We start from the raw sequence: 72,089 nt of genomic DNA, 5'->3' as shown, positions 1-72,089 counted from the left end.
CAGAAGTTCCCAGCAGCAGCAGCATCCTCCTAGCCTGAGTCAGGGGCATGATTCAGCTCCAAAAAATCGTGGATTGAAAATTTCAAAGATACAATTTATCCAATTATTTGACTTAAAGTATATTCATCCAAATCTAAACCCTGATTCTGCCATGTCAAAGTTTGATCCCTTAAATTACATTCTGATGCTCATTTGTCAATGCAGGCTTGATTATTTGATTTTTAAACATTTTAATTTTGTAACCAGTGTATTTTTTAACCAATTAATTCTCCTGCATTCTCTTACATAAATATCTGTACTACCCACAGTGCGACAACCCAAAGTTTCTTTGATAGCATTTCATAACCCTGTAGCCTCCAGCTGATGTACAGCAGCATGATACATGGTAACAGTGACCACTCCAAGTTACAAAGCACCCACCCTTAACAAGCCGATGCTTATCCACTACAGTCGGATCCCAAAACTGGAATTCCCTAACTAATAAGCGTCCAAGTGTATCTTCACCCTAAGGAATTTCACTGCTTTAAGTGCCAAGAGGTTCAAGATTCTCACACAAGTTTGAGCAATCCAGGCAGCTGTTCTAAGGCTGTTCCATCGCTGGACTCCTTATGATGGAGCACAAAGCTGTGGCAATTCTTCAGCACTTAAACATGGTTATTTCTAGAAATAACCTGATTTCAGTGGAGGAATACAGCAGCATGGGACTTCGGATTTTTGTCCAATTGTATATTTGAAATTATAGTTTTATATGTTTTTTTTCAAATATTTTAATAGTTCAATCAATTTTAAATGCTTTGGATTGCTTCTGAATCTCAGGGCTGGTGGCTTAGGTGCCTGTCAATGTTTTTAGAACAATGTTGTGGGTGGGGCTTATTCTCCTCCCCCAACTCCAGATGATGCAATTTGTTTCCAGGAGTCCCACCTAAGCACAAGTTCTCAGTGCTGTGGCTGGAGCTGGCTTCAGTCAGCAAGTTCTCAACAGGAGAGCTAAAAGGGAACTTTGTCCTGAGACCAGCAGCAAGACCAGGCAGCTCATGCCATCTGCACACAAGAAAGATGAATATTGTGCAAACAATCACTGTACAATCTCACATAGGACTGAAACACCACTGCAGTCTGAGAAGTCCAGCATCTGAGTTCAGACAGAAAACCCCCAGCAAAGAATGATGGCAGATTCAGTAGAAACTCTGAACTTGGTGGCACTTAAGACAGAGAAATGCCAACTGTTCAGTGAAAAACTAACAGCATTTCCCAGCGAGTTCTGGCATAATGTTCACCTGGCATCTGTTCCATCTGTAGTTGGCGCTGCAGTAAGACTCTGCCACGTTTAAATGTTAAATCAAAAACAAATGCTTGTTGCTGTTGTAATGTTCTTGAGTAATTTATCCCGCAGTTTTCTTCCCCAAACTATCTGGAGACTGTACAGCAGCTTTATTTCAGTAGCTGCGAAGTAAATAAGGTATTAAAGCCCTTTCTCCATTATAATAATGTATTTTCTGAAGATTGCGAATAAATGTGCTATAGCTTTTTGAACCACACTTGCTCAGCTCATCACCTAAAGACTGTGCAAGACCATAATACATTTCATCTACAAGGCTGAGTGAAAGTCTTATTATTTTTAATTGTTGATCAGCCACCAAACCTTCTCCTCTGCAAACACTAATACCATGCATCATCCCCAGTTTCCTGCACACCTCGTAACTCTGTTCTCCCTGCCCATGTCACCTCACTGAGGACCTTCCACTTGGATGGTTGGTTTTCCATTTCACCTATGTCAGCTGGCGAGCAAAACCCAAACTCACCTATGGTAAGAGTTCATTGTAAGCCAGTGGAAGGAAAAGTGGTTGGTTCTTCCTCTTCCCCTTTCCCCACCATCCCACTTCACTTGCCCGATGATTAGGGTCAGTGCTTCAGTGTAAGGGTTAAGTGGCCTTTTCCCCATACATTCTTTCCACTACATCTCCTGGCCTATATCGGCAGTGACTGGGAAGCTTGTTTAGTCATTGAATACAGCCACCACTCCCTGCCACACTATTAAAGTGAATCAAACATCATTAAAGTAAATTTTAAGTCATTGAATGCAGAGGAAGATGGAAGTGAACAGGAAGAGTGTGAAGGAGAAGTAGGGGAATGGAACAGCATTGGGAAAGGAGCAGGGAAGGGGAAATGGTGAGGAAAGTAAGGAAAGAGAGGATTTTCAAGGGATCAATTCTCCAAGTGAATCACAGTAAGAAATTGTGGGGCCTAACGACCACCCACCTGTCTCTGCCCCAGAACACTGTAGAGCCTGTACTGTTGCTGTTGGTACACAGACTTATTCTTCCCCCTGAAGAGCTGCAGCAACAATGGTATAGCCTTTCCAGTGAAGGGTACACTCTGACTGCCCTTTAAGCTCTAGCATTCATCTCCCTGGCCTTTCTGCAGTGTGTCTCATGAAAGAAAATGCAAATTTGTATTTATATTACGCTTTTCAAAAGCTCAGGACATCCAATGCATTTCTAAAATCCTATCATTGTTGCAACTTTGGGAAATATAATAAGGTACAATAATGGATATTGGTGCATTAAACTAAGATATTATCAATCATTTGTTTGAGTTTGATTAAACTGAATCATAATCCAAAGCACTAACCTCTAATTTATCATAGTCATGATATTTATTTAATTACCTGGAATGTGGGACGAAACTGGAGCACCCAGAGGAAACCCACGTAGACATGGGGAGAACATACAAACTCCTTACAGACAGTGGCTGGATTTGAACCTGGGTCGCTGGCGCTGTAAAGCGTTATGCTAACCGCTACACTACCGTGATAGTTGGCTTTTATGGTACTGAAGAACCTGCTGTCAGTGAGTTGCTGAGCCTCCTGCACTCTCTCCATCCACTGTCAGTTATTTAGGTCTCAGTTTTCTGCTGGCACCTGTAGAGTTGATTCTTTACCCTCGAGAAAGGGTAGAGCTTCCAATCCAGGAACCTGTTATGTTTGTGGCTAACTAGCTCCTTGCTCTCCTGGTCATTTTCATGAAACCTGTTTCTTGTTGGAGAAGCTAAGATGTCACTTGGCCAAGTTTATAAAAAGTAATGTCTTTTTAGCAGTTATTAAACATATAAGAGGAAAAGGACATCCTACACTGAAAGAGCTTAACCTGCATTCTTTTACTTTAGCATTAGTGGAAGTGGCAAAGCCTTTGCTTTGTGCGAGAATTTATACTCCATGTGGGTCTCCTCCCTTTACACATACATCATCTCAGCTTTTCAATGTCCATTCTGTTCCCTTTCTTTCTCATGTGGTCATTCAGTATCACGTCGAAAGCATCTGAACTACATCCCTCAAACATTCATTGTGGGAGAGGGTTCCAAACTCCAACCAGTCTCTGTGTAAAGAAATTCCTCCCTGTAGGGGAGATGAGAAAGAACATAATATTTGAAGCTCCTGTTTATAAATGGTTCTTTCCATATAGTTTCAGTTAAACTAATGAAATTCAAAATAGGCCTGCATGCACCTTGCTACAGGTTCTCCAGTGCACATGTCATTGGCAACTACACAAGTTCATTATCACATTTTTTGCAGTGTCATCCATGTAAGAATTATGCCACTACAGATTTCATAGGGATGTTGAAAATACATACATAATTTTTTATAAGGAATAATCTTCAGGAAAAGATGCATTAATGAGCTAAATAAATGATACACTGGACAAATTGAAAGCAAATCTCAGATGTTGATTTAGAAAGTATTCTATAATTTGAAATTATATGGGAAATATGACAATCTGATATGATAGCTGATTTAAAAAATGTATATAACATTAGTCATCAATGAGACAAAATGAGATGAATCTGTTCAGAATGGATTTTCATATTAAAATAATAGCATGCTGATCTTAGCACTCACAAAAATGGAATGGAGGCAGGTCATCCTCAATCCTGAGGGGCTGCTAAGAAGAAGATATTTACTTTTACAATTGTTAGCATCATTTCTCAAGGCATGGTACACTATTATGAATAACTTTGGCCAAAATGAAAGGGATTCAGTTTTCCTGGCAGATTACATAGCTTTCCAGCTGCAACGTGTGAGCATAGATAAGTAATGATCTTACAAGTAGCAGTACCAACATCTTGATGTGATTAAGATGGTTTTACGTAATGTAAGATATCACTGGAAAAACTGTTGGAAGTTAAAGGCAGTAAATTCATACCTTGTGTTGTATTGAGCCAGGCTGGATACCAGTTTTTGTCTAATTAGCTGATCTCAGCAGGGATGGCTCTGCAATGACAATTAATCATTGTGCTATTTGGCTGGTAAAGGGGAAAATAAAGCCACAAATTCAGTTATGCCTGCTGGAAACTCCCTGTGCTAACATTGGGAAAGAACAGAAATTAGCTTGGCTCTTACTCCTCAAATGATCAATGGGCTGCTCTCACCAGTTATGTATGAGCAACAGAGTAGTGAAAGAGATCCCAGGAAAGTACAATGACATCAGTTTCAAAGAACAGATGGATGAGTTAACTTTCCTACATTACAAAATATTACAACATATTTACAGTGCAGAAGTAGGCCATTATAGCCCAACAGGCCTATGCTGGTGCTTATGATTCCTACTCTTCCTCATCCAACCCCTTCAACATTTCCTTGCATTTCTTTCTCCCTCTAATATACAGTAGCTTGACATAAATTACCCAAAGAGACACTACCAACATTAAGACTGTATATTAAGCATCTCTAACCAGAGGATTGCTGTTTTAAAGTCACATAGCTTAGGATCATTAGTGTTTGAATAGTAAGAGCTGATAATTTTCCTGCACTGTCTCTGCTCCACATTGTCTGCTCCACTAAGCAGGAAGTGCACGTGTGGAGAATAACAGCTCCACACCCCACCGTAACCCATGAGGGCAATGTGTGCCACTGTGTTGCTGCAATCCTACACAGCATGGCGCAGAAGCAGAAACTACACTCCCAGCCACGTCTGCCTCCAGCAGAAGTTCAAGCCCTTTTTAGACCCAGGGAGAGTAGAACTTCAACGTCTGTGTGAAAAATCAGTAAACATGTCCAGCATTGAAATGCAATGTTAGTGGCTGTTTCCCACTTTGGTTACTGACTTTTGTGTTATCCCCTTTCTGCTGGGACTGAAGATATTTGCAACATATCATCACTGTTTGTCATCTGTTGTTGCATGAGCTGGTTACCGAGAGTGTCTGTTGAAACATGGCCAACTACACCTTGTGCTGTTTTCACAAAGACCAGAAGATGGAGTTACCGTCTAGCTTTGTTGGGGTTGTACTCTCTGTCCAGTGCAGTGCTATAACATGTAGCTTTAAGAATACCGCTTGATATTAAAATATGTCCCATTAGACACTCCACCCTCTCAACATCCAGCATCCTGTGATGGCTTCATTCTGCAGCAGTCCACTGTGCTATTTGCACTTGGGACACTACGGCCAACTGAAGGGCAGCTATTGAATGATGAGGACCATTGGCTGAGCACTCTCTTCTGTAATCCTTGCACATTTAAGCAGTATGTATGTAATAAGTGGCATGAAGCCACACAAAATATGATAGAGCTGCGTATTAAGGCATTGAAGCAATGCTTCCACTTCCTGGGCTACTCTGGAGGAGCCTAACAGTACTCAGTAGAGCTGGTGTTAAGACTCATGGTGTTCTGCTATATATACACAACCTCAGCATGATAAAGACACAAATCTTGCTATCAGGACTATAACAAGCAGATGAAGAGGAGAAGAGGAAAGGAATAGGCAGCCTCTGTTTTTGTTGTATTGTCAGGGAACAACTGATTCAACTACAATGCCAATCAATGCAACCCTGATTCCCCATTCACAGACTGTTCCATACTCTCTCTCTATTGCTGACCCTAAGATGTGTACTTGGGCAGGAACAAAGATAAAAGCCAACATAAAATAAACATTCCATACCAAATTTATAAATTGAAGTGCCCATGCATTATCCTTGTCCATCCCCTCAGTGCCAATCTTCCATGTTACTTTGTCTGCTCTACCACATCTGTGTCGAGCACTGCTCTTGGCTGAAACATGGTAATTAGAAGGGCAATAGGGGATAGTTCAGATGGCCATAGAGGGTGATGTTGAGCAGTTCTGGGCCAAGGTTACTTAAATTTCAGACTGCAGCATCACAGCATGAACAAAGCAGTCTGCCAGACAAGCAATTGCAAAGGTGCTAGTGCAGTGACAGTGGTGGGAATGTTTGTGCTACCATCCTTAGAAAGCAGAGCAGGTTTTTCTCCATGGAACCACTGCCACTCTCCTGACACCATGCAAGTTCCTTTGAATGCAAGCATTCACAGACATGATGGCAGCACTCTGAGTTTGCACTGCAGGACCACATGGAGTGGCCTGTACCTGTGCTGCGGTGGAGTCTAGTGATGGTGAGCACCATCTTCTGCCTGGGATGCAAGAAAATGGATCATATTGGCCCAAGTGTTTAGCTGCTGTAGCCTCCAGTTATACGTAAGAGAGAGGGAAATGTGTCAATGTCAGGCAATGAGTTTGGTGGGTGGGCATATCGTAGTTGAATTGATTGCAGTGTGTTAAGATATGGGGATGAGGGTGTGAGACTTGCTGTCGGTGTAGGTGCTTGGCACAAGTGCCAATTGGTAGAAATCATTGATAGTTGGATGGTGCTGGCGTGTTGGTGTCATGTGTATACTACAGTCATGTGGTAGAGTAGACAAAGTAACTTGGAAGGTTGGCACTGAGGCCAATGACGTGGTTGACCTCACAAGTCCAATCAAGGTCTGACCTTGATTGGACTTGTGAGGTCATTGAACAACTTCTAGCACTTCAACCTGTTCCTTGTGTCATTGACAGCCCTGGCTATCTGGATCCAATGCACCCAAAGAAATACTTTAGAAGGCCATCTGACTCCTTCTCACCTTCACCTCTCCCACTAAACCGTACAGCACAGTGTGAGGAAGATCTTGGGGCCCACTGCCTTGCATTTTTGCTGTTATTTTCCTGGTCAGAAGGAGTTCCACTGCTAGCTGCAAGCACAATGTCACTCCCCTTCAAAGGTTACAGGTTGCCTTTAATTAATGCAGTCTATTTTTAAGTGGTTCAGGCCAACCACATCACCGGCCCCCTGCTGAAGTATGCAGCTACTCAACAGTGCGGTAAGCACCAGCTGCACACAGCAATCGTGCCCTTTAGCAGACAGAACAAAGTTGGAATTCTGCCTGGTGTTGGAAGCAAATGATATAAATTAACCTGTGCCTGTTTTGGAGCTAATTCCATTTTTAACCCCCCTGTGACTTTCAAAAACAATTTGACTCTCTGTCTACATTTTTCACTTTGTCTTATTTTTCCTGGCCCTGCTGTAAAATTGTCATTCTATTGCAGTTTATTTCCATCAATTAAAGCCTTCCTACTAAAAAAAAAATGACAATACAGGAACTTATAATTATAACAGAGCTGTTCCCAGAGTAATAAGAAGTTAAAAATGATAATGTCGTTCCTTCTTTTCACTAAATAATCATTTATAGTATTGATAAGCCAGATATTTTTCATTAATTCAGCATTGATTAGAGGATTAATGCCCATTTTTAAAATTAAAGTTTACCTTACAATATGAATAAGAACTAAAACCTGAGGAGAATTAGTTAGAATCTATAGCATTCAAACAGATCATGGGCTAGAAATTCATCTGTGCAGTACAATGTATTTGTGTGCTATTCCACAAGATTTACCCTATCTTTAAATCTGATCAGTTCCTCTGCGCACACGTTATTCGTTTCAAAGCACTGTTCCAGATCCTATATGCTAATGAAGTACTTATTCACAGATACTGCTGGCCTCGAGCAGAGCCAAGCACTCACAGTGAGGCAAATCTTAGCTGGAGAGCTGATGTCTGTTTTAGTTAAGGGTGACCCAACCTTTCTAGTCTGTGGCTAAGGAGTCCAAGACATTGATCTTCTAGCAGGAGTTTTGCTTGGCCTTCCCCTCGCCAGCCCTTCACTGCCCATGTTTTCAGGTGCACAACCATGTCCCAGGCACAGTCTTCCCTGGGTCTTGGTCCAAACAGGTGGCCATTCCCCACCACCACTCAGTCATGTCACTGTCAGCTGTCATCCCAACTCCTGTCCTTCTTTCCCTTCCTTGTCATGATGTTTCCCCTTCCCTTTACCACCAATCAATTCCCCAACCCCCAAGCCAAATCCCTGACTCCAGTTCCGATTTCCCTTCCCCACATGCAAACCACATCTCACCTGATTTTCTCTGCCAGGGGTTTCCCTCATTCATGCAGCATGTCTCTCATTCATGTTTCCCCTGCCCTTGACTAGATACTGGTCCTGGGAGCAGCCTTACACAGAACTATTCATTCAACAAGCTTATAATGCATGTGACATACTCTACATACCTCTTGCTACCCTATACTGCTTTAATATACAGAACAGTAGCAGTTAATTTACAAGCTTCAACACATGGCAATGAAATGACCAAGTGACCTGCTTTGGTGATTTTGATAATAGGATAAACATTTTCCAGACAGTCTTCTTTGAATTGTCTCTTATGATGTCTTACAGCAGTACTTCTTCAGTACTGTACGACAGAATCAGCCTCCTGCAATTATCTCAAGTGAACCTTCTGACTCATTGGTGTGAAGGCTAAAAGACTAAGGCATAGCTCAGATCTATGAGGTAAATAAATATGTAGGACTTTTAAGACAGATAAGAGTTATTTCACAGTGAGCACCACTGACCAGTTGTCCAAATGATCCTCCCATCTTTTTTTTAAAAAAACACAAAAAAATGCCTTCGGGTGAGGTTAGCGAGAGGGACAGTTTGTTTTCCTTCACCTCCCGGGTGGGGGGTGGGGGGGGGGGGGGAAGCTCATGGAAGTTCATGCGAACTCATTTAAATCCATGCTGAAAAAGGTATATTTTTTGCTGTCCTTTCATGGCATATTTCAATAGTTTGAAGTGTAATCATCCTCTAACTGCTTTATTAACCCATTTGACCTGGTCTCATCCTGTCAGATATCCCTTTTGTCTTATCTATCCCTCCCACCACCTTCTCTGCAACTTTAAAATTACATTTTCATCTCTTTCCCAGTTCTGGCAAAGGGTCTCCAACCTGAAACGTTAACTCTATTTCTTTTTGCACCGATGCTGCCTGACCTGCTGAGTGTCTCCAGCATTTTCTGTTTATCATTTTGGTTTTCCAGCACCTGCAATTTTATTTTGATTTTCACTCAGTACTTTTTTATTCAGCATTAGTGCAATTCACAGCCACATGGTGGTGCTAAAGCTCAATCAAACTTGTTTTGCGGTTGTTTCAACAAAGTATCAACTGAGTGGCATTGGATTTTTATTGAGTGAAAGGTTTCTTCAAATAGCTGCTGCACCATCCAGAGCTCTGTGATTTTCCTTTCATCTGATGTCGAGTAGCTCACTGGCATTGCAGGTAGAACTGCTGCCCCACAGCTCCAGCAACCCAGGTTTGAGACTGACCTCCAGTTCTACCTATGTGTATTTGTACATTCTTGCTGTGACTGTATAGGTTTCTCCTAGCTGCTCCAGTTTCCTCTCACTTTGCAAGGATGTGCTGGTTGGTAGATAATTGGTTACTGAAAATTACTACTAGAGCAGCTGGGTGGCAGGAGATCAGTGGAGTTGATGGGCATGCTTGAGAGAATAAGTTACAGAGAAATATAGGGAAATTGGATTGCTCTGAGAACCAGCACAATTTGATTGGCTGAATGGCCTCATATGTTGTAAGGAATGTATGAGATGAACTCATTCATGGAGGCACCTGGATATCTGCAGTGGGATCCGACAACTTACAACTGCATCTGGATACCGCTTCTGTGAACTTCATTAGTGCATTGTTGACCTGTAGAGGATTCATCGTTTATGCAGAAACAAGGCATGTGAGTGGAGTGCCAGCCAACAGCAAACCTCAGGGGGCAGCGAAAACCGACGCAGCAAGACTGGCACAGTGTGTACCTCATGGGGCTGGAGTCCAGGGGTGGGACAGATGAACCCATCCTGTGGGCTGGGTGTGACCAGCACCGTAGGTCGATCACCAAAGTTCCGACGCGACTCCCTACCCCACAGACACCTTCAGCTTCCCTCCAATCTCCTGGACCAGTCCTGCCTCTGCATCCACCCTCCAGGCCTGTGATCTGTCCGTCTCCTGACTTCAGGCTTTTTGGGTAATGGGATTTTACTGAAGCTAGCTCGGACAAAAGGCATTTGTTGATCCACTACACACCAACAATTAACCATGTATTTCTGGGCACAGAAGCATTTGTTAGCCAGCATTAATATATCAGGTGAATCTCATGCAGACAAGTGCCCTGTGAGAAGAGAAGGATGCAGGCTGGGAGTTGGGAATGTGGGAAGGGGTGGATGGAAGAAATAGTCCAGGTCATTTAGTTGTTTCATAGGGCAGGAGCAAAGTGAGAGAAGACCGCCCCCCGATTATATTGAACGGTGGGGCTGGTGGCCTGTACCTGCTTCAATGTTCTTGTGTGTTTTTGTGTCTTGTGTGGATGTGCCCAGCAAATCAGGCAGTGCCTGTGGAGAGGGAAAATTGAGTTAACATCAAAGATGGATAATCTCACAGCAGAAATGGCCAGTTCTGAGACAAAAAGAAAAAGCGAGTTACTGAAATTCTAGAGTTCAATATTAGGTCCTGAGGCTGCAATGTCTCAGGTGGAAGATGAGGCGCTGTTCATCAAAGTTACATTGGCCCTCATTGGAACAGCGCAAGAGGTGACAGGCAGATAGGTCAGAGCAGGACAGGGATGGAGAATTTAAGTGACAAGCAATTGGAAGCTCAAGTATCTCCCCACAAACTGAAGGGAGGAGCTCTGCAGGAGGTTTAATGCCTACTTTTTATCTTGACCCTTTCACCATTCAAGGACCCATTCATTAGCATGCCTTCGAATCTCGTAAATTAAATTTGGTGCTCACAACACGGTCTGAGGAATGTGTCCGCATCTTCTGAAAATCAATCAAACTGCAGATGCTGGAAATCTGAAACAAAAACAGATAAAGCTGGAAATATTCAGCAGACGAGGCAGCATCTGCGGAAAGAGAAAGAGAGTTAATGTTTCAGGTTGAAGACCCCTCTTCAGAGTCTCATTTGTCTGGGCATTCTTTGGGACTCAATATGAAATTCAACAATTTAAGGTACAGGAATGCACTTTTGCTGTTTGCACAGGAACTGGCTAGTTCTGCTGTAAGGTTATCCATCCGTAATACTAACCCTGCTTTTCTCTCTCTGCGGATTAGCTGAACACTTCCAGTATTCTCCTTTTGTGTTCAGGATTCAGCAACAACTCTGGCCTGCATTTCACAGCTTTAACATGCCCCGTTGTTTGTTTTCTTTTTCTGTGACTGCCCTCATTGATCTGTCGACTGGATGGTTCCATGAACATTGGAATCACCTAGGCAACACTGCGTCCTATCCATACCTCTCCCGTCCTCTTTGTAACTTAAAACTATCTTGTTTTCTTACTTTCCCAGTTCTGATGAAACGTTACCAGTTTCTCTTTACACTGATGTTGCCTGACCTGCTGGGTGTTTCCAGCATTTTATGGCTTTAAAACAATGAGTAGGTTTTAACCTAGAATGGTGCTCAGGATGTGGTGATACAAGGATGTGCAATAATTTGTGGAGTTGTGCGCAAACAGACACACACAAACACATGTACAAATTAATGCACCTCTTCCTCCTCTCCCCATGTGCGCGCACACACACACACACACACACACACACACACACACACACACACACACACACACACACACACACACACACACACACACACACACACTGACTCACTCTGACCACACACATGCCACAAAAATCATGGGAACAAGAAATAGTCCTGTCAGTCCCTTGAGGCTATTTTCCACCATTTAGTTAGATCATGGTTGATCTGTATCTTAATTCCTTTTACTTGCCTTGGTTCAATAACTCTTGATATCATTGCCTCATAAAAATCTGCTAAACTCAATCATATGAACCTACCCTCAAGAGCCTTTATGGAGAGAGAGTTCCAGACTTTTACTGCCTTTTGTGTGAGGATCCAATTCCTGACATCACCCCTACATGACAGAGCAGCAATTTTAAGGCTCATCCCTCTTGTCCTGGACTACACCACCAAAGAAAATAATTTCTTTCTTTCTCCCTCATCAAAACCTTAATCATCTTGATCACTTCAGTCAGATCATCTCTCAACCTTAAATATTCAGGGGAATACAAGCTCTTAATTTAACCCTTTTAGCCCTGGTATTACCCTGCTGAAACTGTGCTGCAGCAAATCTTCTTTGTGTGGAGCACGGTCACTAACACAGAGCTATGAGGCAAATAATCTCTTTCTGCAGTGCAAATCCATCTCATCTCTGGGGAACAGCATCTGGAACTGAGTGCAGTCCTTTATGTGGCATCTAACTCCAGTTGTGTACAACTGTAGCTGATATTATAGGCCAGCCCTTTTGTCCTATTCAATTAATCTTTTTTTGTACATTTTAAATTATTTTTATTCTTTTGCTCTCATTCAAAATGATCACAACTTAACAGCTTTGCAGAAGACCATAATGTCCATTTGGTGCAAAAGCAAAATACTGAAATCAGAAATATAAATAGAAAATAGCTGGAAATGGTCAGCAGGTCAGGCAGCATCTGTGGAGAGAGAGAATTCCAGACTTCTATTGCATTTCGTGTGAGGATCTAATTCCGGACATCACCCCTTCATGAAAGAGCAGCGATTTTGCATTTTGTGTGAGAGTTCCAGACTTTATGTTTCAGACTGATGACCTTTCATCAGAAATAAAGAATGCCATTACCTCTGTTTCTCTTCACAGATGTTTGATCTGCCGAGTGATTCCAGCATTTTTCTGTTTGTACATCTGGTTTACTGGTTCTGTATTGAATGAACCTGTTTAAATTACAGTGCACTGATGTAGCTGTTAGCACTGCTGCTGCACAACTTCAGTGACCTGTGTTTAATCCTGACTTCAGATACTGCTGTGTGGAGTTCGCATGTTCTCCCATGGACCGTATGGGTTTCTTCCCCAGGTACCAGAGTAGCTGGGGGACCCATTACTGGCAGGTTAATTGGCTGCTGCATAATGTCTGTCGTGTAGGTGGATGGCAGAAGAATCAGGGGGGGTTGAGAGAGAATTGGTTGCAGGAAGATAAATGGGTGAATGGGATTGCTTTCAGAGCCAGGGTAGAATGGCTTCATTCTAAGTTGTAAGAAAATACGAAAAGTTGGAAAAAGTAAGTTGACCCCTTGTTCAACACCTTTGCCATAATTATTTTGATCGGACTTGAATGAAATTTCTCAGATTTGATTGCTGAATGGGAACTGGAGCAGAAAGACATAAGGACAGCACAGTGGTGCAGCTATTAGAGCCATTGCATCATAGTAACAGAGACCTGGGTCCAATCCTGACTAAATGTGGAGCCCATACAGAGCCCAGCACAACAACCAGCACACAGACCAACACATTGGCCACAGAGTTCAACACTCCAACCACCATGACCACATCAACATGTGCAATTTGCATGTCCTCCCTGTGACCACATGTGTCCCCTCTGGTTTCCTCCCACATCCCAAAGGTATGCAGGTTGGTAAGTTAATTGGCCACTGTAAATTGCCCTTAGTGCATAGGTGAGTGGTAGAATCTGGGGACAGTTGATGAGAATGTGCAGAGGATAAAAACGGAATTAGTGCAGGATTAGTGTAAGGGGTTGGTTGATAGTTGGTGTGTAGTCCGTGGGCCAAAGGGCCTGTTTCCATGTTGTCTCTCTTTGTGACTCAATGGCCCTGATGCTCAACCTCAGAGAGGAAAACATTATTGGTATTGGTCCTGGTTTGTTATTGTCACTTGTACTGAGGTACAGTGAAAATCTTGTCTTGCATACCGATCGTACAGGTCAATTCATTACACAGTGCAGTTACATTGGGTTAGTACAGAGTGCATTGATGTAGTACAGGTAAAAACAATAACAGTACAGAGTAAAGTGTCACATAGAGTTCCTGCTTGAGTAACAGCCACTGAGTCCTGCTCCAGGTACCAGATATTTTGGTGTTCTGCTTGGCAGTGCTGAACACAGTTGTATAGTCTGTTGAGGCTCACTGATCAGAGTCACAGATAAAGTACAGTCGTTAGAGTGATGGTGGGGGGGGGGGGGGGGGGGGGGGGGGGGTGGGGGGGGGGGGGGGGTTGGGGAGACGGCTGTCTGTAGAGTCCCAGCTCCTGAGAAAGTAAAACAGCCAGAGACAAAAGAAAGAAAATGAAATTAAACTGAGTGGGTTAATTTGGATGTCGTGAGCTCTGTGCTTCCAGATGCGTTAGCAGAATGGAATTGACCATTGGAGGCAACTGCTGAATGATCTGGTGTATGAATAGTTTCCCTTTTTTGGACACCAAGGCAGCATTTTCTGTACACTGTCCAAAAATAATAAAAACAGAATTTTCCATTTCTCACTGAATGTGTTACAGGCAAAGACATGTCACTTCTATCTTTACCCTGCTCTATTCTGTAGCATCTAACTGCCTGGCTGGGAAATTCCTTCAAGCTCTGCCAGGATATCAGAGTTACTTTGGCAGAAGCCCTGATTTCCACATGTTTAAAGTTGTGCATTAAGTTATATTGCTGGTGGATTTGATGTAATTCCCACCTTGCCATTTATGTTGTTTAGCTTGGACACCTTTGCAATAAATAGGTGAAGAGCATTCCTCTCCCATTCTCAGCTCTCCATTCCTTCATATACTCCATGCTTCACCTTGCATCAGCCCTTCTAATGCACTAATGAAACCCAGAGCAGCCTGTCAACATGGTGATAATTGCTGTGTTAGGTGGTGATAATGTCTTAAGTTAGACCTTAAAGCTGCCACGCTATGATATGTATTTGTTGCCTCTTACCAATCCTCCCTTGCCACCTCACTTCCAGCCTCATCTCTCCAAAATCTCCTCTCTGACTGTTGACAATGGACAGTCCATCCTCTCTACGCGTGCTCAGGATTTCCACTGCTGTTGGTTCAGCCAGCGTTTCGTCTAACTGGGGCTGGTTCCAATCTCCCTTTTCCTTTTGAGACAAAGTTATACAGATGATATAGCTACTTGGCTTCAGCACCCTCCCCCAAACTGCATGCATCCCACATTGTTGAGATGCGGAAGCGGAGTTCCCTTTAAATCATGCCCTTTATGGATAAACAATTTGAGGCTTGTTGGTTAAAAGTTCCACTGGTTTGGTACCAGAGGTGGGGACAAAGGTCTGAACCTGGGACTCAAGGAGTTTATGTTGATTTTACACTCCATTAAAGTCAATTGAAAGTGAGGGAAGTTTCTGAGTCCTTGGAACTCAAGATGCAGCCATGGAAATGCCAGGTCTAAGCCATGGTGACATCTAGGGTGTGAATCTTCCAGTGAGTTACTTCTTACTTGGGAGTTGAAATATGAAAGAAGTGGGGTTTAAGTGCCTCCAACTAGGCTAACACTGCACCTGAATTTTCACCTGTCTCCTTTATGGCCCAGCCATGGTTAGATGGAGTAAACTGGATGAGTGACTGCTCCGCCCAACTGTAATCCCATCATTCAAGGGAAAATACAGCTGCATCAGATTTATTCATTGATGTGTTACAATCCTCTGATCTAACTTGCGTCATTGGGTACCTTTGACTGTCAACTCACAAAAACGGATCTTGAAGATGAAATGTTATGAACCTCAGACGAAATGCATCTTAAGTTGTTGAGGGATGTAAGGGAGGAAATTGCAGAGAGCCTGGACATAATCTTTCAAACTCTGACAGAATCAGAGGATTGCAAAATTGCAAATGTTACATACCTGATGAAAAAAGGGTGCAGTGTAGATCCAGTCACTGCAGACAGTCAGTTTAACCATGGTGTTGGGGAAGTTTTGGAAACAATGATCAGGAACAGAATTAGCAATCGCTGAGACAAATGTGAATTGATTAGAGAAAAGCCGCAAATTACGTTTAAATGACTTGATGAATTTCTTTATGAGGTAACAGAGAGGGTTGATGAGGGAAATCAGTTGATGTGACAAAGAGGAACTTTCAAAAGAAACTTGACAAAGTGATGCATAATCACGTCATCAAGATTGAAGGGCAGGGAATAGAAGGGTCAGCAGCATTGTGGATGGAAAATTGTCTAAGTAACAGGAAACCAAGAGTGGTAATGATAGGTTGTTTCTTTGCTGTAAGCATTATGGGATTCTATGATTCATAGTTTCACCTTGGATTAGTCTTTTTTCATTTTATTCTGCATTTGAAAATTTCCTTGAGAAGTATATTTTCGTTTGGGAACTTTCCATAAAATAAAAAGGCTGGCTGAAAAATTGTAATGTCCCTGGGGATTCCCAACTTTGTAAATTGTTAGTTGGAGGACGGTTTAGATAGCAGCTCTGCAGAAGATATTAACCCCTTTCTGGATGATAAATTAGGACACTCGGTCTGGGAAAGTCATTCCACAATATATCCAGGCAGGGAAGCTCCTTTATGTTGTGAACTATTGGCAGACAAGCATAGAACTTCCACCCTCTCCATGGGGTGTTGCATTGTACAGTGTCTCCTTAGCTGGCATGTCAAAAATGATATTGAACTCTGCTGCTAACACTATCATCTGCCACACTCATTCAGAGATCATTTACTGCATGTTAGCAGTTAGGGAAGTGGCATGCTCCTCCTGCAGGATGTGGGAGATCAGGGAGACTTCCAGTGTCCCTGATGACTTCATCCATAGAAAGTGCGTCCAGTTGCAGCTCCTGGTTGACCGCATTAAGGGACTGGAGCTGGAGTTGGACGTATGCGATTCTGAGACCATCATAGACAAGAGCTTTAGTGAGGTGATCACACCTAAGGAAAAGGCTGCAGACATTTGGGTGACCACTAGGAGAGGTAAAGGGAAGAGACAGACAGTGCAGGATCCCCCTGTGGCCGTTTCCTTCAGTAACAAATATACCCCTTTGAAAACTGTCGGGGGCGAAGACCTTTCTGGGCACAGCAGCTGTAGCCAGGTTGGTGGCACTGAGACCGGCTCTGAGGCTCAGCAGTAAGGGAGAAGTCAGGCAGGGTGTTAGTGATAGAAGACTCAATAGTTAGGGGGATAGATAGGAGATTCTGTGGCCACAAAAGAGACGCCAGGATGGTGTGTTGCCTCCTGGGTGCCAGAGTCAAGGATGTCTTGGAGCACTTGCAGAACATTCTCAAGGGGAAAGGTGAACAGCCAGAGGTCGTGGTGCATGTTGGTACCAATGACAGAGGTAGAAAGAGGGATGAGGTTCTTCACAGTGAATATGGGGAGTTTGAAGAGAACCTAAATAGCAGGACCTCCAGGGTAGTAATCTCTGGATTTCTCCCAGTGCCACCTGCTAATGAGGGTATAAATAAAAAGATAGGTCAGATGTCTGAGAAATTGGTGCAGGGGCAGGAATTCATTCTTGAACCATTAGGATCTCTTCTGAGGTAGAGGTGACCTGTACAAGAGAGACAGGTTGCACCTGAACTGAAGGGGGACCAATATCCTGGCTGGGAGATTTGCTAGTGCGGCTCGGGAGGGTTTAAACTAGAGTGACAGGGGGGCGGGGCCCTGAGCAATAGAGTGGCTGATGAGAAATCAGGGGATAATACTGCAGCCAATGAAAACAAATTTAGTCATCAGGATAGACAGGAGCACAGTAAAAGGAGAAGGACCATTGATTTAAACTGCATTTATTTCAGTGCAAGATGCTTGACAGGTAAAGTGGATGAACTCAGGGAGTGTATTGGCTCTGGGGACTGGGATATCACAGCCATAACAGAAACATGGCCAAGGGAAAGACAGGACTGGGAGTTCAATGTTCCAGGATACAGATGCTACAGGTATGACAAGAGGTTCAGGCAAGAGAGGAAGGGGAGTTCTTAGAGGGGATATTCTTGGGGGATCATCCAGTGAGGTCATACGGGTAGAAATCAGAAATAGAAAGGGGATGGTCACTCTGATGGGATTGTTTTATAGCCCCCCCCCCCCACCAGTAGTCAGCAGAAATTGGAAGAGCAGATACGTAGAGAGATTGCAGCTAGTTGTAAGCATAATAGGGTAACATAAGTGGAAGATTTTAACTTCCCTAATATTGACTGGGCCAACCATAGTGTGAAAGGCTTGGACGGAGCGGAATTAGTGAAATGTGTCCAAGAAAGCTTCTTTGATCAATATACAGAGGGACCTACAAGAGAGGGTGCAACACTGGACCTCCGCTGTCGACGAGCACTTTGGGTCCAGTGACCATAATTCTATTAGTATTAAAATAGTTATGGCGAAGGATAAGGTCAGTTCACAGGTTAAGTCCCTGAAGAGGAGTAGAGCAAATTTTGGAGCCATTAGGTGGGAGCTTGCAGGGGTTGATTGGGCAAGATTGTTTGCAGGGAATGGAGTGTCTGCCAAGTGGGAGGCCTTTAGAAGTGTGATGTCAAGTGTTCAGGGCCTGCATGTTCCTGTTAGGGTGAGGGGCAAGGCTGGCAGATTTGAGGAACCCTGGTTGATGAAAGATATTGAGGCTCTGGTTAAGAAAAAGGAGGCATACACCTTGCATAAGCAATTGGGAACTAGTGAATCTCTTGATAACTACAAGAAGTATAGGAGTGCACTTAAGAGGGAAGTTAGGAGGGCAAAAAGAAGATATGAGAAGGAACTGGCAGGCAATGTGAAGCAAAATCCTAAGAGATTCTGTAGGTATATTAAAAGTAAAAGGGTTGCTAGGGAGAGAATAGGTCCCCTTACAGATCAACATGGCCACCTGTGTGTGGAACCAAAGGAAATGGGTGAATTTTTAATGAATATTTCTCTTCAGTTTTTACTGTGGGGAAAATGATGGAAGTTAAGGAAATGGGGGAAATGTGCGGCAGTGTCTTATACCACATACAAATTAGCAGGGAGGAGGTATTGGAGGCTTTAAAGTGCATTAAGATGGATAAATCCCCAGGGCCTGACCTAGTGGATTCTCGGACCTTGTGGGATGCTAGAGAAGAAATTGTGGAGGTCCTTGCAGAGATTTTTGCTTCATCTCTGGTCACAGGTGAGGTTATGGAGGACTGGAGAGTGGCTAATGTGGTACCATTGTTTAAAAAGGGTAGCAAGAACAAGCCAGGAAACTACAGGCTGGTGAGTTTGACATGGGTGGTGAGTAAATTGCTGGAGGAGATGCTGAGGGACAGGATCTACCAACATTTGGAGAGACAGGGTCTGATTCAGGACAGTCGGCTCGGCTTTGTGCGTGGGAAGTCAGGTGTGACAAATCTCTTGGAGTTCTTTGAGGAGATAACCAAGAGGGTAGATGAGGGTAGGGCAGTGGATGTTTCTGTATGGACTTTAGCAAGGCCTTTGACAAGGTGTCTTATGGCAGGCTAGTCTGGAAGGTTAGATTGCATGGGATCCAGGGGGAAAATAGGAGATTGGATTCATAATTGGCTCAGCAGTAGGAAGCAGAGAGTGATGGTCGGTGGTTGTTTCTCAGACTGGAGGCCTGTATCTAGTGGTGTGCCACAGGGGTCGGTGCTGGGACCTTTGTTGTTTGTAACCTATATAAACGATTTGGAAGTGAATGTACAAGGCATGTTAGTAAGTTTGCAGATGATACCAAAATAGGTGGTGTTGTAGACAGTGTAGAAGGTTATGAAAAATTTCAGGGGGATCTAGATCAGCTAGGTATGTGGGCTGAAGATTGGCAAATGGCTTTCAATCCAGCTAAATGGCTTTCAATCCAGTATTGCATTTTGGGAGATCAAATCATGGTAGGATTTATACAGTGAATGGTAGGGTTCAGGAGAGCCTTATGGAACAGAGGGACCTCGGAGTGCAAGTGCATAGTCTGCTGAAAGTGGCATCACAGGTAGATAGGGTGTTAAAGAAGGCATTTGGCATGCTGACCTTCATCAGTCAGGGCATTGAGCACAGGAGTTGGGAAGTTATAATGTAGTTGTATAAGATGTTGGTGAGGCCACACTTGGAGTATTGTATACAGTTTTGGTTACCCTATTATAGGAAAGATGTTATTAAACTGGAAAGAGTGCAGAAAAGATTTACCAGGATGTTGCCTGGACTTGAGGGCCTGAGTTACAAGGAGAGGTTACATAGGCTAGGACTTTATTCCCTGGAACGTAGGAGACTGAGGAGTGACCTGATAGGGGTATATAAGATCATGAGGGGCATAGACAGGGTGAAAGCACATAGTCTTTTACCCAGGGAGGGGGTGCTAAAAACAAGAGGGCATAGGTTTAAGATAGGAGGCAAGAGATTTAAAAGGGACATCAGGGGCAGCTTCTTCACGCAAAGAGTAGTACGTATTTGGAATGAGCTACCAGAAATAGTGGTTGAAGCAGGCACATTAGCAACAAAAGCCAGATGGGCAACACAGTCGGCATGGACAAGTTAGGCCAAAGGTCCTGCTTCCATGCTGTATGACTCTATCTTTTTATGGTTCCAATGCTATACAAGTTTTTTTTTCATTTTAGTGGAAGGATCACCACCCGGTCCAGCTCTGAGTCCTTCAGTGGAGCTGCCTAGTTTTGGATTTCCTTTCCCAAATCCCTCCAGTTCATTACCTCTCTCTACTCCTTTCAGGCCTTCCTTTAAACCTACCTTGCCTAAAATTTGGGTTATCTGTCCTAGTTTCTCCTTGTATGGCATTGTCTCAAGCTTTGTTTGATCTTGCCTCTGTGAAGCCTCTTGGAATATCTGGTGCTATATTAGTGCAAGTTGTTGTTAAATCTTCTAAGTCTCTACTGAAGTGCATTTTATTTTACTGCACAGATAAAGAGTCCATTTACATTCTGACCCATACTTTTCTGATTATATAGCATTTCATTGGATAATGTTCATCATTATCTTTGTCCAAGTATAATATTTTCCTCCAAATTTCCCCATATCATTGCCAGTAATATCTAAAGTTTAATTCTTTCCTAAAATCACTAACCCGGTGTATCCAATTATAACACAGTAACAGATGTGGCTCCACAGTCAGTGTAAAAATAACATCCTGCAGTCTATCACACAATGGGTTACCCTGAAAATCAGTATTGGAAGGTACTGCAATATTAGTAGTGATTTTTGAAAATAAATTAAAAAGTAGCATATTTTTAAAATAAGTCAAATATTCACTTTTGATTCCCATTTCTCGTATTTATAGAATTTCAGTACATTTTTATATGCCTTTTGATCCTCAGTGTATCCATTAAATTTTTGGTTTTTGACCATATTATTTGGAAAATCTGCATTTTCAGTGGGCATATTCTGTTGTAAATATAGATGTAATTTCCCTGTGTGAGGAAACTCATCAAAATCCCATCATCTGAAAGTTAGAGCAGAGTCAATTGGAAAGCTTACGTTTTCACATAAAGTGTAGTGGAAATGTGGAGCTTTCTTGCTCTGAAAGGTATGGGTACTACATCAATTAAACTTTCTGAAAAGCTTAATGGATTGAATAGCTGATCCCTGTCTTTTTAAAATGGTTACTTTGTTGAATTTGGATGAAGATTAGGTGGTTGATGGTCTCATTTAGATTGTAGATTATCTCCATTGCTCAGCGATCGGGATGCTTTCCAGGAATCAGGGTGCCAATGGAATCATTGCTCAAGTGGCTCATATAGAAGGAGATGTATTGCTGCCAACGCTGCTGTGCTGGGAAAATGGTACAAACCGTTGCACCTCACCAGCGCTCTTGCAGCAATGTATTGCAGCACAGCTCAGTGTGGAGAAGATGCCTGTGTGGGCTGGTGTTGGGCTGGCCAAGACAAGCTGTACAGGCTCAGGACTGCACCCTACCCATCACTGCTGTGTGGATCCATTGCTGGGGAGCAGCAGCACCTGCACCATGTGTTGACAGATTGATGAGAGAGATTGTAGGATCCAGACGCACTGTCAACACATGGTGCATGTCAACAGTTGCTGCCAGCCATGATAAATGTACATTGAAACACACAGTGAAATGCATCTTTTGCATAGAATGTTCTGGGAGCAGCCTGCAAGTGTCGCCACGCTTCCGGCACCAACATAGCATGCCCACTGCTCCTAACCTGTACGTCTTTGGAATGTGGGAGGAAACCAGAGCACCCGGAGGAGACCCACGCAGACATGGGGAGAACGTACAAACTCCTTACAGGCAGTGGCCGGAATTGAACCTGGGTCGCTGGCGCTGTAATAGTGTTACACTAACCGCTGGCCAGGGTGCAGCCCTGAGACATACTGCCTGCCCTGGTCCACCTAACACCAGCCTCTGCACATTGAGCTCTAGACAACTCTTTGCTGGGGAAGCACCAATGAAACATAGGGTTCACCCAGGTTTCAAGTACAGCAGTGCACAGCCCATGCCAATGTCTTTTATAAGGTAGAGCAGGTGTGTACCTGTGAGTGTTTGGTCTGGAGGACCAAGATCTCTATGATGAATTAGCACTCTCCAGGGCAGTGCTTAGCAGGGTACCAATGTACATTTTAAAATGGATTCTGCAATATACTTACACTGCCGTTGTTTCAAGCAGTTCTGCAGACCCAGGAGTTCTGATGGTGTCTGTTTCTTAAGCCTACCAAATATCCTTGCTGATTGGGTACTAGGTAGAAGATCCCAGTTGGTGCTCCAGAAACAACCCAACACCGTCTGCTCCCTCTCTCTTATGTAGTGATAGCACCAAACCTTTGGTGGGTCAGCAATGCCACTGTTGGCATTGTCAATGCAACAATAAATGGGTGGTAAAACTTTGGCTTTGAGTAAAGCATCAGATTCTGTAGATTAAGGTAATCTGTAGAGAAGGAAACAGTTAACATTTCAGCTAACGCCCTATCCCAGCACAGTGGTGCAGCTAATAGAGCCACTGCCTCAGAGTGTCAGAGACCCTGGGTGCTGTCTGTGTGGAGTTCTCCCTGTGACCCCATGGGTTTCATCTGGGTGTTCCAGTTTCCTCCCACGTCCCAGAGACGTGTGTGTTGGTAGGTTGATTGGCCACTCTAAACTGTCTCTAGTGTGTAGGAAAATGATAGAATCTGGTGGGGGGGGGGAATTTATGGGAATGTGGGGAGAATAAAAACATGGGATTAAAACAGGATTAGTGTAAATTGATGGTCAGCATGGTCAAAGGGCCTGTTTCTGTGCTGTATCTCTCTATGACTCTATAATAGTGCAGGTTAACACTGGAGTAGCTAAGTAGAAGCCAGTCCTGATGAAGAGTTTCAACCCGAAATGTCAACTGTCCATTTTCCTCCATAGATGCTGCTTGACCAGCTGAGTTCCTCCAGCTCCTTTGTGCATTGCTTCAGTTCTCCAGCATCTGCAGTCTCTTGTGTTTCCATAAAGAATGCTTGCTTAGTATGAAGCATATGGAATGTGGTACCTGCAGGTGATCTTAATGTCAGGACCCACGGCTGGTGATCTTATTATTTGTTTCTATGAAGGATTGAATGGTACCATAAATTTGTTGAGATCTTTCAGGGATTTAGGCCACAGCCATAACCCAGGCTCACCTCTGTTAGTGCACTATCACTTTGCACACTGTTCAACCTCTCCTTTTCCCCTTTACTCTCTGATGCCATTGGGCTGTTTGGAGAAGCATGGGATCCTCTCCACAGAATGCCTTGCAATAACTGGTAGGGAGGAAGCAGAACTTGGTTGATGTAGTCCTCATGCTAACATCCATCCATAAGAACTTAGTCCCATCAGCACTGATGATCAGCATCAGGATTGATGCTTCCAAAAATTAAAGGCATTGCCAACCACCAGGACATTGTACAAAGAATCTGCCTTGAGTATTTTTGATTCATAAGAAATGGAGTTCCTGTTGTTGTTGGATTTGCCACTAGATGGTGGCAGTGAGAAGAGTAAGCACAGTTTTCTACCACATAGTTGTGTGTGATGATTACCGGGTAGTTTTAAATGCTACCAGAGAAGAAAGGGCAGCAGCTTCCACCACAATTTGCTTCAAACTGTACACAAGAAAAGAACTATTCCAATTCTGAGTGACAATGTATTGATGCAATGCATATTGAAGTTTACATTATATGGCTCCCAAATGAGTAGACATATCATTGGATCCTTTGCTAATGTTGCTCAATAGTCTGTTGGAATGTACATTTATATCTTCCTGTTACAATCTTCACTGTCCTTTCCTATCAAAGTGGAAGGTATTTGGTCCTTTGATAGTTAAGAAAAAGTAAGACTTGCATTATGTAGCTCAAAAATAAATGAAAATCAAAAATCTGCAGATGCTGGAAATCTGAAATAAAAACAGAAAATGCTTGAAACACTCAGCAGGTCAGGCAGCATCTGTGGAAAGAGACAGTTAATGGTTTTATTTGTATTACGTAGCATCACTTTTGAGAGTTCATCTCAAATTGCTTTAAAGTCAGTGAAGTACTTTTAATGTGTTGTGATGCATGCAATGCAGCAGCCAATATGTACACACCAAGTCTCCACAAATAGGAAACTGATTGTGATCAGTTCTGCTTCTTTTTAGTGATGTTATGGAATAAATATTCACCTGGATATTAGTAGACTAAGTAAAAACAGTGTACAATGGACACATAAAACAAGATACATGGATTGAGCAACACACACAAGATGCTGGAGGAACTCAGCAGGTCAGACAGCATCTATGGAAGGAAATAGTTGATGTATTGGGTTGAGACCCTTCATCAGGACTTGAAACAAAGAGGGCAGAAGCTGGAATAAGAAGGTCAGGGGAAGGGGAGAAGCACAGGCTGGTAGGTGATAGGTGAGTCCAGGCAAGAGGGGGAAGGTTGGTGGGTGGGGGAGGGGGAAGATGTAAGAAGAGGTGATAGGTAGAAGAGGCAAAAGGGCTGAAGAAGGAGGAGTCCAGTGGGAGGGAGGGGGGGGCAGTAGACCATTGAATAAAGGGATGGAGGTGGGGAATAGATGGGCAGGTCATGAGGGTGGGGGAACGGAAAGGAGAAGGGACGAGAGCGCCATCGGAATGAGGGAAGACAAAGAGGGGGAAGGGGGGGGGGAAGAGGGGAGGGGTTACTGGAAGTTAAAGAAATCGATGTTGAGGTCGTCAGGTTGGAGACTACCAAGGTGGAATATGAGGTGTTGTTCCTCCAGCCTGTGTCTGGCCTCAGCGTTGGAATAGAGGAGGCTGTGGATAAACATGTCAGTATGGGAGTGGGATGTAGCATTGAAGTGGCTGGCCACTGGGAGATCCTTGCTTTTGCGGCGGACAGAGCTCGATGAAATGGTCACCCAATCTGCGTCGGGTCTCACCGATGTAGAGGAGGCCACACTGGGAGCACCGGATGAATAAATGACCCCCTTGGATTCACAGGTGAAGCGCTGCCTCACCTGGAAGGACTGTCTAGGGCCCTGAATGGTGGTGAGGGAGGAGGTGTAGGGGCAGGTGTAGCACTTAGTGCTGTTGCAGGGATAAAACAACAAGATGCTCGAGGAAGTCAGCAGGCCAGGCAGCATCTGTGGAGAAAAGCAGGCGGTCAACATTTCGGGTCAGGACCCTTCTTCAGGACTAAAGATAGGAAAAGGGGAAGCCCAATTTATAGGAAGGAAAAACAGAGCAGTGATAGGCAGACAAAAGAGGGGAGGCAGGGTGGGCACGAGGTGGTGATAGGTAGATGCAGGTAAGAGATAGTGATAGGCAGGTGTGGGGGAGGAGGGGAGAGCAGATCCACCAGAGGATGGGTCAAAGGTATGGAGGCAGGTGGCATGAGTGGAAGGGAGGAGAGGAAAAGGAGAGAGAAAAAAATGGCGAGGAGAAAAAAGAGAGAGAGGCTCGGAAAGGGAAGAAAAGAAGAGATAAGATGGGGGGTGGGGGTGGTGGTTAATTAAAGTGGGAGAATTTGATGTTCATCCCATTAGGCTGTAAGGTCCCTAGACGGAAAATGAGGTGTTGTTCTACTAGTTTGCATTTGAATTTCTCATTTCATGTATTCTGCATCCGGCAGAACCAGTACGCACCCTCAACAACTTCTCTTTCGGCTCCTCCCACTTGCTCCAAACCAAAGGTGTAGCCATGGGCATTCGCATGGCCCCCAGCAGTGCCTGTCTTTTCAATGGCTACGTGGAGCAGTCCCTGTTCCAAGCCTACACCGGTAACGCTCCACAACTCTTTCTCCACTACATTGATGACTGCATTGGGGCTGCTTCCCGCACTCATGCTGAGCTCGACAATTTTATGAACTTTGCCTCTAACTTCCACCCTGCCCTCAAATTTACTTGGTCCATCTCCGACACCTCACTCCCCTTTCTGGATCTCTCTGTCTCCATCTCTAGAGACAGATTAACCACAGGCATCTTTTACAAACCCACTGACTCCCACAGTTACCCTGACTACACCTCTTTCCACCTTGTCACTTGCAAGGATGCCATCCCCTTCTCCCAGTTCCTCTACCTCTGCCACATCTGTTCCCATGATGAGGCTTTCCACTCCAGGACATCTGAGATATCCTCCTTTGTCAGTAAACAGGGTTTTCCTTCCACCACTATCAATGCCGCCCTCACCAGCATCTCCTCCATTTCCCGTACATTTACCCTAGCCCTATTCTGCCTCCCCCACCCCCCGATCTAACAGGGACAGTGTTCCTCTGGTCCTCACCTACCACCCCACGAGCCTCCACAGCCAAAACATCATTCTCCACATTTTCTGCCACCTCCAACAGGATCCCACCACCAGGCACATCTTCCCCTCCTCCCCTTTCTCCGCTTTCCGCAGGGATCGCTCACTCCGCGACTCACTTGTCCGCTCGTCCCTCCCCACCGATGACCCTGCAACTTATCCCTGCAACCGCACAAAGTGCTACACCTGTCTCTACACCTTGTCCCTCACCACCATTCAAGGCCCTAGACAGTCTTTCCAGGTGAGGCAGCACTTCACCTGTGAGTCTGAGGGTGTCATTTATTGCATCCAGTGCTCTCGGTGCAGCTGCCCCTACATTGGTGAGACCCGACGCAGACTGGGTCACCGCTTCGTGGCCAGCCACTTCAATTCTACATTCCCCTCTCATACTGACATGTCTATCCATGTCCTCCTTTACTGCCATATTGAGGCCAGACGCAGGTTGGAGGAACAGCACCTCATATTCCGCCTTGGCAGTCTCCAACCTGACGGCATCAACTTTGATTTCTCTAACTCCCAGTAACCCCTCCCCTCTTCTCCCCTCCCCCCCTTTGTCTTCCCTCATTCCCAGGGCCCCCTCACTCCTTCCCTTTCTCCACCCTCATAACCTGCCCATCTATTCCCCACCTCCTCTCTTTATTCCATGGTCTACTGCCATCTCCTACTGGATTCCTTCTTCTTCAGCCCTTTGCCTCTTCTACCTCTCACCTCTCAGCTTCTTAAATCTTCCCCCCCCCCCCCCACCCTCCTACCTTGCCCCTCTCACCTGGACTCAACTATCATCTGTCTACATGTACTCCTCCCCCTCCCCCGACCTTCTTATTCTGGCTTCTGCCCTCTTCCTTTCCAGTCCTGATGAAGGGTCTCGACCCAAAACATCGACTGTTTCTCTCCATAGATGCTGCCTGACCTGCTGAGTTTCTCCAGCATCTTGTGTGTGTTGCTCCAGATTTCAGCACCTGCAGAATCTCTTGTGTCTCCATACATGGATTGAGACCTGGCCAATAATAAGTCAGCTGATGTCAATACAACTGCCAGTAAAAAAATGTAAAACTTCTCAGATCTCCTGTACTTAATTACTGTACAATGACTGCTGCTGGAATGGACCAATTTTGGATGCCCATGTTCACTGTGATGCCTCTCAACCATCTGAACAATGTATCTGATGTCTCTCTCTCTCTCTCTCTCTCTCTCTCTCACACACACACACACACACACACACACACACACACACACACACACACACACACACACACACACACACACACACACACACACACACACAACCATATCAGGGTGAGAGGAAGGATGCTGGCCAAGGAAAAGAGGATAGATCATGCAGTTACCTGCTGTAGTGAATACTTGACTGTTGGTGGTGAACTATTGTTCTTTAGGTTGAATGGGTATATTGACATTACGTTGGATAAATATTGACCACATTAAAGAGGCAGGGTATAACATAAGATCACAATGAAGTGGGGTCAACCCAGAATCAAAACACAAATTTAGAGAAGAATTTGCAAAACTATGTGCTGTTCCATTAGAACAATAACTTACATCATGGGATGATATAGTAGAAATGAAAACAGAACATGTTGTACATGTCCAACAGGTCAGACAGTGTCTACTTCTGAGGGAAATGGAGTTAATGCTTCAGACTAGTGACCTTTCATGAGAAGCAGAAAAAATTAGAAATGAAAGAAGTTGCAAAAGCATTGAGAAAGGGGAGACGGGAGGAAAGAACTGGTGTCCTGGAAGGATTGACAATGCTGATGGAGGAGAGGAGAGAAGAGGATGTTGTGTTCAGTTGTGGCATCATGCTGGAGATGCTGGAAATTGTTTGTGGGTGTTCTGCAAAGCATTCACTCAGCATGTGTTTGACCTCACAAATGTAGAGGTGACGTGAAGAGCAAATACAGTACATTCAATTGAAAATACGAGTAAATCGCAGTTGCTCCACTAAGGAGTGTTTGGGCAGTGGGGAGTGTGGGAGAGTTGTGATATAACTGAGTTTTTTTAATTCGTGAAAGCAAGGATGGGGTAGACAGAAGCAGGCTGTTTCCAACAATTAGGGCTTATTGATACAAGATTTTAGAAGAGACAACAGGAGAAATTTCTCTATATAATGAGTCGTGAAGCTCTGGAATTCATTTCCAGGGTTCATAGTTGAGACAGAAACTATGTCAACATTCAAGATTAGTTTGGAGAACTGGATGAAAGAAAAGGAGCTGAAGAGATATGAGAACAAGATGGGTAAATGTGATTAGAAATATTTTCTCACAGACTGATTGGGCCGCCTGTGACCTATTCTGTACTTTGATGCATCATCACTTCACAATGAAGTTGCTCTTGGTTATGCTTCTTGGTGCATGTTTCTCTACGTTATATAAATGCAGACTGTTGCAAATTGAAAGACACTATGAATCTTGTCATTACACTGTGGGGGAATCAATAAGTTTTCTTTAATATTAATTTGTTTGGGATCAGCATTTATTGCCCATCCCTGATAGGCCATTTCAGAGTCAAATATTTCCAGAAGCTGAGGTTACATAAAGGCCAGATAGAGATGCCACTCATAGGAAAGGTAAACTTCTTTCCTTGAAGAGTGTTGGTGAACCTGATGGGTTTTTACAATATTCTGGCAGTTTTTATTACTAAGGCTCCAGATTATTAAATAATTTAAATTCTCTAGTTACTAAGGTGAGATTTGAACTCCAGTCTTTGAATTGTTAGCCCAGGCTTCTGGATACCAGTCCAGTGACTTAACCACTACATTCTAGTGTAACAGTAAATGGTTCCTTAACTATATAACCTGATTTTGCATGAGAAAACACAATAACTTGAGTTCAGTTTATAAAACAACTTAAATTGGCAAATTTCTTTATTATTGTCACATGTACTGAGGTACAGTGAAAAACTTGTCTTGCATACCATTCATACAGATCAAATCGTTACAACAGTGCACTGAGGTAGTACAAGGGAAAACAATAACAGAGTGCAGAATAAAGTGTTAAAGTTACAGAGAAAGTCCAGTGCAGCAAACAATAAGGTGGAAGGTCATAATGAGGTAGATTGTGAGGACAAGATTCCATCTTATCGTACTAGCAAACCATTCAATAGTCTTATAACAGCAGGATAGAAGCTGGCCTTGAACCTGGTGGTATGAGCTTTCAGGCTTTTGTATCTTCTGCCCCAAGGGAGGGGGGAGAAAAGAGAATGTCTGGGGTGAGTGGGGTCTTTGATTTTGCTGGCAGCTTTACTGAGGCAGCGAGAAGTGTAGACAGAGTCCATGGAGGGGAGGCTGGTTTCCGTGATGTGCTGAGCTGTGTCCACAACTCTCTGCAGTTTCTTGCGGTCCTGGGCAGAGCAGTTGCCCGAGCAAGCTGTGATGCATCTGGATAGGATGCTTTCTATGGTGCATCGATAAAAATTGATGAGGGTCAAAGGGGACATGCCAAATTTCTTTAACTTCCTGAGGAAGTTGAGGTGCTGGTGAGCTTTCTTGGCGGTGGCATCTACATGGTTGGACCAGGACAGGCTGTTGGTGATGTTCACTCCGAGGAACTTGAGGCTCTCAACCTTCTCAACCTCAGCACCGTTGATGTAAACAGAAGGATGTGCACCGCCACCCTTCCTGAAGTCAATGAACGGCTCTTTTGTTTTGATGACATTGAGGGAAAGGTTGTTGACATGACACCATGTCATTAGGCTCTCTATCTCCTTCCTGTACTCTGAGCCATCGTTATTTGAGATACGGCCCACTACAGTGGTATCATCTGCAAACTTGTAGATGGAGTTAGAGCAGATTCTGGCCACACAGTCATGAGTGTATAGGGAGTACAGTAGGGGGCTGAGCATGTAGCCCTGTGGGTCACCAGTGTTGAGAATAATCATGACGGAGGTTTTGCTGCCTATCCTTACTGCTTGCAATCTGTTGGTCAGGAAATCAAGGATCCAGTTGCAAAGAGAGGTGTTGAGTCCCAGGTCAAGGAGTTTGGAGATGAGTTTGCTTGGAATTATAGTACTGAAGACGGAGCTGTAGTCAATAAACAATAGTCTAACGTAGGTGTCTTTATTGTCCAGATGCTCCAGAGATGAGTGTAGGGCCAGGGAGATGGCACCTGCTGTAGACCTTTTTCGGCGGTAGGCGAATTGCAATGAGTTGATGTTGCCTGGGAGGCTTCTTGAGGCTTCTCTAACATCTTGAGGCACTGCTTAACTTCAGCAGAGCAGCTGATGGCTACTGACTCTCATGCTGAAATAAGTGAACTTGCTTGCAGTAACATTAACATGCAGAGCTCCAGGGTACAGTCAAAGTCAGAATACTTTAAAATCAAAAGTTGGGCAGAAGTGCAATTCTACCCAAACTTTCTCCACTAAAACAGCTTTTACCCATCATGCATGGGATAGATACTCAGGTCAGGCAACTTTAACCAGCAGTGGGTACTGTTTAACTTGGGTTGCAGTTATAATGCCTTTTTTTATTTCAAAAATATACTTTTTCCATAAAGATAGACACAGGAAAGGCAACCAGTACATGTCTGTCTGTACATTCATTCACAAGATCACAAGACAAGGGAGCAGAAGCAGGCCATTCAGCCCATCGAGTCTGCTCCAAGGAAAGGGAAATAGAAATGGGAAATGGGGAATGGAGGAAAAAAAACCTATTCTAATCCCAATTTCCGGCCTTATCCCCATATCCCTTGATATCCTGACTATTTAGATATCTATCTATCTCCTCCTTCGAACTATCTATCTGGCCTCCACTGCTGTACGTGGCAAGGAGTTCCACAAATTCACCACCCTCTGGCTAAAGAAATTTTTCCTCATCTCTGTTTTGAAACTGTACCCTCTAATTCTAAGATTGTGCCCTCTGGTCCTGGACTCACCCACCAAGGGAAACAGCCTAGCCACATTTACTCTGTCCTTTCCTATCAATATTTTAAATGTCGCTATGGGGTCCCCTCTCATTCTTCTGTACTCCAGTTAGTACAGTCCAAGAGCCAACAAACGCTCCTCATACGTAAGCCCTTTCATTCCTGGATTCATCCTCGTAAATCTCCTCTGAACCCTCTCCAAAGTCAGCACATCCTTCCTAAGATGTGGGGCCCAAAACTGCGCACAATATTCCAAATGAGGCCTCACTAGTGCCCCGTAGAGCCTCATCAACACTTCCTTACTTTTATACACTATACCTCTCGAAATGAATGTCAACATAGCATTCGCTTTCTTTACCACTGATCCGACCTGGTGGTTAACCTTTAAGGTATCTTGCACGAGTACCCCCAAGTCCCTTTGTACTTCCATGCTTTGGATTTTCTCTCCTCTTAGATAATAATCTGCCTGCTTATTTCTGCTTCCAAAGTGTACAACTGCATGTTTCTCTACATTGAATCTCATCTGCCATTTCCTTGCCCATTCTCCTAAACTTTTTTGGTCCCTCTGCAACCTTCCTATCTCTTTAATACTCCCTACTCCTCCCCCTATCTTGGTGTCATCCACAAACTTAGCCACGAAACCATTTATTCCATCATCCAAATCGTTAATGTACAAGGTAAAAAGGAGCGGTCCCAACACCGACCCCTGCGGCACACCACTAGTAACAGGTAACCAACCAGAACGAGATCCTTTTATTTCCACTCTTTGCTTCCTGTCAACCAGCCAATGCTCCACCCATTCTGTTATCCTACCTGTAATTCCATGACCTCTCATCTTATTAATCAGTCTCTTGTGAGGCACCTTATCAAAGGCCTTTTGAAAGTCTAAATACACAACATCTACCGCCTCTCCCTTATCCACCCTACCTGTGATTTCTTCAAAAAACTCCAATAGGTTGGTCAGGCAGGATCTCCCCTTCACAAAACCATATTGGCTAGGACCTATCTTGCCTTGCGCCTCTAGGTATTCCGTAACCCCATCCTTGAGGATAGATTCCAATAACTTTCCCACCACTGACGTCAGACTAATAGGTCTGTAATTTCCTTTATGCTGCCTCCCACCTTTCTTATACAACGGAACTACATTTGCAACCCTCCAGTCCTCCGGAACCATGCCAGAATCTATCGATTTCTGGAAAATTATCTCTAAAGCCACCTCCTTCAGAACCCGGGGATGTACCTCAAATCAATACATTCTATTTACACTGCATCAATGACGCTCATGCTGATGCTCCATTGATATGAATGTAATGAAAAAAATGAAGCCACTTGTTCTAAAGCTGTTGCCAGGAGGCTTTCCATCTAGACACCTTTGAGTTCACGTGAAACGCAGTATAAAAGTCAGTCCACACCAAAATTAGTGGTGTGGTGGACAGTGCAGAAGGTTGTCTAAGGTTACAACAGAATTTAGATCAACTGGGAAAGTAGGCAAAGGAACGGCAGATGGAATTTAACGCAGACAAGTGTGAAGTGATGCATTTTGGAAGTTAACCCGGTTCAGGACATACATAGTGAACGGCAGAGCCCTGGGGAGTATTATTGAACAGAGAGACCTTGAGTACAGGTACATAGGTCCCTGAAAGTGGCATCACAGATAGATAGGTTGGTGAAGAAGGTGTATGACACGCTTGCCCTCATTGGCTGAGGCATGTGATTATGTGATTAAGCTAGAGTGGGTGCAGAAAAGATTCACAGGAATGTTGCCCGGATTGAAGAGCTTAAGCTATAAGGAGAGATTGGGCAGACTTGGTCTGTTTTCCTTGCAGAGAAGAAGGCTGAGTGGAGATAGAAGTTTATAAAATTATGGGGTAGACAGTCAAAGGCTTTTTCCCAGGGTGAAAATGTCAAATACTTCATAGGTTAAGGTGAGAGGGGGAAAGTTTAAAGGAGATTTGCGAGGCAAGTTTTTTTACACAGAGAGCAGTGGGTGCTTGGAACATGCTGCTAGGCCATTGGTGAAAGCAGATAGTGATGTTTAAGATGCATTTAGACAGGCACGTGAACAGGCAGGGAAGAGAGGGATATAGGTCGTGGTAGAAGAGATTTAGTCTAATTTGGCATCATGTGGACTGAACGGCCTGTTCCTGTGTTCCAGGTCATACTCTTCCAATATTGGAAAGCGGCAGAATAATAACGAAGTACATTTTGTTGTAACTTCAATCTCACATAGGTGTCTGCAATTTTTAAACTAAGTTGGGCATTTGAATTCCTTCTCTACTTTCCTATCTGATAACAAAAGGAAATCTCAAAAAACAGTTCTCAGTACATTATACCATAGGCCATCAAGAGACCTTTACACACATTAAACAGGTCAGGGTTAACACCATTATAGAAAAATGCTGCTAATTATTTAGTTCTCTGTTAATTGACATCATAAAATCTATAGAACATTTCATGACTGGTTTTCACATTCAATCTAGATTTTGTTTTCTGACCGAACTATGTAAGACTTGTTCCAAGTGCCATTACTTTGCTTTCAGAGATGAGCCTGGAAATTACTGTTGGTAAAATGATCGGACAATGCTTGTAGCATATCCCTCTGTTCATTATTTTATCGTGGGAGTTAACCCATTTATATTTTCTCCCTGCTAAGATAGAGGAAATGGAATGTTGCAGATTTCTCCATCTCCTAATGTCTCCTCGAGTAACTTCTAAGCTTTTATTGTTAGAAAATTATATAATTTGAGAAGCAATTATTATGTTCTTTTCTCTGAAGCATATTCTGCCTTCTGGCAAGCCATTTCGCTACCAAGACACTCCAAGTATAGCCATTACTGTGCTATTTGCTTGTCACGTGATTAATTATTTAGTGTCATTGCATTGAAGTTCTTCTCTAACGTTGATGTGTTCTCAGAATCGCTTTCCACTGAAGTTATTTCATTAACTGTTCAATAGTAAAGGAACCACTCAATGTACCTTCTTCCCTGTTAGCAAAAAAAAATGATTTGTCTGATGTGACTTGTCATTACCTGGCTAAAGCACAGGCAGACTGTGGGATCTGCACCACTTTGCAAGTGAGGCGCCCAAGGCACAACAGCCTGCTTTTATTTCTTTTTCCTCCCTGTGGAGATGTGCTTTGGCTCTTCCCGGCATATCCCTCCCATAATTCAGCCAAGAGTTATAATCTGCTCTCTGAGGGACCGTCCACAGCACAAAGGCTTGTCCCTCGATAATGTTCTGTACTGGTGCCATTGACAGCCCATTTATTTTTTCTTGAGGAAGACACTGGTATCGGAATGAAAGTGCTCTCTTTAATTCTGCTGCCATTTTATACGGTATGTGAATCCAAGATAATATAAAGAGATGTCTTTTCTTACCGCCCTTGTTTTTTTTTGTACAACTCACAGGTGAAGGATTCCTCCTGCAAAAATATCAGTGTCCTTAGTGTGACCCTGATGGGGTCAGGGTGGAACGCTTCCTTTGAACACCGAGTGACCATTGAATTTCGAGTGGAATGGAGTGTTTGAACACGGACTTTCCTGAGGAAGGTTCCAAGTTGTCACGGAAGTCGCCGCTTAATTCTTTCACCCATGTCCTGCTTACTTACACTCAGATAGTTCTATTTCAGAGAAATTTAACTGTAAAGAACACAAAACAAGGGGGAGGGAAAGGAAAGAACCATTTATCTTTTTTAAACAATTTTCACTCTTCATCGCCTTGGTAACTGCTTTTATTCTTTAGAACTATTAAGAGTCTGAATCTGTTAAGTTTTTTCATTCAACATTGAAACGTAAATCTGCAAATTAAGGAAAGTGCTGCTTTCACTATGCACACACACTGGATTGCATTGTATGAAAAGTAAACTCTGGCAACCTGACCTGAATTTATTACCTCACAGATAAACAGACGCCGGAATTTCCTTTGACCAATTTACAGCGGGCTTCAATAAGGAACTGAATGGGAATTATTTACGCTCGAAAGTCGCCAGCATCAATTCTGCTCTTACTCCGCTGCCGTTGGACACTCTAACAAGGCTCTGATTGTTAACTTTGCTGAGTCTGTTTAACACTTCCAAAATGCATTAGAGGACGATTTCCTTTTAATGCCATCTTTGAGCTACGTGCTAGGAAATAATAAAAATCCAGAAAGCGCCCTTGAATTCTCCTGTAAAGTTGCTAAGGATGTTTGAACAGAATCCACAGCACAAGTACACGCTATGCAAATGCAGAATTGTAAGTGTAAGAATTTAGACTCCCTACACATTAGTCTGTGCGGATGGTCGTGGAGCTCGCAAGTTTGGAAAGGGCAGTTCTGCTCAGGATGAAGAGAGGTCAGGTGGAGTCCATAATAGTTTCACCTGAACTTTGTTCCCTCCCCTACTGAGCCACAAACGGGTCTAGAGGTACGGGCAACTCCTCAAAATGTCATCCAAGTGGCCATTCTGATTGTGTGAGAGTCTGTGTTAATGGAGATCCTTATGGGTGAGTTTGATTATAATTTCACACAACGTACACTTTTAAATACTGGACTGTGGGAGGTAAAGGAATATGCATAACTGGCCCTTTCTTTCTGTTTGTATCAGGGCTGCCCACTTTTGCTTGCCATTTATCTGCATTATTTCTTTTCCTTTGTATATTCTGCCCTACTGGGCATGTCCCAGTATTTCAGACTGTACAACATTACCCAGACATTCGTTCCATATGATCTTTACTGCCCATTTAATGGCTACATTATTTCACCCTATTACAGACATTCCCTCTGTCCAACCCATCACTCTCCACCACCTTCTTTGCTCCCTAGATTAAATTGTTTTCTCTCTTTCTCTGTTCTGGTGGATTTTTGATCTGAAATATTAACTATGTTTCCCTTTCCATGGATGCTGCCTGACCTGCTGATATTTTTTCCAGCATTTTCTGCTTTTATTAAAGGAATATGGAGTCTGGTTCACTTTACCAGGGCCTGAAGTCAATTGTAATGAATTGTGATGAAGTCTATTGGCTGCCCCTGATTAGGTCAATCAGTTGACCATAGACTGGGAAGAGTTCCGTGAGCTGCTACTAAGTGACTGAACAGAATAGAATATTTTTCATATGTGTAACAAAGCTGATACTCAAAGGGAGTCAAAGCATGATGCAAGTTCCTTTAGACAGATTGTAAATTGTTCAGGGTTCCCGTCCATCAATTCAGTCTTCAAATATCAAAAAATGAAAGGTACCTTTTCAATCCTGAGGAGTTTGTTTCTAGCTACTACAGTATTTTTTGCAATGAGTTGTTATGATCTGTAATGCACTTTTTGATGGTGGAAACAGATTTAGCAAGGTCTTTCAGAAGGGAATTAGATAAATACTGGAGAAAGTTGCAAAAATGTGGGAAAAGTGAGGGGGACTGGGACTCATTCTTCCAAGGAGCCAGTATCGGTCCTCTTCTCCTTTTTTGGATTGTAGATGACTTGCTTCCACTCCAGATTTGAGGCTTCTCTTGTGGTGACTGACAGGAAGGGCGGTGAGTAGTTTGTGAGCCAGCACTAGTACGATGGGCCAAACATCCTCCTCCTTCTGCTGTAAAAGCTTATAATGACCTCAAACCCCTTCAAAAACAATGAATATGACTGAAGGAAAAATTGGATGGAGATCAAGGAAAAGTTGCTAAGTCCTTTAGACTCCAATCTTCATACATACTTCAGAGTTTAGTCATAAATCCTTTCATTAATTGTCTGGAAAATTGCTAGAAGTTAAAAATCAACTATACATAGGCAGCACGTGCCATGGGTTTAAAGATTTTTTACAGGAATTTTGGAGAATCACATAATGAGGATCTGTATTTTAAAGAATTGAAAGCATTCTGTTTTTGGTTTTTGTCAATTTCATAGTTGCTCCTTTGAGTGTGTAAACATACAAGCAAAGTCATTCTTATCTTGATCTCTCAGCATGGTCAAAAATATGATTGAAGTTAATGTTTATGACTTTATTCCTGCACCAGAAAAGGCAGGGTTCACATCACCAGTTTTATTGAGTGAACTTCTAAATGTTTTTATAACCGAGATTATTGAGTGATGATCAGCCAGCCACCATTTTGATTAAAGACTGGGTTATAAAGAATGCACCTATATCAGTCATGATGACCAGCCACTCCCCAACCACTCGCAATCAGTTTGAGACCTATTAATAGGAATTCATAGTGCCTAGCCAAAAATAAATGGTAGTTTTGCAGGTTTAAATGAGTTTAAACTATTCTTAAACAAATAGAGGATTTCCCTCAGGGAAGAGTGAAACATGGAAGTTATCTTCCAATCTCTGTTCTGTAGGATATCCGGTTCTTTGATCCTCCATACACATTTTACATGGGAGAAAGAAAATAAAGTTGAACTGTACAATAATCAGCACTTAGGATTCATTAGTCACAATGTTACAATCAATTGTCCTCAAATTTCTTGGAGCAAGAGCTCTTTTTGAAAATAATTTGCTATTATCTCTCTTTTCCTGATGTTGATTCTTTGCTGTGCTTCACAGGAACTACATAAGAACATAATATCCAGAAGTAGGAATGGGCCGTACAGCTCTTCAAGTCTGCCTTGGCAGAATTGTGGTTATGTTACTGAACTATTATCCAGGGAACTGGGCCATTGATCCAGAGACATCAGTTTAAATCCCACCACAGCAACTAGGGAACTTAGATTCAAAAAAATTAAGTAAATCTCTGTAATAATAATCATGAAATCACTCATTTGCTGCTAGAAGAAATTTATCACCCTTAACTGATCTGGCCTATTTGTAACTTCAGATCACCATTATGTTAGGCTCTTAACTGCCTCAGATCAGGGACAATTAAGGATGTGCAAAAACCTGTGCAATCTTAGCAAAACCTCCATTCTTGATTCTAGGATCAGCATAATACCTTGTAAGACCAAGGATGACTATCTGACAAGAATTCTTCTCCTTCCCTTTGCTCAATAATGTGGCATAATTCAGGAAATGGCACAGTACGATTGGGTAACTGGATGTGAGCTTGTTCCTGTAATGGATTAGATGCCTAACATACTACATGAGCACACAGTCTCTGTCTAACCAGCCTGTTCTTAATAGTTTTATACCAATCTACGCTAATTAAGTGGTGTTTGATCAATCAGAAACTTTTGTTTTGGAGAAACTTCTGCAGTTGAAAATATTCAGTAATGGACCAAACCAACCAATTGTGCCAGCTTTCAGTTCATTTCCAGTGACTGATTTCCTTTTGCAAGTTTTACAGCCTTTATATTTATTGATTTAGAATGATTAATAATACCCAAGGACCTAGAAATTAAAGCTTTTAATTAATCTTAAAAAATAAACAAATCACTTTTCTGTATCTACCTACTTCCTTGTATAGCCAGCAATGTCATACAAATGATTGGGCTTGTATGACTTATGCTAGTCGTGGCTACATCAAGCTGAAGAGCCAGGTGGAAGATATGCCAGCCCCTCAGCTCAATATGTCAGTGCTCTACTGCTGGAGCTCAGCAACAGAGCACTGTATGGATGAATTAGATATGCCACAATTCACCTACACTTTCTCTGTAACAGCAACATTTTCAATGTGCAGGCCTAGAAGTCAGACAAGTTGACCTGCAAGGAAGACTATGGAGCTATAGGCAAGCACAATGTTTCTTTAAAAAAAAGACTAATTCCTGCACCAAAAACTAGTACAGTATAAAGATATACAGTAGAGAAAATGTTTTGTGTGGTTAATATTCAATAAATGCAGTTTTTCCAATGAATAAACTGAATCAATGTGATCCAAGCAGCAAGAAGAACTGAGGACAGGTCATCAAGCCAAAGCATCTTTCTGACCAAGATGACTTCCAGCATTCTTTATTTCAGGGTTAGGTTTTGTTAGCAGTTGGATGGGAGCTAACATGGGAACAGGAAGATTTTCTATGATGCTTTGGGATTATTGAAAAATTCCAGGCAAAAAGATTATTTGCACAATTGAAGCTAAATTATATGTAGTTTGGTACTCAGATAGTGGTCAGTTAATGATGTGCCCTCGATCAACTTGGTGAGCTCCTAATGCTGGCTTGATCAAAAAGAAAATAACCACAGAGGAAAAGGCAGAAGATAAATTAACTCCAGTGTATTTTTGATCAACAGAACAGCAACAAGAGTCTTCGGTGGGGAAGTGTGAGGTTATGCACTCAGGTTCATCTGTTTTGTCCTACTCTACCTTTCCCTCCCCAAGCAAATGGATTGAGTTTGGACAGAGGTGTTTAACAAAGAGGTGGATCAAAGGTGTTTAAGATATGGTCCTTGGGCCTAGCTGTGATATTTTAAGCAAGCATGAACCACAAGGCATTGATGGTGTCATTTGGGATCTCTGATCACTCCAGAATGTGGAGGAAATGCTAGATTAGGTTGTTGAAGAAAAAGGTAGGATTATTTGGAGCAATACACAAAAAGTGCTGGAGGAACTCAGGAGGTCAGGCAGCATCTATGGAGGGAAATAAACAATTGATGTTTCAGGCCAAAACATCAACTATTTATTTCCCTCCAATAGATGCTGACTGACCTGCTGAATTCCTCCAGCACTGTGTATTGCTCCAGATTCCAGTATCTGCAGAATTTCTTGTCCCAGGATTATTTGGAAGGCAGTTAACAATTATTAAGATATTGGAGAAGGAAATGAGGTAACAAAAAGATAGAGACTCTTAGGATAAAGATTTAAAAGGTGCAAGTCAGAAATCAGAAGATCGAAAGCTCAGGGGGCAGTGGGCTCAGAGAAGATCAAGACTTGTAGAGGATTAAGACTTTGTCACTGCAGTGCAAGATGCCTGTGATACTCATGGCCACAGTAGGATTTTGTGCAAATGATGTCACTGTTTAATGTCTCTGCACTAGCCAGAACCTATGTACATCAAAGCATTGGGAACAATCAGTCCAAGGCCTGTTCCAACCTGAAAATGGCCCTTAAAGTTTGGACCTCCTCTCTCTAGGTGATATACTGTACTGTTGTCAGACCAGGAGGAGGAGCTCCAATGCAATTCCCTTCAGCTATAATACACCAGTTTGAAGATAGTTATAAGATCAGTCTCAAAAGCTTTGCTGAAATCTATAAGCAAAATAAAAAATAAAAGTTTAAATGGAAAACATTCTAAAGTCATCCTCCTGGTCAAGAGAGTGGGTGCCCTTCCCATTAATCAATGCCATCAGCATCAATAGAACTGTTTATGATTTCTTTGCTGTCAAGTTTAATTATAAATGATTTCCTATACCAGTCATATGTAATTTTCACTTCTACTTACACAAAGTTCAATCACGTTACATAATCTGCACTCCACATCGCAGATGCTGGACCTCAAATAACACTTAGTGGCAAACATGATTTCTTTTTTTGTGTATGGATTCCCATAACCTGATCTTGCCAGTTGCTTATAGATGGCATAAAATCCAAAACTGACCCCAGCATAATTTCAGAGCCGTTCTAAACACACTGGAGAACCAAGACATCGATATATTTTAGGGACCTTCCCCTGGAATGTTTTTTTTAAAAAAAAATCACACAACTAAGTTTCATCTTGAGCAATAAAATCCTTTATTAGAAAGGAAAGGATGGGTCACCATCAGCTTTCACTGTAACCATTCAGGTTCCATCCCTGAGTATCAGTGATTATATTTACAGTGCTTTACAATTTTGTTTCCAGATGCTGGAATATAAATAAGAGAAGCAATGAAATCTAAAAATTCAAACATCACGTTTTTACAGATCAGAACCATCTCTGAATATTAGGAAACCATTTCAAATATACAGTAATACAAGAACAGTAAATACTGTCCATATAAATATACACATTAGAAATAACCCAGTATGGGTCACTGCCACAGAGCATAACATGACTGACACCTCCTGCTCTAAGTGCTACAAACTTGATGGGATATTGTTTGGGACTTTGTTCCTTCCTTAATCTTGAATTGGGAAGAAAGAAAGATGGATTCTTGCAAATATGCACCATTAGGGGGCAGGTGAAGATATTAGGAAAATATTAAACACTTCTCTGGAGAATAGACTGCCCATCGTGGAAAATACTCAGGATTGATCTATGTGAACTAATTGGTCGATCATTGTGAATTTCTCTCATCCTGGAGGAGATATTGCTACAAATAATCTCAAGGCCCTCAGATTTGGATGGGAAAACATATCCAGTGTTCTAGCTTCTGATCTCCAGCCAGTGCATGTACAAAAATAGAAGTGAGATCATCTGTGATGCCTTACCCAGGCCAAATAGTCTGTCAATTTAGACAGTGGTATATAGAATGCAGTTCGGTGACCAGGCACAATCTGTCCAGCTCTCACAAATGGTCTTCTGCAGAATCTTTGACTTCAGGAGGAAGAAGGGGACAATAAAGGAGAGAAAGGGAGGAAAATAAAGAGGTGTTTTTGTTTTGTTAATGCTAAAATTCACTACATTGGAGTAATATATTTTCTTAAACTTTTGAACTGTCATTTCAAGAAAAAGAACTCAGGAAGTAAATATATAGTATGTAAAATGTGCCCTTATTTTTTAAGTCTGAAAGTATGGGTGTGTATTCCAGTTTGTAACACTGTATTCCAGTTAGTAACACTGTTTTAAAGCTACTTTCAAATGTCAGCTTGAAATATTAACCATCACTATCAATAGAATTAAACAAACTTTTTCATCAGCTAGTCATCCATTAAGTATTAGTGCAGCACATTTTCCAAATTAATCCCAGAAGTGTCTCAAGAGTAGCCAGCTCCTTTGTGCCATTAATAATGATAGGATTTTTTCAGTAGGGAGGAAAAGTGCTTTCAGATACAGACAGGCCTCAGGAAGAATCAGAAGCCATGCCCAAGAGCCTCCAGCAGCCAGCCTTGAACACAAGCTTTATCCATGATATTCTCAAATGTATAATGAACACAGATGTTAAAGAATAGAAATCCTTACAGGAAATCTCAATTATTTTTAATCCTATCTGGCATCATGATAGTGTTGAGGCATGAATAATTTTCCAAACTTCAGAAGTTTTAAGAATGTTGAATCAGTTGTAACGCATCCTGTCTGTTATGGCATTAGTTGAAATTGGACCTTTGAAACATCATTATATTGCATAGCATCTGTATTTATGGTTTAAACACAGATGCTATGCAATATAAAGCTTGCTCAGTAGCAATACTTTCTTGATGCATGGTGTGAAATTCACAAAGAAAAAACAGCAAGTGTTTAAAACTGGCTTGAAGAGGAGAAGCTTACATTCTAAAAGATTCGCCGATATATCAGCAACAGTTTCAATTTCACACTTGGGGAAACATAATTACATGGCACACACAAGCACTCATTCTTTGTGATGCCTGCTTGCCTTCTACCACTTCCTGTTCTGAATCAGAATCAAAACATGGCTCTGTCCCATAAAAGACAAAGAACAGGAGGAGATACTAAAGACTAATCGATACATCCAGGCCGCACAGCAGCCTTACCACCTAGCAACGAGCATTAATGCAGCTACACAAGAGCCAGACGGACAGTGGTCTCCACAACCCCATCAGATACTGGGGATATATGGGACGAGGTTAGTGATTAGTAAATAACACTGCGGGAACACCATGGCGTATCAGGATGCAGGAGACAATGAATTGATCGAAACCTGGAGAAGACAAAAATAAATGATTAGGTTAGTTGCACAGGAATCAAATAAACTTCTCAGAGTAAAATGACCTGTAGTCAAACCAGTATTATTTTCCACTTTAGGTAATGAAGTGATTTGAATGGAATGCTGAATTTTGTAATCACGTGGACTAAAGCTGAGTTTATTTAACACATGAACATTTCAATGCTTTTAAACAATGAATTGAAAGCAAAGTTTTCAATCACACCAGTTATCAAGATTACATAGGAAGTAACATTAACTAAAGTTCTTATCACAGCACAGGTATTTGGTTTCTTCCTCATTATTTATGTTTGGTTACTATGACAACTGCTGGACAGGGCACTCCCTAGCATGGTTGCTCATGTTATAAATAAATATCTTGTCTAATTATTTTATTTGTCACATGTACATTGAAACAGTGAAATGCATCTTTTTGCATTACTGAGAATGTGCTGGGGGCAGCCTGTGAGTGTCGCCAGCACCAACATAGCATGCCCACAGCTCCTAACCTGTACGTCTTTAATGGCTCTTTGGAATAATTGTTACTCTCCCTGAGTCATACTCTTAGTCATGTCAATACTTGGTTCATTGAAAACACATCTTCCCCTGTCGCCAATGACTTCTGTTAGGATTTAATATACTTCTCCTTCAGTTCCATCTCCTAATAATGTAAAACAGCACAACTAAATAATATCAATGTTGGGTATGGACCAACTGATATTGCCTTGGATAAAATCAATTAAAAAGGGACATTTTGAAACCTGTCAAATTATTAGATTAACATTGCACATGGTAGAAATTTCAAATCATAGAAAAACATGGTTGTTATTCCACTAACCATCCAGAGTAAATAATTCCTCATCTTTAGAAACTTGTGGCACCTTCTAATTGGAAGTCAACCAGTCATGCCTATAGTTCCTGAACTTCTTGCTAAGTAATTGGGAAGTTGCCTGATCAAAGATTCCTCTATGGAAACATTTGGCCTCATTTGAAATCCTGGTTCTCTATCACCAAGGGTATCTTCAACGCTTTCCTTTCTTGAAAACTCTGAAATGAGTCACTTCTTACCCAAGGTTTCAACCTCCACCTCAATTTGTTATCTCCTCTGTTTAATTCCCTCTGCTCTTAGACTTCCTGAGTATAAACCGCAACCTACATTAAAGTCTCACTAGATCTTGCTATGACACTATTTCCTTCTACTTAATTGCAGATAGGGCTGCCTCTGGTTACATACTTCTTCTAATCAGACTTCCTTTTGAGTCCACCTCTGGGTAAAGCTCCCTCCCAATTCACTTGGTCACACACTTCTGCAATCTAAACCAACTGTATAATCATAAGTTCTGCAGCCACCAGTCTGTTCCACTACATTGCTGCCTTCACCTTCCAAGCCAGAGCCTCAATTAAAACCACTCTCACTTTAGCTGTCTGCCCTAGGGACAAAGTCTTGAATGAAAATGGAAGACAACTGGTTTAGCTGTTCATTACCTTTACCACTATGACTCACCATTTTAAAATCAATCTGCAATGCAGAGATAACTACTGGGTTATGTTCTGTGCTACAAAATCTTTTTTTAAATATAAGTGTTTTTCTTCTCCCATCTCCTCCACCCTTGCCCCTACCAAGTGAGACACCATCTGGTCAGCTGCCTCTGCTACTTCCTTCCCCAAACAACTGAGCCAAATTGCTATGGTTCCTGGCCCAAACTCTCATCTTTCTTAAATTACTCTTTCTTCCTTCATGCTCTCCAAGTTCACCCTGTCCACATGTCCCAGCTCTGGCACCAGTCATACCTACCAAACTTCAGACCACCCAACCTCTTCGATCCCCAGAAGAGTTCTCTCCCCTTAAGCACTGACCCCCTTTCCTTCTAATCTGCCATCACTCCCATCCTCAAAAACTTTACACGTCCTTGAAGATTACCTTCCTGTCTCTTAGTTCCATTTGCTCTTCACTTTAAATGTGCTTATAGCCTCCCTTGTTCATACTCGCCTTTCACAGAACTTCCTGTTGGAATTCCTCCAAATGGGTTTCTACCTTTGCCACAATACCAAAACAACTGTAATCATTCATTAATGACATCTTTTGCAATTATGACTATGATAACCTGTTCCTTTCTCAGCCTTTGTAACCAATCTGCAGCCCGATGACAACACTCCTCCATCAACCCCATCATCAGCTAGAGGGGGTTGGCACACACCAGAGAATTGTTTGCTTATAGTTCCTATCAGCCTGCACCATTCCAAGGATCTTTTCTTCCCTCCTCCTAATGTATATGTTAACCACAACTTGGTAACCTCCACAGCAGCATCTCTCCTGACCCTTCCACCAACTCCAAATTGTCAGACTGCTGAAGTTTCTTTATTTGCCTCATCTCCTCCAAGCTGCTTTAAAGGGAATTATATTCTACTAAATTACCACAAAACTGTTGGCTCTTGTAAAGTAAATTACTGCCCGAAGCAGCAACCTATGATCCTACATACTGCAAGTTCCAACAAGCCTGCACCTTGGAGAAGAACTCTGCCTTACAGGAGCATAAATTACACTTTAGAAGAGCACTGTCCATGAAAATCTGGTTGTTTATTTTAACAAATGGAAAATCATGGCCAATGCACACTGTTTTCAATATCTGGGGCTTTTATCCAGGAGAATTAACTCAATTTACCCCAAAGCACCTTCCTATTCTTCCACTAACCAGTATAATCAATCTGTAAAACACAGTAACAGATACTTGCAAGGTACCTCAATTGAGTGAATAAACAAACACCCCATGATCTACCCTAAATGTGTGAGATCACAAATAATTTAATACAATGAATACTTTTCCCTTTATTAGCTTCCCAAATGAGTTGCAAATTGGAAAAATGTTGTTTTGTTGTTTCCTGTTTATTTTGTCTGTTTTTGTTAAGTTGTTAAGAGGTCAGGAATGGACCACACAAATGTTAATGGTGAGTACGTCCAGCTAGACAGTGCTGGATTAATATTTGTGAAGAAAGTTCACACTTACCTAGATGGATCCTCCTCAATAGAAAAGCCCCCCTTCAGATTAATGGCATTCCTTTTATTTTCAAATGTGCCATAGCTCAGTGTAACCTGAAATACAGACCAGTACATTCAAGTTCATGTTGTTACTCCAAGGGGTAGGTGTTTTCATTTTTAAAATGCCATCAAGCGGTTTCCTACTCATGCTGCTTACCTGGTTGGGAATGTCAGATCTCATTACTTGCTGCAGGTTCTCCAAGTGTGAGTGGAACAGATTACTCCGGATCAGCTTCACTCCCAGAACTGCCTCAACAATGTAACCAATGGTGCAGTCATCAGGGAGACGGATTTTCTCTGCAGTGCTCATAAAGTGACCTCCGCTGTAGAGAGAGAAAGCAGCAATTGGGTGCTGGACTCTATTCATACAGAACACCCCAGCACCAGGCTCAAACTAAAAGGATTACAAGTATACATTATATTCAACAAAACCATTTAGATTACACATTAATGTGATTAAAATATTAGAAACTTTCAAAATATTTGCAAGTTGGACGTGGAAACAGGCTTTCTGCCCAAGTCGCACCAACCATCAAACACCCATTTACACAAACCCTACACTAATCCCACTTATTCCCCCAGCATTCCCATCAGATTCTCTCATCTACACACTAGAGGCAATTACAAAGGCCAATTAATCTACTAACAAACATAAGGCAGATTTCTTATTTGCCCTTCTGAGCTCTAAATAAATCAATATACATGTTCCATTTCATTTAATAAAACAGGGGAGACTAAATGATTGTTCAAGATACTCCCAGGGAAAATACAATTGCAGGAGAAAAGCAAATTCACACATCACGTGTCATACCGTCAGTCAGATAAAACAAGAAACAGACCCTTTTACCCTCCAAGTCTGTGCCAACCATCAACCACACATTTACAATAATCCTACACTAATCCCATTTCACTTTTCCCACATTCTCATCAACCCCTCCCAGATTCTACCATTCACCTGCACTAGTTGCCAATTAGCCAACCAACCTGCACGTCTTTGGGATGTGGGAGGAAATTGGAGCACCCGGAGGAAACCACAGCACCAAGAGGAAACCCATCTCTGTGATCATGATTGAACCCAAGTCTCTCGTGCTGTGAGGAAATGTCTCCACCAGCTGCAACACTGTGCCGCCCCTATTTTCTGTGACAATGATCAAAAGGAGTTCAGTTGCTATCATAACCCTTACCTCGCCCATGGACTCATCTTCAGTGCTAGGCCTCGGCTGATGCAGAATCCAGCTCCTCCAGTCGCAAACCAGAAATGTACTGGCCGCTGAAAGAAAACAAACAGATGCAACATTAATCAAAACACAATTCAGATAGCTGTACAGCCCCTTGAGTCTAATCTGCCATCTAACAAGATGATGGCTCACTTGATCTTAATCTCCATTCTACCTTCCTGCCTGAAGGATATAACCCTGGACTTGCCTCCAGTCTCATCCCCCACAGCTACCTGGGGTTGAGCACACTAAAGATGCACAACACCAAGAAGAAATTCCACCACATTTCCATCTTAAATGGGCAATCCGGTATTTTGAAACTGTCCCCCATAGTTCAAACCACAATGAAGAGAAATGTCCTTTTTCACATCGACTTTAGCAACCTCTTTCAAAGTCTTGCGTTTCAATAATTTCACCTCTCATTGCTCCAAATTCCAATGAGTTTAACACAATGTGTTTAATTGTTCCTTAAAGCAACCTTAGCATTCCAGGAATCAGAACTTTTTCCTGAACTACCCTCAATGCACATATAACATAATTAAACAAAGAGCCAGTCTCTACATGGCAAGTTAGATTACAACATCCAATATTATTGGAACAAGACTGCTCGAATTTTTACTCCATTCCATTTTGTCTTATTGATTACTTCACTACCAAGGTGCTTATTTTTGGATGAGATGTTACATCAGGGTCCAATTATATTCACCTCAGAAGAATACAAGTAACCGTGTGGCACTATTTTAAAGAATAAGGGAGAATATCCCAACATTGTTCAATATACATCACAAACAGATCTGTTCATTATCAGGTTGGTGTTTGTGAACCCTGCTGTGCACAAACTGGCTGCCACATTTTCTATAGTAACTGCAATTCATTGGCTGGGCAGAGCCCAGTGATGGCCTGAAGTTGTGAAAAATATTCTTTAAATGTAAAACTTCCTTTTTAAAAGTAAATTTAATACCTTCTCTGGCCATGACCTCAGATGTTTGGCAACCATTTATGTGAATACAAATCTTCATAATCTCCAGTACCAGTCTGTTCCATCATTATACCTACCACTTTATTATCACTGATCCTTTCAGTGGCCTCAATTGGACGATCTAGGCTTGGCTTCCCAATGTAGATGTCCTGAGTGTGTGGGTACTGTGCCAGTAGCTTCACCAGGGTCCGGGTGTTCACGTAATTATCGTCATCCACATGACAAAACCATCTAAAAGGCGAAAACACAACATCAGCTCACAGAACAAAAAATTTGACGAAAAAGTCTCAATCACATAAACCCTACGAAGGTGCCATATCCACACTCTCACACTAATCACTTTCCCCCCATACTCCCTTGGAACTGCAAAAGAACAAAACTGATTTACGAAGTTTTTTTTTTGATTTAGAAATTATAAAAGTTGCAGAGAATGGAGTAAGTCATTCTAACCAGTGCAATACTGTGTATGATTTTCTAAGACACAATGTTAACAATTTTCCTAGACTGCTCAGTGAGAAATCTTTGGGTGCAATGCTGATGATGATTGAAATTGGATGCCCCAGGCAGTGTTGTCTGAGCAGAGGTCCAACTGGCCTAAAACCCCAGAGGTTGGCACACACAAGACAACACTGGTGATCCAGCTCCATTAATTGATTCCTGCTGGAAAGTACACACATTGAGGAGTTCCCTCAGATGCACTCCTGCTGACAGTGAATTAGCTTATTCAGGCACACCACTCACCCGTCCCACACAGGATCCATGGTGCCACATTGTGTTATTGGAGGTGGGAAGCTGGGTGGGGGAGGAGCACAACAGGAAGAGCAACTTAAATGAAAACATTTACTGTGCACATTTCCAGCAGATTGTAGATGCTGTCCTGTAGCATCCAACACGACAGTGATGTCTCTGTTACAAAACCAAGTTATTTCCTGGATTCTGAGGTTTAATGATGACAGAACCTAGTTTGAATGTGCTGAGATGCACTACAAGCTAAACCACAAAATTGCCTCCCTCTTAAGACTCACCCCTCCCTCACTTCTATATACTGGCTGTTCCCTCTACAGTCACTCCTAGTGCAGGATCGACCTGAATCATCAACCATTCCTTTGCTTCTACAGCTGCTGTTCGACCCACTGAGTTCTTCTAGCAGTTTATTTTATTGTTTAACATTCAAACTTTGGTTGTTTTCCTAAATTTTCTTTCTTCACTTTCAGTCCCTTTGCTGACTCACGACTTTAGTGATGACCTCAACCCTTTAGCATTCTGGCATTGTAAGTGTTTCTTATGTGACCCCAAACACAAGGAATCAGCAGAGCATTTTCTCAGGAGTTCCACTAGCACAAGTTGAGGTGTTCCTTACCATCTTCCATACATACTGTGAATCAGTTTTTTAAAAAGATAACCAGAAGCAAGAATCTCCACTGGCAGCATTCTACCTTCCTAAAGAATAGAACTGTAACATTCTAACTATTACTAGTAATTGGAGATCAGCCCTTATCACATACAGGACCTTAATCTAGGACCACTGGATCTACACGGCTCAGAAGTGCAAACAACAGGGTTACTTTGTTGCTCTTTCTTCCCCCCAAGTGACTTGTCATTCTGTTTTGGTACTCACTTTTTCCCTGATTCAATAAACTTGTCATATTCCACTGCCATCTTGCAGGAAAGAGCTTGTCGACTGTGAGCTGCTGAGCAGTTAGTGTTGACCATGTGGCCTGCTGGTGAGAAAGTAAATGCATTAGCAACAATACACTTGGGAAGCACCAGGCACAAACCTTTAGAACAACGAAACAAACTCCAGAAATGTGCATTTCATGGCCACATCAGGAATGAAGGAGTCAACAATCCCATTCAAACAAATGAGAATAAGCTTAACATATAGTTTTACTAAAAAATTCAGAATAGTCTCATCTCAAAACAGAAGGAAAACTGCCACTTACTCCACCATTTTTAAAAGGATTTCCCAGATCCATACAAAATGACCCAGGGGTTAACGGGCTTAAAAGTATTTAAGCTGTAGCTTTTGATAACAACACAATTGAATTTGCAGACAGCTGCAGCCTTGTGGTAAGGGGGTTGGGTCAGGGCTCAGCTGGTCTTTCCATTGAATCACTTGGATGTTCTTCCTCAGTCTAGAGTCAAGTCAGCCACAATTCCCATGGCAACGAGTCTTTCTTCTCTCTCAATCAATTTTATTCAAGGCCATCCCATGCAACAGGTGGCAGATAGTGGGAAAGTATTAACTGAATAGGGACCAAGCATTAGTGGTTATGAACAGTGACAACCAAACAGACTTCAAATCTCAAATTGTGAATACTGGTAATCTGCTAGCTTGCTGGATGACACACAAACATCTCAGTGATCAACCAATAATCTAAATTCCTTCACCTGACCAGAGTCTTTATTTTCAGAAATAGTTGTGTACATACATTCAGTATAATTAGTCACCCCTCAACAATAATTTGTGCATTACTTGAAGAGTGGTCTTGTTAAAAGAAAAATGCCCCATTCCAACCCATTCCTATTTTATGATAATTCAATTCTGATGCACCTTAGAATTGTACAGTAATTAAAGTATTAGATGAATAAAATTTGTTTGTAGTCTTAACAAATTAGATATTACCCATTTAAAATCAAAAGTCATCCATGTCAACTTTGTTAATTAATCTCAGTTAGTAGATGGCACTTCCACAACACTGAGGGCTTAAACATTTCTGGGCTCATTCATGATCCAAGGACTCCTTCCAAACTAAGCACATGGGAACAGCACAGACCTGATGTGGCCCCATAATGTGATCCCATGGCTCACCTGACTTTTTCTTTAGCTCTTCATCGTCTCCATCAGTGAAGATATAAGTCTGTAAAATTAAAAAGGATAAATAGATTAAATTCTGTGTTCAAGAACTTTGATGCTGTTTCTAGTACTTTTATTGCTTTGTGTAGAGTATTATTGGTATGGATAATGTCTATCTTGTGCCTATTTAGTTAAGGTTTTGTTAATTAAACAATCTATAAAAATGATCATTTTACTGGCAATAGTATGGAAAGCTAAAATGCCATTATTCATTATGTTAATGCCCAAGAAAATCTGTACAAGGCAATTCAGTCAGATTCCCTCAAGTACCATACACACAGCTTTAATATCTTTGGCTATTCCCACTCCCCCCACACCCTTTACCCTCCCCTTCTTGTGCTTTCATTCACAGGCTGCACCAGTAAAGCTTCCATTGGAATAAATTTTGCTTTAATCAGAGCCAAACTGCCACTTAAACAAGTCAAACAAGCTTAAAACGTGAAGGGTGGGAGTGGTGGGTTGAAGTAAAAAAAAGCAAGCTTCCCCACAAAAAGATCTGTTGTCTTGCTTTCTGCGTTTTGCCGCAGCCTTTCCATAGCAACCGGTTCTGATCTCCACAGCATCCCAGCCTCACAGCTAAAGTGAGACAAAGAGGAGGGGTGACCCTTGGGCTCCTTCAACATTGGGGCCATTGTAGCATAGCCTGTCACCAAGGAGTACCGCCATTCAGCAAGAAATAACCCTGCAGCCAGTGTTTAAAAGTGCAAGCACGTTAACCGCCAAGCGACAGGTTGCAGTCGAACCCTCTGTTCGAGAACATATATAGTAAAAAAAAGGCCAATCATTTCTATTTATTCTAAACATAAAAGGACAAGTTGCTTCAAAATATGATGACCTGAGCCCTGCAATTACTTTGATGTCATTAAGTGTTCTTCAACCTCCATCAAATACTTCCCTTTGAAACTATTTACTTTGGCTGAGGTTGGAACAGCACCTGGAGTCCAACACCTCAGGCACTGGCACGGGCCGCCAGCCGCTCAACTTCTCACCGTCACGGAGGGGCATGTTTACACAGCTAACTATGCATATTTACACAGTGACATGGCCTTCGGAGCTACCAGAGGTCTGAGTGCAGGCTACAGAGCAGTTTTAAACTGGGCCCAACGTGCATTCAAGTTCAACTGGCGTGAAGCCAATCTGGATGGCCAACTTCAGGGGGGTAGCAGAATCCACGTGTTCACACGTTGCCGGGGGTGGGAAAGGGACAGTATAGAAGGCACAGCAAGGTAGCGCAGTGCAGGATTCAACTCCCCGGTAGAGAAGAATATTTATGGACAGTAGGGAGAACCTGTGTTGGAGGAACAGCTGTCGAGAACAGTACACAAAACAATTGAGGGAGACAGGAAGGAACTGCCGAGGGAAAAACAAAAAGCATAATTTCTGCTCCACTGCCGCACAAGTCCCTGTGTATTCAAGGCGTGCTGCTACCCACCCGCATTAAGCACTCCTCACAATAGCAAGGATTCAGTGCTTGAATTAAGTTGCCAAGCAAGGAAACTTAAAAAAACATGTTTTAACCAATTAGCATACAGCTGAGCAATTTAAACAAAGGAGGGGGAGGGGTGAGGGTAAGCTCAGTCCTTAGTTAAAGAGACTCCTCCTGACCACCTGCTGGCTCCATTAACAGCTTCATGTGACCAGAACACAATTTATTTTGGTCAATAACTGTGCAAAAATCATTGTGTCACACAACTGCCTTCCTTAATGGCAGAGCTGATGGAATTTGAAGGCCAACTATTTAAAAGCCTGCACAGATTTAGCTGTTTATGGTCTATTCTCATTCCTGAAGTGCACAAAATAACCTAAATGTCTGCTGCCGGTTTTATCCAAGATAAAGGCTTGCCTGTTAAACTTGTCACACCAGACATAAAATTGCAGGAGAAAATCCATTTATACTTAGAAACATAAGAGGTTTGCTTATCATGTATAAAAATTCCAAAACTGTAGGATGATAATTTTAAAAAAATGTTGCACTGTGCAAATAGATCTGGTCAAGCAAAATTGTATTACACTTGAGGGAAAATAATTTGCAGGGTTACAGGGAAAGAGTGGAGGAAATCAGACCAACGGGGTAACTCCAGTGAGCCAGCACAGACCTGCTGGGCCAAATAGCCTTTTCCTGTGCTGTAACGATTCTGTGATCCTGCCAATCAAATCCCCCTTATCACTCCAAAGTGCAAACACCATCACCTCAGCAGACCTTCCAGCAGGCACCCAAAATTAGCAGCTCTGTACTAAGGTACACATTAACTTGCTTCTGAGTTTAGGATGAATTGATCAAATTTATTTTGTCACTGACCGAAATTCATTGATTTCCCCACCCCCCACAACTTTCTCTAACTGTTCGCCTGACTCCATAGAACTTGTGAGAAAGCATCAGCAATTGTCTTGACAAGTGGGACAAGTGACCAAGCCCAGACAGGAAGGGTATTATTACTGTGCCTGCATTCATTTTCCCCAGTAGCCTGGCTGATGACTGTACATATAACCTGCAGGATCCAGCAACAGAAAGATGTAGAATGTCAGAGACTAGTATCAGCCAGCCGCCACTCGATAAGCATTCCCAGATGCCTACTTGCATCTATAGGAAAACTGCCATTCAAAAACAATGGTCTGCAAGAGCAATCCAGTCAGTCCCACTGCTTTGTTCTCTCCCCATAGCACTACTAATTCTTTCCTTGCAGATATCCATCCAGCTGCAATTTGAACACCATAATTACCAATGCCTCTATCCTAGCAGTACATTCCAGACCTTAAAAATATTTTTCATGTTTTTTTTAAATCTTCTTCACTCTAGGCTCCTGATTCAACACCCCTCCACCAATATGAAGTTTCTTTCCAGCTGCTCTGTCTATATTCTTCATGACTTTGAATACTTCCATCAGATCCCCTCACAACCATTTCTATTCCAAGAAAACAATCCCAGCTGCTCTGGTTCCCCCATCCCTGGAGATCATGGCAAATATCTTGTCCCTTACTAAACACTTCACATTTTTCCTGAAGTGTGGCTCCCTGCACTCTGGTTGTTACTGAACCAGTATTCGACAAAGGTTCATGGTGATCATGTTCTTCTATTTACTGTTTCTATTTATACAGCCACTCACAACCTGCCCTTCTACTTTCAATGATCTATGCACATATATCCCCAGATCTCTGTTCTTGCCCTTTTTAGAAATGTGCCCTCCAGTTGATATGCTTCTCACCAAAATGTAACACTTCACATTCCTCAGCATGAAGCTTCATCCACCATTTGCCTATCTCCATGACGTCTATTACTATCCTTCTCACGAAGGCCAACTGAGCCATGTGCTGATTTTGCAAAAAGCAAGGTTTTCAATGGCTTTGTGTAGTGCAAAAAGTAATCAATTTTAATCACCAACCTATGTTGGCTGATCTCTTTTGGGGTGACAAGGCCTCAATGCACCCTAACAAAGGAGGGGATGTGGGGTAGAGAAACAAGTCACTTCCTAAATACTAACACATGACTCCTACTGCAAGTTGCAAAAAGAATCGATAAGACTGTGATGCACTCCAAAGCTGAATAGCCAGCTGGAAGTCACGTAAAGAATATCAAAATTGGGCCAAATCTTGAATGGCTGCAAGTTTTCTAGTGACCCATCTCTTGTAATTTAAAACTTAGTGTGGGGGTGAGTGGGTAGCAAGGGTTGGGAAGAAGAGAATTTGGAAAATCTAATTGATTTAATCCCCCTTAAATTTGGTTGAATCATCTGAGAATTTATTACTATTGCAACTAGAATCATAGTATTTGGGGTTAAGAAAGATTTAAAGATGTGAGATGACTGCAGTAAACTCAGTGACTGAGCCATCAGGAACAAAGAATTGATCCTTCCACATGAGCAAATGATACAATTTTAAATTTAATATCCAGAAGGCTGTTTAAATGGCTTCATCCTTGTGTTTAAGGCTGGAGACGGACAGCATTGGTCTCCTACCCCAGACTGCGCGTAGAAGTTAATGCAGCTGTCTCCACTGCCCGTCTTTCTGAATGTCCACTGCGGAAACCAGCAGCCGGCCCGGCTGTCTCTGCCTCGAACAGACACTCAGCAGGAAAGGCAAAGTCAGCCCCCTTGGAGCCTGTATCTGAGCCCTACAGTTATCACTTTGCGCACTCCCACCCTTCTTCCTGCTCAGGCTTCACAGGGACTCTCCTGGCACCAAGCCAGAAAACTCACAACAAATAAGAGCTTGACAACTCATTTGGTTTTTCCACTGATACTCTTTTTCCCTTCTTGCCTTTACAAGTTTAGTTCAGTTCAGTGCCATGCACTCCAGCCTGACACCTGGTGAAGCACCCACCCCAAAAGTAGTATGGTTAACTTTGCAGTTAATCGCCTGTAATTAGCTCAACTTTAGATTAGTGCAGGGCTTTGTATTAAATACACTGCTCATGTTCTGATTCTCAGTATAGGGCTCAATCATTCACATGAGCTTTCGAACATCTGTGCGCTTGTAATACTAATCAACTACAAGGAGGCATCCCGACTCCCTGATATTATGAAACACTGCCAGCAATTAAATTAAAGTAATAAAACATACCTTACAATGCAAAGGGAATTAACTAAGGGATGTCTTGTAATTTCAGTGGAACAACCACACTGAAGTGCAGTCACACGTTATCTTAGGCCGCGGTGTTACAAATACCTTTAAGATTTGGAACTAATCCAGCAGGGAGATTTTCAGGACCAGCACACCTCTGTCAACCCAGCTCCTTCAGAAAAATGGGCCTCTTATCTCACACGAATCCATTTGTAAGATACCCAAGTTTTGAACCAAACACACATTGTTTTCTGGCCCCATTGTCGCCCCAAACTCTATTCTTTTCTTTCAATTGGGAATTGCCTTTGTTTTCTCTCAGCATTCATTCTGACTAACACAGGAAGGCAGGCTGGAGGAACTACGAACAATGAAGTCAGCCAAATCTGAGAAAAAGGCAGGAAGCCATTTTCTGTGGATAAGCTCAGTAACACAGGCCGGGAAAGGAATATCGGAAGCATGGTAATGTTAAAACAATAATTCAAATAGAACTTATTTGAAATATTATTTTAAATTGCCACTACAGCATTGGTCAGAAAGAATGCATTGTCATCTGAAAGAGATTCAACACCTTATACTTTACTGGGCTAAACTCCCAATTTTCAGCCTCAGGCTTAGTAGGGTGTGGAAAACCCATAATTCCAACATTCAAACAAAATGCAGCATGTGCTTGGATCTATTAGACCGGCCCAACAATCTCACTGCAAACTATAAATTCAAAATTTGGGGAGTCATTCATATCAAGTCTGAACCCTGATGATATGAAAATTATGCCCTTGTTGTTTTGTAAACAACAATGCCACCAATCAAGGAATAGGCAAATAACTATGTATCAGAGAACACACGGAAAATGATCCGTGTCACAGCTACAGAGAAAGTGCAGTGCAATAAGGTGACCTTGCACATTATTGCACTGCACTTTCTCTGTAGCTGTGACACTTTATTCTGTACTGTTTGTTTTTACTTGTACTAGCTCAATGCACTCTGTACTAACTCAATGTAACTGCACTGTGCAGTGAATTGACCTGTACGATCAGTATGCAAGACAAGTTTTTCCACTGTACCTTGGTACAAGTGACAATAATAAACCAATACAACAACTAATAATTATCCCAGCACAGGTTGAAGAACCACCTGGAATCAAAAGAAATATGAATGTTTAAGTGTGTGATTGAGGCCGGTTCTTGCCTCCTGTGTGGCCATTTGACAGCTGGATCACTTATTTTAACAGGTTTCCAAGTCCCTAAGAACGTGGAGTGTTTTTAAAAAAGACAAAACATTGTATGCACCAGTGGCTGCTTTCACTTGCTGTTCCCAACTTGCTAACACTTCAATGTGCCCCAGGGGTGGAGAGCGTGCCTGTTGAAAGCTGAGATGATCCCAGCCCAGTGCAGCACACGCTGAGCCTGGAGCTGCATGCCTCACCTCCCTTCCCCATCTATGACAGGTGAATTGATAGCTCCAGAAGGGAGGCTCCAGATGCTGCCACTCTCACTCAAACAGCAGTCAGTTAATATTCCCACACGCTTTGCACATTCCAAAGTCCACAAGGTAAACAGTGAAAAGAAGTTGCCTTTCCTTTGCTGTGCTTGCTCAAGCAAAAGAAACTGTTGTGATTAACCAGTTGGAACAGAGCTAGAACCAGCTTGATCTGGCCCAAGGTGCTTTTTGGCTCCTGAGACAGCAGATCAGTGTTTGTACTGTAAACTGAACACAGTGGTCCAAGCAGCCAGACGTTGAGGAACACACCAACACAAAAATGCAACCATCAACAGAAAGACAGTTGAGCTGCAGATGCATATCTTGAAAATAAAGCTGGCATATGAGGTCAGAGTAATAAAAACATTGAAACTGCAAGTCTTTTTGGGGGAAGTAAACAATTTTAAAATCAGCCCACAACTTTTGCAAACTGTGACCACTGATGTATGTGCACAGCTCATCCCTCTTTCCCACAACCTTCCAAAACAACACTTTCCTCCAACTCAGCCTTACGTATCCCACTTTCTTTGATCAAGCACTGACAATAACTTAGGCCGGAGGTTCCCAAAATCTTTGCCATATTCATCTTCTGAGATACTTTTTCTCCTCTTGGCCCCCTTTCTATACTAGAAGTATAAACAATGAAGAACTATTCTTTCTAAAAATTCCAACCCCTCTATTTACTGCTCCTCAGTTTGATAACCAGACAGACCATTAAGGCTCTAGAATTCCTTGTAGAAACTCAGTCTTCTCGGTCTCTGTCCTCCTTAAACCTCTTGTCATTGTCAAATTTTGGCTGCTTATGATCTCATGAAAACTTTGGGACATTTTCTGCAATAAGGGTACTGTAAAAAAAAGTTATTCATGGTTAGCAGTGCAGGGATAATTTAGATAATAAAACATTTATAATTTTATAAATTTATGAGGGGATCCAACTCCGGTTTGCTACCCAGTGAATCCTAACAGAAAGCTTACCAATTATACAATCCCAACTTCCTGCCACAATAAAACAGCTTTACCTAGATTCACACTTAAAGGCCACCTAGGGAGTTAATACAGAATTCCTGGATCCCACAAAACTGCAGAAATGCAGGAGCAAAGAAAGACAATGTGCATTTAGGCAGCACATTACACATTCCTTTCTGGACACCATAAAGCTCTTCAGAGCCAAACTAAGAACCTTCTTCAGCCACCACTGTGACATAGGAAATGAGTGTGCTGAATTGTGCACAGCAAGCTCCCACAGAAATCTGATAATGACCAATTAATAGTATAGGCATAGTGACTTGGGAAAAAATGGCCAAGACACCGGAGACCTCCTTTGCTCTTCTTTGAAGCAGCATTGTTGTTTTGGTTTTACATTTACCCAAGAGAACAATGAAATCTTGCGCCAATGTCTCATTTAAAGACAGCATTTCCAAGTGCAGCACATTCAATTCTGCGCTTGAGCATCACACTGGATTTTCATACTCATGCCAATGGAGAGAGATTTGAACTCTCAATCTTCTGATTTAAGGGGCAAGTGTGCTACCAGCTGAGCAGAAAAATCAAATACTAATACAGAGACAAGCAGAGAAAGAAAGGCAGAGAAACTGAATAGTGTAGCAGTGTCAGGAAAGGGGCATTCACCTGGACATTTACTGCTTATCATAGCCACTCCCCTTCACCCTCCCAAATCTTTGTCCTCAGCTATTTCCACCAGCTGTTGCATCCCAGCAATTTAAACCTTTGTCTGTTGGTTTAGCCAAAATTATCCAGTGCAGTTAGTAAATTCAATGCAGCCACAACCTCCCTTCTGGTATTAAACTGACCATTGAGTTTGCTTGTTGAAGGGGAAGGGGAGCACTGAGCAAAGAGCTATAGATTCTCAACTAACCAACCTCCACCGTCCTTCCCCCAACTCCCCACTCCACCCACTCAGTAGGTGCAGACCACAGCATCCTTTGCAGAGTAGGGGGTGGAGAAGGGAGAGAAGGAGGCAGAAACTAAAGTGGGAGGAATATATTTTGTTTGATGAATAGAGTGCAGGAACATTTGACAGATGCTTTATAGTCAGACAGTAGAGGGGGCGTTCCCTCAAAAGCTAAACCCCATCCCAACACCTGCCCACCATTCCAAAAAACAAGCTGAGTTAGCGCACACGTTGCTGCTACGTTTTGTTAAACGTTGATGCACGGGAAATCAAAATTGCTTTTTGCCTGCATTTTCAATAAAGAGAAAATATTTTCTGTTTAGCTTAAAGCAATAGCTAAAAATAACCTGGACTGCTGCCTATTAACTCCCCTTTTGACCCCAATACCACTTTTGAAAAAAAAATGGAAAAAAACATTTTTGAACAGAAGTCAAAAGAAACAAAACAGCAGCAACTCAGCTGCTGCAGACACTGTACAGATGATACACAGGGGACCACAGGTGGCAGCTGCAAGAACTTTTAGAGTTAGCCTACAGGCTAATGTTTCAGTGGAGGTGCATTCTTAGCACTCTGGGATTCACTCTATTCACATTGTACAGTGGATCACACGATGCTGCTGCCAATACTCAAAACAGCCATGTGGTACAAGTTGCAATTTACAGGCTCTCATTTATTGGCAACCATTGCTTAAAGTCTAGCTATGATTTTTTTTTTCAGGCTATCAAGCCTGTGTCAAGATTTAGTTAGATCATGGCTGATCTTGAACCACAACTTCATTTGTATGCCTTTGCTCCATATCCCTTAACATTAATATTTTTCCCCCATTCAATTAGGCCCTACAGCTGCTGGGACAATGGTCCCTTGAGATGAGTTGCTTCTCATCAACCTCTAGCACCTTACTCCCAGTTTTAAGATTCGCCCCAGTCCTGGACTTCCCAGAGGAAATAGTTTCTTCCTCTTTCCATCTACCCTATCAAATTCCATTCTCATCTTAAACAATAAACCATTGGTTTTCTAAATCCAAGTGAATACAAGTCCATTACCCTTATTGTCCCTTTGTCACTCTGCTGAATGTACACTGCAATCAGTTTTAGACCAACACATCCTTCCCGAGGTGTGGCACTCAGAATTGAATACAGTACTTCATAAAAGGTCAAACCAAAGCTTTGTGTGCAGCATAACCTCCTTTAGTTTCCTGACCCCTTGCAATAAGGTTCGCGTTTCATTAGCCTTTTCAATCTTTTGTAACCATCCACAAGTTTTAATGATTTCTGTACTTCGACCCAGCAAGTCCCTCTGCTTCTCTACAGTTCCTAGCTTATCAGTTAGAAACTCCTCGGATCCCTTTCTTGGGTCTAAATTGGATGTGCTCACACAAACCCATATGAACTCCTTCTACCATAGTCTACACAAAACCAGAACAACTTTACCAAATGGAGTCAGTCAGGAGGCTGGATATATGTGGCAAGGGCAGAAGATATCTTTTACCCATTTACTCTACTCCTCAATCAATTTACAATATTTAATTAATCAAAGTTGCATTGCAAGCAGATTCCTAACACAGACTGATACATTTACACTATGGCAACATCACGCACCTGGGAACCAGGTGATTCTGCAGAAATAACATTTATTGTGCCATTATATTTTTCATTTTGCATGTGCTAATATTTATCGCCCATTTCACAAGTAGACTACCATGTTAGCAGAAAATACTCCGCAGGTTAGACGGTGTCTGTGGAAAGAGAAGCAGAGTTAATGCTTTGGGCCAAAGACCCTAATGATTCTATTTCTTTTTCCACAAATGCTGTCTAATCTGCTGAGTGTTTCTAGCATTTTCTGTTTTTATTTCAGACTTTCACTGTTGGCAGTTTTATTTTAAATGTTCATCTATAATGTTAGCAGTGTGATACAATTTTCACTAAACTTGTGGAGCATAATAGACATTTAGTTGGCATATTTATAGAGCCAGAGTTATATGCATCATTCATGTTACAACAGCTATACATATTAACTCAAACAATAACCAGAGGAAGGTTGATTTCCTGGCCAGCACACCTTGTAAAGCCTGTGCAGGAAAATAAGTGTCATTGATAGCCATCTAGTACATTTATCTATTCTTAATACCTCCAACAAAATGCATGTAAAAAGATGTGACAATCTTGGGATTCTCTTAAAGGCTGTAATACCATAGCTTGAATCTTTTATAACTGTAGATATTAAACCCATCGGCAATGGTTAGCTGACTGAAACTAAGGAGGAGGAAGCTGTTTACTGTCACTTTAAGCATCATAAGCTGGGAACCCTTTCCCATCGCCAGGCAACCTGACCTCAGCTTCTCTTCTTTCCAAATCCATAGCTTCATCTCCTACGTTCCCATGGAAAGCCCAGCACAAGAGGCCGGGGCTCCATTCTCTGGTTTCAGAAAAGGGCTTTGTTAGCCTTCAAGGAGACAGCGTGAGAGCTGAACTACGATCACTCAGGCTTGGGATACGAGCTGAACGACTACAAAGCTACGAGCATCACATACAATTTACACCAAGGAAAAAAGCTATCACAGGATTAAAAGAAAATCTTTTCAATGGTGATGTCATATCAAACCAAAGGAACTTATTTTGAGTGAATTTTTGGTTGATTTAGCATGCTTGGATAGCTTAGACATAATGCATGAACATTAAAATGTGATAGTTTCAGATCTTATTAGATCAGCATTTGTGGGATTGTGTAATGTTGTTGGAACTAAGTGGTTCATCACTACAGCAGTCAATAACAAACCCTGATGAGACAAACCTGGTCACCAGGTGTGACTGCATCCAAATGCCCAGCAGTAATTCATTTTAAGTAAGTTTCTGTTGACAGATAAACCCAGCATTCTAATCTGATTATTTTCCAGGTCTGACACGACTTTTATAATACGGCTCAATGACATCAACAGAAAAGCTTCAACTGCATTTCCCATGTGGCCCAAGACTAATTTTTGCTAACATTAAAGCTTTAAATGCATTTGTATTAGCGACTCAGAAACCAGAAACTCTCCTAATATATCAGGTACAAAATATTTAACAGTTATCAGAATTTAATTTACATTTTGACAAGTTGTCTAGGCAATGGTTCCCAATTTGCTCCTGAGCAACACAACCTATATTACCACCCTTAACCATTTACCTGGCCTTGGTATACATCTTCCTGTTGACTACATGATTCAAGGCATTTCCTTTCATCTTTCAAAAGTTGCCATTTTAAAGGTTTCAAGTCTGCATGCTTTCTGAAGGTACCTGGGCTTCAAAAGAACAATTGTCCCACAGCATCTTCCCACGGCACGGAAACTGTTCAAATTCTACCGCCTTTTTCCACCAGTACTATCAGACTCAATGAATAACAGTCAGATTCCAGAATCTGTTTTACAACTGACAAGTGCAGTCAAGTCAAAGAGTGAACACCATCACTAATCACATTACATGGCCCGATTCTCCAAATTCCCAGGAGGCTGGGAGAGGTGTGTGTGTGTGTGTGTGTGTGTGTGTGTGTGTGTGTGTGTGTGTGTGTGTGTGTGTGTGTGTGTGTGGGGGGGGGGGGGTGGGGGGAGTGCAGGGTAGAAGTTAGAGGTAGAAACAGGGAGAAACAGAACTGCACAATGTGGAGGGTTCATCCCAATGAAACTTTGTTTTTAATGGGTATTGACTGCGTCTTTATTGGGGAAAATCAAACCCAATTTAAAACCATTTTGTAGTAAGTTTGGTCAGAAATGCCATTAGGATACCAAATTACCCCATTTGTCTCAACTGCCTCATTCAAGTAATCTTCATTCCTGGAAAGTTTGAGGCTCCTGCCTATTTTTCTTTGAAATGCTCGCATTCTTCAAGGTTCCCCCCTATTGTTGTCTTGTTATTGCTCTCTGGGAACACAAGCCCATGCCCTATGCTCCCAGCCTAATTCTACATTCTGCTCAGGCAAGCTGGTTAAAGCCTCTGGTTTCTGTTAAACCCTCTATTTAATCAGGTTAGGGCTGACAAAGCATGGAGGCCCTTGTTTCAAGACTCCAGGGGTCTTGCAAAGACAAATATTGTGCTCTCTTTTCTCTCAATCACGTTAACAAGAACAAAAAAAACAGTAGATGGTCACTCCTTTCCTTACACCCTGAAGCAACATAATTAATGATACAATACTAATTAAGTTAGCAATACATCAAAATTATACAGATATTGGCGATTTTCAATCATGAAACTGAACTTTAAAGTGTTTCAAAGACAGCATAATTCCTCTTTAAAGATTATCATTGTTTGGATTTAGCAATTATCAAGATACAAGAAATCGTCAATACCATTTCTACCGTTGTAGTTTGGGGGGGGGGGGGGAGGGGGGGTTTAAACATGATCAATTCAGTTTAAAGTATTGCCAGAGCGTTAAACCATTTAAAATCACAAAATCTCAATCTTGGGACTACAATTAGTAAAGATCCATGTCCCTACTTCCCTAACCGGGGGGAGGCAGCTCCAGCGCCCATACACATGCCTAGACTACAAAGTGTGGTCCTGGGATACCCTGCATGAGATCAGAATGTACAAAGACTCGCACTATTAACCCGCCCCTTCAAGAGGTCACAAATCCCATTACAGCGATGAAGTTCTTCTGAAGTGCAGTCGCTGCCGTAATGCGGGAAAACGCAAAGCAAGCTCCCACAAATTGCAATGTGATCATGATCGGTTAACTGAAAGATAAATATTTGTTAAGACAGCGGGGGTTGACTAACCAGCTGCAATAATCATAATATGACCTGAGCAAGAAGCAATGTGAAACGTAGATAAGCTGTTGGTTTAGGAGGCAAAGGCGGAGAGGGAGCGGGAAGAAAATGCAAGGGAAAGGGGAGATGTGTGTATAGGAATGTCTTTAAGACCGATCTGGGGGGGAGCGCCTGCGCCAGGTGGGCAGCCGGCAGGTTCAACCCGTGGGCACCGGGGCTCTGTCCCATTCACCGGGGAGAGACGGTGGGAATGACGCCGAGCCCCCGCTCTGTAGCTGTCCCAGTCCCGGCAGCGAGGTGAGGGAGACCCCGCTGACTGCTAGACGGCTCAGGGAAGCGGACACAGAGTCGCAGCGGCCCCGTTTAACTCGCATTTAGAGGAAAGTCCTACAAGATACAGTAATTTATAATTAACGTTAAAAGACAGCCGCGTCCGGTTTAGAGTGGCTCTTTAGTGCAATTCGTCCAAATTAGCCTCCCGGTTACACTGTGACCTCAGCAGTGCTCCCAGGATGTCCTGGCTATTCCCCGCTCACCTGATCCCGATTGCGGGATATCCAGGTGTCCAGCAGCAGCTCCAGCCGGGAGCGGTGGAATTTCTTGGTGGTCTTCACCGCGATGAACAGGTCGCCGATGGTGATGTCGTCCCGGAAAGGTCTGGGAGTGACGGCCGCCTCTGAGGGCTGCAGCCTCGGCTTCAGTTGCAGCCCGCCGCCGGCTCCCTGTGCCCTGGCCCGGCTCAGATCACTGAAGTAGTCCTTGAAGCTCCGGGCCGGTGGAGGGGCGCCGCTCGGCGGCTGGGGCCGCTCGGTCGCCGCCTCTTCCTCCTCCTCCCACTGTCCACTGTCCCCGGGGCTCTGCCAGCTCTGGAGGGAACGGCTCCGCAGCTCCAGCCCCCGCTGCACCGGCTCCTGCCGCTGGTCCACCATCAGCACCAGCAGCCAGGTGAATGTAGCCCCCAGTAGCGAGGCCAGTAGCTTCCTGGCGCAACCGCGCGGCATCGTGGCGACCCCCTTGCACCTGCTGGGGGAGGTGAAGAAATCCTGCGAGAGATCCGGATGCGTGGCTCACTGTGACTCTCCAGTCATTAGCTGTCCTCGCCGCTCCTCCATCCCTTATATAACATACGGCTGATGTCAGCCGCTGGAGCCCCGCCTCCCGGTCGCTAACGACGCTGTAACCGCGACACCCAGTAACGAGGACACAAGAGCGCCAAGCTGGGCGCTTGTGAGAGCGGGCACTGTGTGAAACACTGAGAGTGTGCATAGCCAGGTATCACTGCCAGTATGCACAGGTTTATAATACAAGGTGGTGAGTGTACTGCGGTAATGTAGCAGTTGAAGGTGCATGGTGAGTGTGCAGTGAGATTACTATGTTGGTGAAAGCACGCAAAGTGAGTGTGCCTTGCAGTGTACACAGTGGCAGTGAGTATATACAGTGAGTGGAACTGTGTCAGTGAGTGACCAGTGTGTCGGAATTTGCTCAGTGAGTGTTCACGGAGAGTTCAGTGTGGAATAGTGAGCCAACCAATGCCCAATTTTCTAATAAAAAGTTTTAATGTTGATAATGATAATATAATGTATTATCGATAAATAGAGGCAGCACCTATGTCATAAACAAAGGGGATCGATCTAGTTATTTTCACCCTGTTTTAGTATCAGCTGTTCTCTAATACCTCGTCATTTAATGTCCAGACTTCTGACTTCTGAGTCTGAATCCAAAGGAGATTGGTCTATGCATGGAAATAGAGAGTACTCAGTTATTTTTAGTAATTTTTCCTCTCTTTAGCTGTCAATTATATTGAACAAATAATTCAACCGATTGGTTTGATAGGCTGAGAAACCCTGATCATTCCAAGATTTCTAATGCTGATTTTGTTCTAGTTTTGTTGTGCAGATATTCCCAACTCCACCAGATTTGGATAATTTGTTCATTACGTGCTTTTGTTCTTCTGCCTATCTATTGTACAGGATTTGCTTTAAATTAACTAATAATATCATAAGCTGACTTAAGGGCAGCTTTTACCCCACTGTGATAAGACTATTGAACAGTTCCCTTATACAATGAGATGGACTATGACCTCACGATCTACCTTGTTGTGACTTTGCACCTTATTGCACTGCACTTTCTCTGTAGCTGTGACACTTTACTCTGTACTGTTATTGTTATTGTTTTTACCTGTACTACATCAATGCATTCTGTACTGGCTCAATGTAACTGCACTGTGTAATGAATTGACCTGTACGATGGGTTTGTAAGACAAGCTTTTCACTGTACCTCGGTACAAGTGACAATAATAAACCAATACCAATACCATATGTATTATTATCATGATATGGCAATTTGTATCATTAGTCTAGTGGGAAGCAGAAATTCTGTTGGCATTAAGATGTAGAGAATTTCCTCAAGGTACTCTCTACTTTTGTCCTTAATTTGAAATAGTTGGATGTGTTTTTGCCATTTATACCAATTTTGCTGCCAACCTGCCAAAATTGCAACAAGAAAGCAGGAATATTTGCAGCCATAAATAATTGACTAGGCATCAGTGAAAGGAAAGGGATTCTTTTATTGCATTTCACAATCTCAGGACACCCCAAAGCACATGCAGCTAATGAAATGCTATCATTGTGGGCCCTAAAGATCCTAATAGTGTGTTAAAATCATAGGGCAAAGAAAATAAATTAAACTTGTATTAACTTACTCCCAAAAGGAATGTTTCATACTGTGGCTAATGGAATTCTAGCCTTCTTTTGGATAACAGTTGTGATGTTGATACCTAGTAGTTAGATTTAATTCTGGGAATGGGCTGAAAACTGCATACTTTCTGTCTTTTTGTCTCTTTCTGTCTCTTCCACAGGGACTCATTGCCTCCTACAGTTGTTAATTGGCCTCCATTACAGTGTTCATATAGATGATATTTATGTATGAGATGAGATAGTAAATCCTCCATGGTGGGCATCACTTGATATTGCTTCCATACCAAGACAGTATTCACACATGTGCACTTCCGGGTTTAGGAATTGGTACTATAAATGATTTCCGAGTCAAGCTAAAGAGCTAGTGGCTAATTATATTATCTCTTCAATACACTGGCTGAGGATCAGCTCAGGTCAATGACTGAGATGAAACTAAGAAATAGCTAATCACTGGGCAAGCCTGTTTAGTCACCAGGGGAACTTGGAAACTACTCTGATAGCAGCCTTCACAGAATTTTGTAAACATTTATGCAGTATTCATAGCTTTCCATTAAGTAGTGTTCTTAGAAGAAAATTCTGGGATTTACACAGAACTTTTTATATTTTCAGGTCATTCTAAAGCACTTTATAGCCAAGTACTTTTGAAGTGTGGTCCCTATTGTAATGTAGGAAATACAACCATTGTGCACACAGGAAGCTCCCACAAACTGCAGTGCGGTAATGACAAGGTGATTTGTTTTTGCGATGTTGTTTGAGGAGTAAATATTGGCTGGAACAGTTGAGTGCTGCAAGTGATTAGGAAGGCAAATGGCATGCTGGCCTTTATTATGAAAGATGTCTTACTGTAATTATATAGGACCACTGGCCCTGGACTATTGTGTACAGTGCTGGGCTTCTTGCCTAAGAAAGGATATACTTGACATGGAGGGAGTGCAGTGAAGATTCATTTGTCTAGCTCCAGGGCCAGTGGGTTTGCCGTATGAGGAGAGATTGACTTGAATTGACCTGTATTTTCTAGAGTTTCGAAGAAGGGGAGGGGATCTCATTGAAACTTCTAAAATTCTTACAGGACTCAACAGGCTGGATGTAGGGAAGATGTTTCCCCTGGCTGAGGAGTCTTGAGCCAGGGATCGCACTCAAAATCCGAGATAGGCTATTTAAGACTGAGATAAGAAGAAATTTCTTCAAACAGAGGATGGTGAATCTTAGGAATTCCCTACCTCAGAGAGTTGTGGAGGATCAGTCATGGAGTTCCTTCAAAACAGAGATCAATAGATTTTTGGATAGAGTCATAGAATAATCCAGCACAGAAAAAGGCCCTTTTGCCCATAGAGTCCATGCCAACCATCAAACATTAATTCCATTTTATCGTCTCTACATCCCATTCAATTCCTACTTTTCCTTACACACTAGGGGCAATTTACAGTGACCAATTAACCTACCAACCATCATTAGGATGAGGGAGAAAACCAGAACACCTGGGGAAAACACATGCGTTCACAGGCAGAACATGCAAACTCCACACAGACAGCACCAGAGGTCAGAATTGAACATAGATCACTGAAGCCATGATGTAGTAGCTCTGCCAGCTGTGCCACTGTGCCACCCAGTATTAAGAGAATCAATGAATATCGAAATATGGATCAGCCCTGATCTTGATAAATGTGAAAGCAGGCTTGAAGGGCCAAATGTCTAATCCTCCTCCTAATTTGTATGACTCTGGAATAATTAGGTGGGATCAACTCCATCGTCCCAAGGTCAGACAAGGTCACAGTTCACTTTCTCATATAAAGGACAACATCTCTAACACTACAACAATCCTGCAGTACTACACTGGAGTATTAGCATACCTTTTTTTGAGTTTTTGGATTGGGACTTGGGCCAAAACCTATTGAAGCAGAGATGAGAAGGAGTCACAGCTGACACCTTTGTGCATAGTATTCTATCACTAAGAATGGCATGAATGAAAGATTACCTTGTGCTTCCACATATTTCAATTGTGGATACAAGGGAGGTTATTAAACTCGCTCCAATGTTGCTTACAATTGATATGAGCCTTCCACCTAGTTTTTTCTCTGCTGTTTTCCAGTTCCCTTTTACTGAAACTGTTAAAGTCCTTAATATCAACAATGAATCTGAGAAACCTTGACAATGGCCCAGAGAACGGCAACAAAGAGGCACCGACTGAAGCTTATAAATTTCTAACTCCAGATTTAATGATGTCTCCTGTGGCACCCCAAGTTGATCAGTGCAATGCACCAGTAGAAAAACGGTTGAATTAGTTGAGGGTAGTAACAATAATTCTTTACTGGCCTCACTCTCTCCCAGACTCTGAGAACATAATGCTGAAAATCAATTCGGGTTTCACTCCCTGAACACCACTTTAAGATTCCTGCTGGAAGGTGTACATAAACAAACCTCAACCATTGACACGAATAGACTTGGCTGTGATTCCATAGCCGAACAGACATGGGGCTGCTAACCACTGTGGAACATCATTCTATACATATGCTTGCCCTCAGGGCAGGAGCAGAATAGATTGAAGGAAAAGACTGAAGGAAATATATTTCTTGCATGTCAATTCATTTCAATTATATTGAAATATCTACAGATGTTAATAAACAGTGGAAGAACTGCTTCGCACTGAAGCATATGTTGATGAACAGCAACAAAGCTTGTCTTAAGTAATAAATCTTCCACCACATGTGATTCATTCATTCCTTTCAAGAAGTTTACCAAAAGAGTAAAAAAAACAAGCATGAGAAACCAGCCTGGATGCAACACCCCCTGCTGCCCCGTCTTATTTGGATGAGTGGACGTTTTATCCTTATTAATTTGTATTTCAATTCCTCCCTTCCTAAGTACTGAACAATGACTGATCCTTAGAGTAAGTTGACAATAGCTCTTGTTAAAGATCAGACAGGTTGGTTGTTCATTTGCTGTCTAGATTATATCATGTGCATCCTCCATAAGTCATTGCTGAATCATTTGTAATGAGCTAAAGGGAAGGATAAACAGCCTTTCCTCAGTGGCACAGCCCACATAAAATTCTCCAAAGTCATGCAATGGCAGCCTCGTATTTGAGAAGGGCAAGGCAGGGACTGCATTTTTCAAAACTTGCTAAACTCACTAAACTTTTTTTATTCGTATATACTCAGTTTAATATAAGTACAAAGAAGTAAATCCTTATGAGTTTTCAATAAATTGGGAAGAATTGTGGCATAATAGTTAGAGTCATAGAGCTATACAGCGCAGAAACAAGCCCTTCAGCCCAACTTGTCCATGCCAACCAAGTTGTCTAACTGAGCTGGTCCATTTGCCTGTGTTTGGCCTATGTCCCTCTAAGCCTTTCCTATCTATGTAACTTATCCAAATGCCTTTTAAGTGTCATAACCGTGCCTGCCTCTACCACTTTTTTTGGCAGATCGTTCCATATACCCACCACCCTCTGTGTGAGAAAGTTGCCCCTCAGGTCTCCTTTAAATCTTTCCCATCTCACTTTAAACCTATGCCCTCTAGTTTTGGACTCCCCTAACCTGGGAAAAAGACTTTGGCTATTCACCTTATCTATGCCCCTCATGATGTAATAAACCTCTATAAGGTCATTCCTCAGCCGCCTATGCTCCATGGAAAAAATTCCTAGCCTACTTAGCCTCTCCTTATAACCCAAATCCTGGTAACATTGTCATAAATCTTTTTTTTGCACCCTCTCCAGTTTAATGATATCCTTCCTATATCAGGGTGAGCTAACCTGTATGCAGTACTCCAAATCTGGCCTTACTTATGGGAAAGAAACAAAAGAAAATACATTTATTTAGCATATTTCACAAATTCAGTGTGTCCCAAGGGCTTGAATTACTTTTGCAGTATAATCAACTGTTGTAAAGCTGGAAATAATGGGCTTGGTTGACTTCATGAGCAAAGCTTGTGATCTCTATATTAGACATGAATTCATCATTTGTGATCTCTTTCTAAAGGGTGAATTTTGACCAGATTAAATTTAACAAAATATGTTGCTTTCTCATGCAGTTGATCAGGAATTTTAGTCATTGCTCCAACCTACAGATCTTTTGGCTAGAAGTGGATGATAAAAGTGTCTGCAAATTGCAAGCATTTATTATTTAAGCCTGGGCAAGTTCAGTTCATTATAGGAGAGGTAGGCTATTATGATCTTTTCTAGTCAGCTACATGTAGAGACATGCAGTAAACAATGACTGTTATCCATACAAGTGAACCTGGCAGCAATCTACTATAAACAAGGCATTTATGCCTGGTCCTTTGAAAGATTTAAATGGTGTCATAATTATAAAAATAGTCTCAGGTACATACATGCATGTAATATCGTGGGTTTTTCATTGGATATTATCTGTTGCAAGGATAAGTCAAATAATGAAACATATCATCAAAGACTTTCCATCCAACCTTTATTAGGGCACATGGTCAACATTCATATGGCCACATCAGACATAATAACCCAGGTCCAAAGCCTGGACTTCAACATTTAGGTTGCTACCACGGTCATGTAAAATAAAGATGGGAAAGCAGACATGTGCTTCAGTTAACAAGTCATTTTCATCTTGCATTCTCTTCCCTTGGACCTTTTCTACAGGCAGCAGCAGCTATTTGGTGTTTTGCATAACCTTCCTTATTTTGGATTCCTTTGGTGTGATCGTGGTGTATGATTTTGCCATGAAAAATGTCTGAGATCTCTGGAGTGATGCAGTACAAAAACAGGCATTTCAGCCCAACTGGTCCACGTCGACCAAGATGCCCATCGAAGCTCGTCCCCTTTCCTGCCTTTTATAAGATAAGAGAAGATCTCTTTATTAGTTACATGTACATTGAAACACACAGTGAAATACACCTTTTTTGAGTAGAGTGTTGTGGGGGCAGCCCGCAAGTGTCGCCACGCTTCTGGCACCAACATAGCATGCCCACAACTTCCTAACCCGTACATCTTTGGAATGTAGGAGGAAACAGGAGCACCTGGAAGAAACCCACGCAGACACGGGGAGAACATACAAAATCCAATATCCCTCTAAACCTTCCGTATCCATATACCTGTCCAAATATCTAAATGTTGTCATTGTACCTGCCACTACTATCCCCTCTGGTAACTCATTCTATATACGTACCACCCTCTGTGTGAAAAAGTTGCCCCTCAGGTTTCTATTAAATCTTTCCCCCTCACCTTAAACTCATGCCCTCCAGTTCTTGATTCCCCAACCCTGGGAAAAAGCCTGTGTTCATTCATTCTATTTATGCCCCTCGTGATTTAATGCACCTCTATAAGATCATCACTCAGCCTCCAACACTCCACAGAACAAAATCCTAGCCTGTCCAACCTCTCCCTATAACCCAGTCCCTCGAGTAAATCTTTACCCTCGAGTAAATCTTTTCTGTGCACACATATATACACACACACACACACACACACACACACAGAATTTTCTAACAAAGGGGTCATTCATAGGAAATGACAATGATTCAG

General features: G+C 42.3%; 1 protein-coding gene across 2 annotated transcripts; it reads right to left on the bottom strand.

The window, feature by feature from the left end:
* Positions 1 to 41,033: 41,033 nt before the first annotated feature.
* Positions 41,034 to 64,990, bottom strand: lfng (LFNG O-fucosylpeptide 3-beta-N-acetylglucosaminyltransferase). 2 transcript variants are annotated; one of them, XM_052021097.1, is made up of 8 exons: positions 64,439 to 64,990; positions 51,172 to 51,220; positions 49,978 to 50,080; positions 48,437 to 48,590; positions 47,348 to 47,433; positions 46,321 to 46,486; positions 46,132 to 46,217; positions 41,034 to 43,123 (listed from the first exon to the last, which is right to left on the bottom strand). In XM_052021097.1, exons 1-8 carry the CDS (start codon positions 64,901 to 64,903, stop codon positions 43,057 to 43,059), a joined length of 1,176 nt encoding a protein of 391 aa, XP_051877057.1. In that variant the 5' UTR covers positions 64,904 to 64,990; the 3' UTR covers positions 41,034 to 43,056. The 2 variants fall into 2 exon arrangements, with proteins under 2 accessions (XP_051877057.1, XP_051877058.1); XM_052021098.1 differs by having other exon boundaries at positions 49,978 to 50,077.
* Between the last annotated feature and the right edge of the window lie 7,099 nt (positions 64,991 to 72,089).

The sequence above is a fragment of the Pristis pectinata genome, chromosome 8 (genome assembly GCF_009764475.1).
Source record: "Pristis pectinata isolate sPriPec2 chromosome 8, sPriPec2.1.pri, whole genome shotgun sequence".
Taxonomy (NCBI): Eukaryota; Metazoa; Chordata; class Chondrichthyes; order Rhinopristiformes; family Pristidae; genus Pristis; species Pristis pectinata.
Note: the sequence above shows the minus strand (reverse complement) of the source record. Positions and strands in the feature narration are given on the sequence as shown.

What these genes read in the sequence shown, in the direction of transcription:
- lfng (XM_052021097.1), bottom strand. Translation starts at nt 64,903, where the DNA reads ATGCCGCGCGGTTGCGCCAGGAAGCTACTGGCCTCGCTACTGGGGGCT. An exon ending in GATCTGACATTCCCAACCAG is followed by an intron (nt 46,218 to 46,320) that starts GTAAGCAGCATG and finishes TCTGTATTTCAG; the next exon opens with GTTACACTGAGCTATGGCAC. An exon ending in ATTGAGGAGGATCCATCTAG is followed by an intron (nt 43,124 to 46,131) that starts GTAAGTGTGAAC and finishes TGTCTTCTCCAG; the next exon opens with GTTTCGATCAATTCATTGTC.